Below are 72,089 nucleotides of genomic sequence, written 5' to 3'. Positions count from 1 at the left end.
CAAATAAATATGTGAAAACTGTGGCGTGCATTTGTATTCAGCCCCCATGAGTCAAAACTTTATAGAACCACCTTTCACTGCAATTACAGCTGCAAGTCTTTTTGGGGATGTCTCTACCAGCTTTGCACATCTAGAGAGTGACATTTTTGGCCATTCGTCTTTGCAAAATAGCTCAAGCTCTGTCAGATTGGATGGAGAGCGTCTGTGAACAGCAATTTTCAAGTCTTGCCACAGATTCTCAATTGGATTTAGGTCTGGACTTTGACTGGGCCATTCTAACACATGACTATGCTTTGATCTAAACCATTCCATTGTATCTCTGGTTCTATGTTCAGGGTTGTTGTCTTGCTGGAAGGTGAACCTCCGCCCCAGTCTCTAACAGGTTAGACTCTAACAGGTTTTCTTCTAAGATTGCTCTGTATTTGGCTCCATCCATCTTCTCATCATCTCTGACCAGCTTCCTTGTCCCTGCTGAAGAAAAGGCATCCCCACAACATGATGCTTTCTGGGGGGAGGGGGTGTGTTCAGGGTTTCAGGGTTGAGACAGATTCTCTCACCTTAAGGTGTCCGTTTATGAAGCAGTGATCAGCGGTGATCCCGAGTATCGCCGCTGATCACAGTCCATAAACAGTTTATGAAACAGTGATAATCGGGGGAGAACATGTTTGAACTTGTTCTCCCGCCGATTATCTCTACACACGGAGAATTCTCATGAATGACACAGTAAGGGCCAGTTTATGAAGCGGTGATCTCACCGCTTCACTGGCGATCTGAGTCAGAATTCACACTCCCAGGTTCACCAGCTCAGAGGTGGTGAATCGGGGAGTGAAGAGGAAATCTGGGGGGATCTGAGGGGGAAGGAGGAAGATTTTTAACTTCCTTATGCCTCGTTCAGACCCCCCAACACTGTTAGCATGTCCCCCTGTCATATTTATGTGTATACATATATATACATATATACATATAATGTGTATATGTATATATATATATAATGTGTGTGTATATACATGTATATATAATGTGTGTGTGTATACATATGTATATAATGTAGGGGGACTCATTATTTTATTAACATTAATCGTCCGTGTATTGAGCGGTGATAATTTATCACTGCTTAATAAACTGACATCTCTGTATTTCTGGTGCTGTAATCTCGTAAAGTCTCACGAGATTCCAGTATCAGGGGCCGTTCTCCACTGTTTGAAGCATTTGTAGATCTCTTCACTCCTCCGAAGGTGAAGTGATCTACAAAGCTTCATAAACAGGCACACAACTGTGGATCTCTGTAGCTCCTCTGATTAATTAATTAATGCTCTCCTTGCCCGGCCTGTCAGTTTAGGTGGACAGCCATGTCTTGGTAGGTTTGCATTTGTGCCATACTCTTTCCATTTTCAGATGATGGATTGAACAGTGCTCCGTGAGATGTTCAAAGCTTGGCATATTTTTCTATAACCTAACCCTGCTTTAAAATTCCCTGCAACCTTTTTTTTTTTTTTTTTTAATCTTCGAAAAAGCTTTATTAAAGAGCAGTGCAGTACATTGTAAATAAATCCAAAGGTATACTGACAAATCCCGTACAAATAAGGGATTAACATTTGAAATGTACAAATATATTAATCAGTCATTCAAATCAACTTATAATTGCTATTGGAGCAGTAGGGAAGGCTGAATCTTATGTTCCCTGGGTGGGTTGACACTCCCAACACCCCTAATGGGTTCATACTGTGTCAGGGGCCCCCCCATCTCCAGGGAAAAAGTTAAGGATACCCCGGGACCCCTACTGGCCCCGCGCCCAGGGACCTGCCACATTCCCTGAGGTAAAAATAGGGACCGCTAGAGAAGCCAACCGACCCCTCCAGCAGCTCTCATCTGACTGGTAATAATCCATTTTGAATCCATGTCTACGACTCACTATTCAAAGTCTTATAGTGACTTAAGAAATTCTACTCCATTGCACATTAGTGAGGTAAATATTACTGATACACTGCGGTTGTGGTATCAAATCATTAAAGTAACAGAAAGAAAGGACAGAAAAGAAGAAAAGAAGAGAGAGATAGAAAGCTCGGATGGTTGAAAATAGTTGTGCCCGGACCGTTTTTTTTTTTTTAAACATTTAGCTTGACTATGTCGTTTGAATACCAAGGATAACGGTAATGCCTGTATGCCTAGCCCAGGGCTCCCATGTTGCCTCGAATGATTTAGTGGTGTCCGTCATAGAGCTGACCAGTTTTTCTTGGGACATAATCCACAAAATTTTTCTTTTGGCTGCCTGGAAAGACACTGTGGGTTGCTTCCATGCCTTAGCTATGGTGGTTTTAGCATCTATCAACATGAAGGATATCAACTTTTGCGAGTGTTTCGCTGACTTAGGAATTGGGGCATTAAGTAATGCCACTTGGAGAGATTTAGCAATAGGAAGACCCGAAACTTTTCGAATCATAGCGAATATTTTGTTCCAGAAACCTCTTAATCTCGGACAATCCCACCAGATATGAATCATGGAGCCCTGAGCTTGACAACCTCTGAAGCATAACGGGGAAGCGGAAGAAAACATAGTCGCCAGTCTGGCGGGTACTAGATACCATCTCATCAACACTTTTAGATTAGTTGGCCGCACCAACGCTCATATTGTGTGAATTCCAAAGGGAGCGTCTGACCCTTCGTTAGTGAGGAGAGAAAGTGGGAGATCTGGATAAATCTAAATCTCTCTGAGCCTGGAAGTTCAAGTTTATCTATACAATGCTACAACGTAATCGGACCCGAGGGAGTAACAAAGTGGCCAATACGATACATCCCCTTGTCTAGCCACCATTTGAAGGACTTGATGTCCATGCCCGGTCCAAATCGGGGATTATGAAAAATGTGGTCAAGAGGGTGGATGGATGAGATCAGTGCTGGTAAATGTTTCACGGTGTCCCATAATTTAAAGGATTGGGACAATGCCGGAGCTAATATGGAGGGCCTTGATTTCATGGGGCAACCGAGGAGGTAGTCTATGGTGTGTGTTGGGACAGCTTGTCTCTCAATATTTATCCAATCGGGTTTCTCAACTCTGAAGTATACCATTGAGAGTTGGGCCAGTCTTGCAGCTTGGTAGTAGCTATAAAGATCTGGTAGACCTAGACCCCCCCTAGTTTTGGGACTAAAGAGAATATTGCGGGCTAGCCTATATCCTTTTTTACCCCAAATGAATTTTATGATCTTCCCTTGGAGGGATTTGAGATGGTGTTTTCTAACGTCTATCGGGAGCGATCTAAACAAATACAGGAGCTTGGGCAGTAACGTCATTTTGATAGAATGTATTCTACCTAGCCAGGATATATTGTATTGGGACCAGGCTAGAATGTCAGATTCTAATGTGCGGAACATGGGAGGGAAATTAGCTTGAAAAAGTCTCTCAAACTTGGGGGTAAGGTTTATCCCCAAATATCGGATCGAAGAGTCACTCCATTTAAATTTGAATGAAGGCTTAAGCCTGTCTACTTCTGCCTTTTGAAGGGAAATGTTTAATGCCTGTGATTTATCCATGTTGACCCTTAAACCCGACAAGGATCCAAATGTTTTTAAGAGTTTGCAAATATTGGGTAGAGAGGTAGTTGGTCATGTGACAAATAGAAGGATGTCGTCCGCAAAAAGGGCGCATTTGTGGATGTGCGCTCCGCATTTTACACCTTTAATATTTTGGTTAGATCTGATTGCAATTGCAAAAACCTCTTAGCCAATGCAAAAATCACAGGGGATAGGGGGCACCCCTCTCTGGTACCCCTGGTTATTTGAATGGGATCCGAATAGAATCCGTGTAGTTTGACCTTGGCACTAGGAGTGGAGTATAGAGATTTCAGGGTACTTATAAACTTTTCCCCGAATCCCCAACGTCCCAGGACTGTGAATAGGTATGACCATGACAAGGAGTCGAAGGCCTTTTGAAGGTCCAACGACAGTAATAAACCTTCCTACTTTGGGCCTCCATCCCAACCCGATTGTAATAATGAGACAATATCGACTGCCCTTCTAACTTGATCCGGGCCCTGTCTTCCCGGTATAAAGCCCACTTGGTCTTTGTTTATATATTGGTTTATGAAGGAGTTAATTCTGTTAGCTAGGATCTTAGTCAGTATTTTCAAGTCGTTATTAATCAGCGATATTGGTCTGTCGTTTTCGACTAAAGATGGATCCTTGTCGGGTTTGGGTATGACAGAGATGAACGCCATATTTAGTTGTGACTCTAGGGGTGCCCCTGCCCTTTTGGAGTTGAAGAATTTTGTAATATGGGGTGCTAAGGTTTTCGTAAAAGTTTTGTAATATTGATTGGAGAATCCATCGGGCCCGGGAGCTGAACCCCCTTTTAAATTTTTAATTACCTCTAGTGTTTCTTCTATGGAAAAGGGTGCTTCCATAAGGTCCACATGGTCTTTACGTAGAGTAGGTATGTTAAGATCATCTAGGAATGATTTCAAGGAAGAGTCTGACATGGAGTCATTTTTCTGATATAGTTTAGAGTAAAAAGACTGAAAAGCTTGCAGAATTTTTGGGGGATTAAGGGTTGTGGAGCCATCCTGTAGTCTAAGGTTTGGGATTGTGAAGTTAGTGAATTTGGGAGAGAGCTTTCTTGCTAATAGTGTACTCATCTTGTCTCTCTGGAAGTAGAATTTTGCGCTATTCCATTTCAAGTATCTATCTGCCCTTACTGTGTGAGCTAAGTTTAAAGCTATTCTGGCTGCGTCTAGTTGAGCTATTTGGACCCTGGAAGGATCCCTTTTGTGTTGTTTACATAGGGCCTTGAAATCCCTCTCGAGTTTCTCTATCTCCGCTATCTGTTCTTTCTTCCTTTGAGACGTCATTTGAACAAGCTTTCCCCGTATGGTAGCTTTATGAGCGGCCCATAGGGTCTCTGCTGAGATTCCCTCCACATCGTTCCGCAAAAAGTAGTCTTTCAATTCCCTCTCAATCTCTATCACTGAAATAGGGTCATTAAGGATAGTGTCGTTAAGTCTCCACTGGGTAGTGGGTGGTTTGTGGGAACCGCCTCGTAAGGTGATGACCACCATGGCATGATCTGATAAGGCTGTGTCCTTAATATAGGCCTTAACTACATAGGGGATATGGATCACCGACAGGAGTATGTGATCGATCCTGGAGTACGTTTTGTGTGGATTTGAATAATGTGTAAAATCTCTCTTTGTGGGGTTATGTTCTCTCCAGACATCAGCTAGGCCTTGTTGGTAAATACGTTTCGCAATCTTAGAACTTGTTTTTGTGGGGCGGATTGATTGTGCTTTTAGAGGTTTGGATTTATCTAGGCCAGGGTCGAAAGCGACATTAGAGTCACCTCTGAATATTACCGTTCCTTCTAATAGTGCGTTTAAAGTTTGAAACATTGCTTGGAAGAATTTTGTCTGACCCTTGTTGGGGGAGTAATAAGAAATGAACGAATATAAGCATTCATCTATTTTACCTTTTACCAAAATAAACCTACCCTCTGGGTCTCTGTGCACCAGACTGGGCTTGAATTTGCAATTTTTCGCAAATAGTATTGCCACACCTCTGGTCTTATCGTCTGCGTTCGCTAGGAAGAAAAGGGGATATTGAGCATGTAAAAATGTCGGGTTATATCTTGATGAGAAATGTGTTTCTTGGATCATGACTACCGCCATTTTTTGCGCATGATAAGACTGGAATAATTTACGCCTCTTTACCGCTGAGTTTAGACCTTGGGCATTGTGTGATGTTAATGTAAAGGACGTTAGGGGCACTGTGTTACTTGACATAATGGTTGCGTGGGGAGTGCATGTGAGAGTCAGTATTTCTTACCTCCTCTGGAGAATAGTGGAGATTTGTTTTTCTAATTGTGAAGCAGGACCTGGAGCCTGGAGGAGAGTAGCATATCCGCATGACCTGTGGGCTGGCACAAAAGGAGACAAGGTTAGAAAAGAAGACCAAAAGAAGAGAGAAACAAAGAAAAAGAAAGTGCGAATATTGTCGTGTAAAGTGGCCCAAAAAGGACCTGCGAGTGAAAAGATCCTCCCAATGACGCAAACCGATAGACAATAGTAGCCCTCCAATGGGGCTAATGATCCATCCCTCGACCATGGGGATCCCATTGTCGTGAGATGGATGGAGGCACAAGACTGCTACCACAGTCAGTGCCTACCCAAATGGTTAACCTATATAAAATACTTAACATAACCTCAAGAAGAAAACCAGTTAAACACTATAACATTGTAAACTGTGTGATTCAAAGCCAGCCGGCTAAATTATTCTTACAGTAAGCCTAATAGGCCTTGGGAAGGTATGGGGGAGAGAGGGGTTGAGGTGGGGAGGGGAGGTAAAAGAAGGGGAATGGGGTATGAGCAAGAGGAACGAGGGGGAGGATTATTAGAAGAGCTGCATTTCAATCTACTAGGGGATAGATGATCCTATCTTTAGGAAGGTAGGGGAATGAGGTAGAAATCCTCTAAAGAGTCCTCTGCATGTCCCCCTAGAACCTTTGGAAAAAACGTTGCAGGGTTCTAACGTGTCCAGCTCATGGTCTTCCAATCTACCAGCCGGAGTTGAAGAAGTCCAAGAGGGGGGACGGGCCGAAGAGCTCGATCTTTGTTGCTTGTTGTTAAGTTGATCGTTAGAGGTCCGGGAAAACCCTTTGAAGAAGGGGGGGAGCCACGATATTTCGTCCCGCTTGAGTAGGGACCAAAGATCCAGCAGAAGAGCTCGCAGAGCATATTGAGTCATACTTGTGGGTCATAAAGACCCATCAGGACTGAGGTTTCAGCGTCAGAAAGTGTACATAAGATGGTGGAAGTCCGGTAACCCCGGTGGATCCAGAGTTTGTACATACTAAACCTGTGGGGGAGCCTGGGGGGTCCCCATCTCATAAAGAGGGTATTTTAGGGATATTAGCGACTTGGATATGTCCCTAATGAAAATTTCAAGTTAAAACCTGGAGACACTTGTCTGAATCAGGTGGGCATCGGTTCCCTCAAGCGTCTACTTTTGGTAGTTTTCCATACAGGGGAAACTGGGCTGGTCGGAGTAGGTCTCTTGTAGGATCCGGATTGCGTATTTGATGGGTCCATCTCTGAGTCCTGAGATATAAGCTTCAGTGATAGGAGGATCCGTTCTCCTTCAGATAGATTGGTGAATGAGTGGGTCTTGCCTTTGTAGGTGAATTTTAAAGCAAAGGGAAAAGCCCACCAGTATCTAATTTCCTTTTGCATCAGGATTAGTAAAAGTGGTTTGAGGGCTCTGCGTTTTTGTATCGTCATAGGCGAAATGTCCGCAAATATTTGAACATCGTGGCCTTGGAAGGAGATTTGCGGTTGCTGGCGGGAGAGCTTTATGATGTCCTCTTTCACTCCGTAGTGGTGCGGCTTCACCACTATATCCCTGGGGGACCCATCCTTCCAGGGGGGTCACAGTGATCTGTGGGCTCTGTCTAATTCCAGCTTGTGTTTAGAGATATCAGGAATAAGGGTTTTGATCAAATCTTGCACTGCTGTAGGGACATCCATGCAAGATTCTGGGATGCCTCTGACTCTGAAGTTCTCCCTTCTCGATCGGTTTTCCAAATCATCGATCCTATTTAGGGCTACATTCAACTGCTCCTGAATAAACTGAATGTGATCAGTGTTTTGATTGGTTCTTGCGACTGTATAATCGAGTTTTTGTTCGATCGCTTCTATTCTGGTGCCCAGGTTCTGGAAATCAGAGCGAATGTCATTTGTGATTTTGTGGGCTGTGTTAGCTAAGCCCCTTTCCAACAGGTCAGATAACTTGAAAAAGAGATCCCCTGCATTCTGGGGCATGTCGGTGTCTGGGCCTCCCATAGTGTTGTTAGTGTGCTGGATGTTAGGATTATGTCCCATAGGAGATAGCATGGGGGTTGCCAGGGGGTGCTCATCCAGAGTGACTGAGTTGTAATTTAATGGGGCTGTGGTGAGGAGGGATGAGGAGGTCGCTGGAGGAAGATATGGGAGTGTAGCAGGAGCGATCACTTGCCTGTTGTCTTGTAAACCCCCTGACGCTGTATCTCGTGTCTGAGGCGCGGCCGCCATCTTGGATTCGGCCTGCACTCCTCCTGCCTCAAAACAGGGTCCCAGGTCCTTTTTTGCTGTTGTGCCTAGCATGGGTGGGGTGCCGCTGTGTTCCCCAAACAGATCGCGCTGTGTATGGGGTCGCGGCAGGCTTTGAATCGGCGCTAGGGCGGCTGGCTGGCTGGGGTAGTGAGGAGCTCCCGGCTTACGCGGACATCTTGGAGTCCCTCGCGCATGCGCCCCCCAAAATTCCCTGCAACCTTATTCCTGACCTGTCTGGTGTGTTCCTTGCCTTCATGCTGCTGTTGGTGAAGGGTGGTTGGTGAGGGCTTCTCAGAACAGCTGTATTTATACTGAGATTAAATTACACACAGGTGGACCCCATTTACTAATTAAATGACTTCTGAATACAAATGCATACCACACTTTTAAAATATTTATTTATAAAAAAAATTGAAAACCATTTATCATTTTCCTTCCACTTAACAATTATGTGTCACTTTGTGTTGGTCTATCATATAAAATCCCAATAAAATACATTTACATTTTTAATGGTAACATGACAAAATGTGTAAAATGTCAAGGGGTATGAATACTTTTTCAAGGCACTATATATATATATATATATATATATATATATATATATATATATATATATATATATATATATATATATATATATACACAAATCTAATTTGTTGCACTGTCAGGAAAATAATAAATATAAGCAGCTAACACAATATTGTTGGGTGCAATAAGAAAACGAATGGGGGAGCCACATGCAAAATATGCTGCGAGGGGCTGCTTCCTTTCTCGTGATGCTGACGTGAGACGTCTGAGCGGGGGGAGGGGCCTGATGGTGGCGCTGGAGTGAGGGAGCGGAGGCGGGCTGGACTGCCCAGGCAGCTTGAGTGTGGCGCGGGGTGAGAGCCCGCTGCTTCATCTCCGAAAGGACCCCTGAAGGACTCCCTAGGTCTCCCCGCCGCAGCACCGCCAACGGAAGTGCGGGTCCCCACTCCGTGCTGAGCGGTAGTATTAGGGGCGGACGAGTGGTCACTTGGAGCCGGCTGTTTGCGAGGGCGAGCGTGGAGGTGGACAGCCTGTGTCATCCTGGCGATGAGCTGACTCCGTTCAAGGTCCGGCGTGGGGATTAGCCTATACCTCAGCTCAGCGTGGAGTGCCCCCCCTTGTCTGACCCCCCCCCCCCCCCCACTGTAGTCTATCGCACATACAAGCCGGTTATACCGCGACACATTGGCTGGGGAAGTGCTAAGGAACCAGCGTTTCAGGAAGCTCCTGACATAGTGAAAGCCTCCCGATAGGATCGGTATCCTGGAGAAGAGAATAATCTGAGAGGGCATCTAAACAGCTTGACTCGAGAGAGGCAGGAAAAGACATCTCCCCAAGGTATGAAATTTAACTCTTCCCTATTTTGAAGAACTGTGGGGTCTTGCGCCCTAAAGAAGATTTATAGAGACTTGTTCATAAAAACCCTGATTTATGATTATATGGTGGCTTACATGCACTTGCTTGCTTGCTTGTTTTAAGAGGGCCTCATTCCCTTCTTGCCAAGCGGCCTAGAAACAGGATAATCCCGGCGTACTTTCCGGGACTACCAGGTGTAAAGGGCGAGAAATTAACCGTATGCTAATTGTAGCAACTACAATATGGAGTCAGTGAGCCCTAGAGTGAAGCCGCACTAGTCGCTGTAGCTGAAGGTCTTTGAAGCCTCTTGTATTGTGAGTCTGAGGGACGGTATATAAAGTTTGGACACACTTAATCATAGCAGCAGGTAAACAAGCAAGGAGGAGTATGAGAGGACGGACTCAAAGAACAGCTGAACCCAAGACCCCTAGGGAGAGTCTAAACTCCAGTTCAATTCAGAAATACCTTAAAGAGGCGAGTTCAAAGAGTCCGGGTTTGGATATGAAACAAGCAGGAACAAAAAATAAAAAGAAAGACCAGCTGAAACAAAAGGGGGGACAGGGGGAGAGGCCCAGGGAAGACACGGAGCTGGAAGGAGCGTTCGCTATGAGTGATATGGAGGAGCAAAGAAACATCGCGCTAATCCCTACTAAGACAGAAATTATGGAAATGTTCTCCAAACTTGAAAACTCTATAAAATCAGAAATATTAAATGTACGGACGGATATGGGCCACCTATTGCGCAGAGTTGAAGAGGCAGAAGAGGCGTCAGGAATCCAGGCTAAAGAGATTTCGGAACTAAAAACGCAAATGAGGAAAATGCAGAGCGATTATCACATACTGACATATAAACTGGAAGAACAAGAAAACCAAAGCCGACATCAAAACTTGCGGATTAGATCTCTTCCTGAACAACAGAATGAGGACTTGGGAATAAAATGCAAAAATTTTTTAACCCTATTTTGGGAAGACGGGAAGATGAGGCTCTAAGGATTGATAGGGTGCATAGGATTAGAAAACCCTCTAATACGAAACAAGACATACCCAGAAACGTAATAGTCAAATTCCACTCATATGAGATTAAAGAGAAGATCTGGAATAACCTTTGGGGCGCTTCCCCAGTCCATTTTGAAAATAAAGACCTACAGATTTTCTCTGACCTGTCTGCTGGAACCCTGGCACAGAGAAGGCAACTTAGACCATTGCTTGATCAACTGAGAAGGGCGAATATAAAATATAGCTGGGGGTTTCCAACATCCCTGCTAGTAATGAAAGAGGGCAGATCATAAAGGATGAGGTTCCTGGAGGAGATTCAGGACTTCTGTCAAAGTTTGGGTATCCCCACCCTGGACATACTGTGTTAAGCGGGTCTCTTGAGAGGATATGGTGGACACTGAAATAAATGGAGGAACTTTTTTTTTTTTTCTCCTCCTCTCAGGGGGGTCTGCTATAAGGTCTATTGCATCTCAAACGAAGGAATGTTTTGACTGAGGAGGGGTGGGGGGGGGGGGGTGAAATGTAATATTGAAAAAGACAGAGGGTGCTGCTTTTGGGGCGGGGGGTCTTGGGGAGGTTGGTACTCAGGGTTGGTCTGCCTGTCTTCATCCCTCCTGTCCCCCTTCCCGTCACTTTTTGTGGCGGGAGTGGGGACATCAGTGGCTGCTACCGGAGTCTCACCCTTAGAAAAGAAGCATGCAGTATGGGATCAAGTACGATTCTTACTTGCTGGCTTAGGGCTGGTGCGCAGCCGGGGGGGTGGGAGGGGAATGGGGGGGCGAGGGGGGGGGGGTCTCAACCTGCAGGGGAGGTTATATACGAGCAGCGGATGACAGATGAACTTGGATAGATGACATTGAATTTTATGTTAGACTTAAATTTCTTATCTTATAATGTTAAGGGACTGAACTCGCCAGCTAAAAGACATAAAATACTCAAGGAACTCCAACATTATCGAGTTGATATAGTATTCCTCCAGGAAACTCATCTGGCCCTGGACTCTAATATTAAGTTGCACTCCCCAGCATTGCCCTCTTGGTTTTACAGCAATACTCCCATAAGGAGATCCAAGGGAGTAGCAATTGGATTTTCAAAAACATCAAAATTTTCACGGTTAAATAGATTGACGGATCCAGACGGCCGCTACCTCTTCCTCAATGGCAACTTAGGGAATAAATGTTCACCTTAGCAAACGTTTATTGTCCTAACAAAAACCCGACTGTATTCTTAAAACAGGTGTTGGCTAAATTGATGGAGTTCAGGGAAGGGGAGGTGGTTCTGGCGGGGGACTTTAATTTTTGTCTCGACCCCATCTTAGATAGTACGTCCCGGGCTCAGGGGACAAGTAAGGTTCAATTAGCTGTGGAGGGGGTCTCTCTGGATTTTTGTTACAGCTGACCGAAGACAGCCTCCCGCTCTCAGTATCTGCATTGCATAAGCTTCAGGTTTTACCGGGAGACCCAGCTAGTTCATCATCAGAAACTACATTATCTGCAAGCTGGATGAAGATGTTACACAGAAGTAAGCATGGGGAGAGATATATCTGGAAGTTTATTTTAGATTCTTAAAAACATAAAAACACAACAAGAAACAAATCAGAAAATGAGTGGGGACACAAGTATGTATTGTTTTTTTCAGCATTGAAACAAAGTGGTTTTTGTTTCTCCAGAGCTCTTCCCTGCAGTACTTCTTTTCCACCACAAGATGTCCTCAGTCTGATAGCAAGCATCATTCAACCCACTTCCTCTAATGGAAGATGCACTCAGATGCAATTTTAAACTCAGCAAAAACGCAGTACAAATGAGTATGCAAGAAAAATGAATGTAGTCCAATGAGCCTAATATACACCACTGCAGTACTTTCATGTAAATCACCTATGTAAGACCTCTTTCTATCACCTCCGTAACATTTCTAAACTCCGTCCCATTCTTTCCCTTTCAGATGCCGAAAAGTTGGTTCATGCCTTTGTCTCCTCCAGAATGGACTACTGTAACACACTTCTTATTGGAATTCCTAGAAAGAGTCTACAGAGGCTTCAGTATATCCAAAACTCTGCAGCACGGATCCTGATGAAAGTGCGGAAACATGAGCACATTATCCCTATTCTCCACTCACTCCACTGGCTTCCGGTCTCCGCCAGGTTTGAGTATAAGGTTTCCCTCCTCACACACCAATGCATCTATGGACATGCCCCCCCCTATCTCAAAGAACTTCTCAGACCACAAAACCCAACACGTTCCCTCCGTTCCACTAACTCCAACTCTCTTCATATACCCAGAACTAGACTCAGGACAATGGGAGACAGGGCCTTTTCTGCAGCTGCTCCGCGCCTGTGGAATGCCCTACCCGACACCTTGAGGGCCTTTTGTCTTTTTTAGATGTTTCATTTAATTGTATAAACTGCTCATCTTTCTGTTTCTGTAGCACTTTGAGATCTTTTGATGAAAAGGGCACTATAAATGAAATTGATTATTATTATTATGTGCGTTATTCAAAAAAAGTATAGCATGCTGATTTTTCTGCACTGTGACGCACCTCTGCACTGTGACGCATGAAAACAAACATAAACATGCACAGCTGCGCATGAACATATGCAAACACATGTAAATGCAACTTAGCAAGTAAATCAATTTGAAATAATTAAAGCACGTATTCTAAAGAATGCAGCGCAAATGCACTGTAAACATGTGTGAATGCAATGCAAATGCATTGAAATCTCACGCAAATGTGCATGCAGAAACACACAATGAACACAAAAATTGTGGTGTAAATGAGCCCCAAGCCCCAGCCTGTGACAGGCCAGTGAAAGAAGTAATGAACTAATTCCTCTGTCACCCTACCCTCTACTCCTACCAGCATATTCCTTCTGAGCACATGAACGCTGGATCCCCTGGGCAGGAGAGTATGTGATATCCCCCCATTAGGTAAGAAGGGATTAAATAAAATATATGGGGTGTGAAGCTGAAGTTCCCCCTAAAAGAGAAGTTCTGTAATTGCAAAAAAAAAAAATCATGCTCACCTCGATGGCTAAGGAAAAATCACAGATAAGTGCTCAAAGTCAATGCTTTGCAGGAATCACCAGCACATCAATATCATAATATCCACTCATAAAATAAGCTGATTTGGACTTAACACAAAAAAATCACCAAACTCTATCCAAATGAAATTTTCCCAGAACCAGATACCTACAAGTCACCAACATACAGTACAAAACCTTTAACCGCTCCAGAAGGTTTACCCCCCCTTTATGGCCAGGCCATTTTTTGCATTACTGCACTACGTTGCGCGGTTGTGCGACACTGTACCCAAAAAGCATTAATGTCCTTTTTTCCCCCCCAATAATAGAGCTTTCTTTTCCTGTAATATTTGATCACCTCTTCGGTTTTTATTTTTTGCGCTATAAACACAAAAAGACTGACAATTTTGAAGAAAAAACTATATTTTTTACTTTCTGCTATAAAACACCCAATAAAAAAATGCAAAAAATATAATTTCGTCATTAATTTAGGCCAATGTGTATTCTGCTAGGTTTTTGTTAAAAAAAAGAAAACCCAATAAGCGTATATTGTTGGTTTGCGCAAAAGTTATAGCATCTACAAGCTATGAAATAGATTTGTGAATTTTTTCTTTTTTTTTACTAGTAATGGCGCCGATCAGCGATTTTTAGCGGGACTGCAACTTTGCGGCGGACAAACCGGACACTAAGTGACACTTTTTGGGGATCAGTAACACTAATACAGTGATCGGTGCTAAAAAAAATGCACTGTCGCTGTACTAATGACACTGGCAGGGAAAGGGTTATCATCAGGGGTGATCAAAGAGTTAAATGTGCTCCTAGGGAGTGGTTTCTAACCGTGTTTGGACAGTGGACTCACTCACCAATTTTGCAGGGTCTAGTGTGTGGGTCCTCCAATTTGTCGCATGCTGCACACACACCTTCCATACTTTCAGCAGAGTGTGTGTGTGTGTGTGTGTCCACATTAGGGGGTGGAGTATGGGTTGGGTCTGCTGGCACAGCAAGGATTGGCTAGATCACAAGGAGGCGGGGCAAAAATTATGGGCCTCTTCAGCACCCTGAGCTGTCCACTCCGTATCCTGTCTCACAATATCTTACTTACAGGATTTGTGTGAGTGAGATACTGAGTAACAGGTTCAGCTTTGGCAGCCACAGATAGCACAGTGCACTGGGTTCCCGCACCCAGCCACGGACTCCCGGCTGGGCTGAGGCGGAGCCACTGAGGCCGGCTAGATCACAAGAGGGGGGGGGGGGGGTTATTGGCCTCTTCAGCATCCTGCACTGTTCACTCCGAATCCTGTCTCTTAATATCTCACTTACAGGATTTGTGTAAGTGAGATATTGAGTAACAGCATCGGCACTGGCAGCCACAGACAGCACAGCTCACCCACACCCAGCCATTGACTCCCGGCTGGGTGGAGGTGGAGCCACCAAGACTGGTATTTGGCACTGATCAAAGGCTCAGGTGTGGCCTTTCTCAGGGTGCATCAGAGTGCCCCCCCCCCCCCCCAGCCCAGTCCACCCCTAGTTCTGACCCCTACCCTATATGCTCCGATTTTGCTGGGGCAAAAAGGTATTACTCTTTTGTCTGGCGTGCGAGAGAGGTCTATTCATGCCACCACATAAATGATATCTGATAACGTGTAACAGAGGTGATACCATCTAATGTGAGTGTCCTCCTTTTGACCACAGCACCCATCGGGAGATTTGGGCTGCCCTCCAACATTGATCACATTGAGGTGGCCCTTTTTGGGGCTACTTTTGTACTTGCATCAATGAGGTTGGATATTGATGTCACACTGAGAGGCCCTTTGGGGGCTATTTATGGATATGGATCAGTATGGTCAACCATTGACATCTTATCAGGCACCCAAATGACACATCTGAACTCTGCAGTATATTCTCTATAACTCTGGAAGCTTCCTGGAGTTCAGGATCATCTAAAATACTCACCTGGACAGGCTCCTCACTCTTCTTAAGAGTTTAATTAATTTACATGTGGCTTATTTATACATTCATATTGATATTACAGTATATGTATGGAAGTTTTGGGAAATAGTGCTCGTTGTTTTTAAAATGTGGAGATTGTGCAATTTGTGTATTATGTGTAAACTAAATGTCATTAAAGGTTTTGTACTGTATGTTGGTGATGTGTAGGTATCTGAGTATGGGAACATTACATTTGAATAGAGTTTGGTGGTTATTTTGTGCTGGGTGGGTAGGTTAAGTCAAAATCAGCTCCCTTGTATCAGTGGGTATCACCTAGATTGCTGCAGCACCGATCCCAGCTGCAGCTGTTCCTAAGACCAAGAAATGAGCGATCAAATGCCTCTGATTGCTCAGCCCTCCGTCCCCAGCCTGCAGAGAGCCAGTGACTGTCAATGTCCGGCTCTCTGCTCTGCCCCTCCAGCGCTCATTGGAGTAGTGGGCTCTGGAGGGGGTGGGAGTGGCTGGCTCAGGCTCTTAGCCGGTCACTGAGAGGCTGAGCCAGCTGTTGATCGAGGCTTCTGGGTGGATCCTGACCACATGGTTAAGATCTTTTCAGAGCCTGGACTGGCTCTGTGATGTCAGCTAAAGCCTGCGGTCGGCTGAAAACAGGTCACAGGTGTGCAGAAGTAACTGCACTCCTGTGACCTACAGGTGAAGTACAGCCAAAATAGCTTTGGCAATACTTCTCCTTTAACCTCCTTTCAGGTGGATGTTATATAACGTCCTCCCTGTCACGCTGCTCGTGCGTGCCCCCAGGGCTGTGCGGTATGGTGATTGTGGTGAGCCCTGTCCATCAGAGCATCAACGATCAGGGTAAAGAGCCAACGACATTGGCTCTTTACCATGTGATCTGCTGTGTCCAAATTCCTTTACTCAGCATTGTGATGCCCCGTACACACGGTCGGATTTTCCGACGGAAAATGTGTGATAGGACCTTGTTGTCGGAAATTCCGACCGTGTGTGGGCTCCATCACACATTTTCCATCGGATTTTCCGACACACAAAGTTTGAGAGCAGGATATAAAATTTTCCGACAACAAAATCCATTGTCGGAATTTCCGATCGTGTGTACACAAATCCGACGCACAAAGTGCCACGCATGCTCACAATAAATAAAGAGAAGAAAGCTATTGGCTACTGCCCCGTTTATAGTCCCGACGTACGTGTTTTACGTCACCGCGTTCAGAACGATCGGATTTTCCGACAACTTTGTGCGACCGTGTGTATGCAAGACAAGTCTGAGCCAACATCCGTCGGAAAAAATCCTAGGATTTTGTTGTCCGAATGTCCGATCAATGTCCGACCGTGTGTACGGGGCATTAGTGTGTGAGGAAAGGAAAGCCATTAACCGTTTTTCCAGTGCACCCCCATCATTGCCAACCAGTGCAGCATATCAGTGCTGCCTCATCAGTGCCTCTTCATTAGTGCAGCATATCAATGCCCATCAGTGCCGTTTATCAGTGCCGTCTCATCAGTGGCCATCAGGGCAGCCTATCAGTGCCCATCAGTGGTCATCAGTGACTCTTCATTAGTGCAGCATATCAATGCCCATCAGTGCCGTCTCATCAGTGCCCATCAGTGAAGAAGAAAAATTCCTTTATAACAAAACTTTATAACAGAAACAAAGAAAAAGATTTTTTTTTTTCAAAATTTGGGTCTTTTTCTGTTTGTTTAGCAAAAAATAAAAACCCCAGTGGTGATTAAATATCACCAAAAGAAAGTTCTGTCTAAAAAATAAATAAATAAATAAAATAATAAAAATTTTGTTTGGGTACAGTGTTTCATGACAGCTGAAAGCTAAAAATTGGCCTGGACAGGAAGGGGGTGAAAGTGCTGTGTAGGCAAGTGGTTAAGGCTGCTTTCACACACAGCTCCATTGAAGAAAATGCATCATGCATTTTTGATGCATTTCCGGCGTGTTTTCTCTGTGCTTCACTGTGAAACATGGACATGTGACTCAAAAAAAAAAACCACACCAAACATGCAACCCAGCTGTATTTTTGATGTGTTTTTTATTCATATCGATGGGGAACTGCGTTTTTGGTGCAGTTTTCAAAATCGCACCAAAGGTGCAGCATGCAGGACTTTTTAAAAACTCACCACACCCGCAGCACAGTGGTGTTAAGAGTCCCAAAGCATTGAAAGGGATTGCGTTTCTGCTGCCTTTTTATCCCAGTAATAAACACATCAGCGTGAGAGCAGCCTTGAGGGCTCGTTCACACATTCAGTGCCTCCTGAAGAGCGATCCCTCTTTGACAGTAGGGATGGGCTCAGGCCTGTTCGGATCATATCCGCCAGGAAGCTGTCACTGCACACCGCCAATCATAGGCAGCGAGGCATTTCCTGGCCTGCAGCTGCACACACACACACACACGCTGCCTATGATTGGTGGTGTGCAGTGATGGCTTCCTGGCGGATACGATCCAAACACGCCTGAGCCAATCATTATTTGACAGGCAGGAAAGAGATGTTATGTTGGCGCCTCACCGATTAACCGATTAAAGACCGGCCGTATGACGGCGGCATAATGGCTCTCCTGCACGAAACGCCGTAAGTGTACCGTAGCTCTCGCAGGTTCAGTTGTGGTTGTCGCACGCTCGGTCCAGCTGCACGCTGCGGGAGCTGCCCGCAGGTCGGAAGGACTCGATGTCCTCCAGCGCCCCTCAACTGCCTTGTACACAGGCAGAACAGGGAAATGCCTATGTAAACAAGGCATGTCCTCGTTCTGACGGGATACATGACAGGAATCTACTGCTCCCAGTGGTCGGGAACAGTGATCGCTGTCATGTCCCAGTAAGCCCATCCCCCCCTACAGTTAGAAACACTCATAGGGATCACAGTTAACCCCTTGATCACCCCCTAGTGTTAACCCTTTCCCTGCCAGTGACATTTACACAGTAATCAGTGGCTATTTTTAGCTCTGATTGCTGTATAAATGTCAATGGTCCCAAAAAAAAGTGTCAAAAGTGTCGGATCTGTCCGCCGCAATGTTGCAGTCATGATAAAAATTGCAGATTGCCGGCATTACTAGTAAAAAAAAATAATAATAATCAACATGCCATAAATCTATTCCCTATTTTGTAGACGCTAGAATTTTTGCGCAAACCATTCAGTATACGCTTATTGCGATTTTTTTATGTAGAAGAATATATATCAGCCTAAACTGATGAAGAGATTAGTTTTTAAAAAAATAAACGTGGGATATTTATTATAGCAAAAAGTAAAAAATACTGTTTTTTTTTTCAAAATTGACGCTTTTTTTTTTGTTTATAGCGCAAGAAATAAAAACCGCAGAGATGAGCAAATACCACCAAAAGAGAGCTCTATTTGTGGGAAAACAAGGACGTTAATTTGGTTTGGGTACAACGTCTCACGAGCGCGCAATTGTCAGTTAAAGCGACGCAGTGCTGAATCGCAAAAAATGCTCTGGTCATTAATGGGGGTAAAACCTTTCTAGGCTGAAGTGGTTAAAGCGGACCTTCTGTCATTTTTTTCAACTTTCCATCTATTAAATCTGCTGCCCTTGTTGTTTTAACTTTGGATAGTAAAACATTTTTTTTCTGCCAGTAAATACCTTATACAGCCCACTTCATGTTTCTTGTCTGGTCATTAGTAAGGATGAGCTCCGGCGTGTTCGTACAGCCCACGTGCAGACCCTGCTAGGAAGTCGGCACGGTGCTGCACTAATCACAGTCAGTGAGACATTTTCCTGATGCACAGCTGCAGAGATCGGGAAATGTCTCACTGCCTGTGATTAGTGCAGCACCGTGCCGACTTTCTGGTGGGCTGTGTGAACATGCCGGAGCTCATCTTTAATCATTAGCCTAGGCTCATCTCATCATGCACAGCTCTCTCTCACTCTCGTGAGTATGCCAGGAAGGGAGGGTAGATGAATCAAAGGAGGGCCAATGAGAGCTGCAGAGCTGGAGGTGTGCCTCTGTGTGTCGGTGTAAATCCAGGAAGTGAACAGGCAGCAGCTTTAGCTGCCCACGGTAAAATGGATGCAGCCAGACTCAGTGGAGGGAGATTTCTGCAGCATATTGGGCAACTACAGAATAAAATAATATGAAAAGTGGTTGGAGGGAAGCTTCAGAATGGCAAAGATGTTTTTATTGCAAATTATGTGAGCAGACTGTAGTTCCTCTTTAACCCTGTAAATGCCATGATTGCAGCACAGCCCCATAGACTTGCATTCCATGGTGGGAACGAACCACAGTACCATGGCTGCAGCATGTGTTTAGCCCTGAGAACTGCATACCCAGGTTCAGATGGGTGGTTGGGGGGAGTGGCGGTAAAACTGCAGCTCAACCACCAGGTTATACCGCCCCCTAGCCGCACATTTGTATCCTAACTGCTGCAATGTTTATGCTGCGCTGTACCTGTATGTTACTGAGCAGAGCGTTTCAACGCTTGGCTTTTGCTCAGTAGCCCGGTCGTAGTACAAGGACTGTGTAGAGTGGACTCAGGTGCTAGGTAACTGTAGCCCTTTACACCACGCCCAATATTCTGCGTCACGTAGCCACACCCCTATCCACGCCTCTTTATAAAGGTAGAAAGCTCAGAGGAATGTCTGAGAGACGGTTCACCTCACATGGAGAGGTCTCCTCACTTCCTGTTGGTTATAGAGTACAGGAAGTGATGGGGAATCTCTTGGACAGGACACAGCTAGGAACATTCATTCTATTCTACTCTCCACACAATATAAAAAGTTGTGGCATTAGAATGAGATCCTTTCCAGTCATAGCTGTGAGCAGCTGCTGCAACAAACCTCCAGCAGTGCCCTATTGAAGAGCTTTGTGTGTAGCTGGGTGTCAGCTTACCTCCTCTGGGCTCTCACAATGAGTAAGGAGAAAGCCCAAGCTCACCCAGAGGAAGGTGCACTCACGCCAGTCAGGGTCCACATTGTCCGCGCGAGCCAATCAGCGCGCCCGTGAGCCCCAGTCAGCGCGAGCGGCTCTCCGTCCTGCGCCCTGATTGGCTGAGACGGCGTTACATTGAATCAGTCCCCGTAGTCGCCCCGCAATGCAGAGCAGCGGAGGACTGGCACGGTGATCGGGGCATGTGTGTGTGCCCGGCAGAGGAGTCCTACCACCATGGCCAGCTTCGCCTTAACCATCGTCAGACAGTAAGTAGATCCCCCACCCCTCTGTACACCAGGCGGCTGTCTGTCTGCAGATGAGAAAGGTCACCAGTGAGACAGAGAGGGGATCAATCACTGGGGGCCACACGTCTCCCACTGGATCCTGCCTGGGGGGGGCCACACGTCTCCCACTGGATCCTGCCTGGGGGGGGCCACACGTCTCCCACTGGATCCTGCCTGGGGGGGGCCACACGTCTCCCACTGGATCCTGCTTGGGGGGGGCCACACGTCTCCCACTGGATCCTGCCTGGGGGGGGCCACACGTCTCCCACTGGATCCTGCCTGGGGGGGCCACACGTCTCCCACTGGATCATGCCTGGGGGGGCCACACGTCTCCCACTGGATCCTGCTTGGGGGGGGCCCACACACACCTCCCACTGGATCCTGCCGGGGGGGGCCACACGTCTCCCACTGGATCCTGCCTGGGGGGGCCACACGTCTCCCACTGGATCCTGCTTGGGGGGGGCCACACGTCTCCCACTGGATCCTGCTTGGGGGGGGCCACACACCTCCCACTGGATCCTGCCTGGGGGGGCCACACGCCTCCCGCTGGATCCTGCCTGGGGGGGCCACACGCCTCCCGCTGGATCCTGCCTGGGGGGGCCACACGCCTCCCGCTGGATCCTGCCTGGGGGGGCCACACGCCTCCCGCTGGATCCTGCCTGGGGGGGCCACACGCCTCCCGCTGGATCCTGCCTGGGGGGGCCACACGTCTCCCGCTGGATCCTGCCTGGGGGGGCCACACGTCTCCCGCTGGATCCTGCCTGGGGGGGCCACACGCCTCCCACTGGATCCTGCCTGGGGGGGCCACACGCCTCCCACTGGATCCTGCCTGGGGGGGCCACACGCCTCCCACTGGATCCTGCCTGGGGGGGCCACACGCCTCCCACTGGATCCTGCCTGGGGGGGCCACACGCCTCCCACTGGATCCTGCCTGGGGGGGCCACACGCCTCCCACTGGATCCTGCCTGGGGGGGCCACACGCCTCCCACTGGATCCTGCCTGGGGGGGCCACACGCCTCCCACTGGATCCTGCCTGGGGGGGCCACACGCCTCCCACTGGATCCTGCCTGGGGGGGCCACACGCCTCCCACTGGATCCTGCCTGGGGGGGCCACACGCCTCCCACTGGATCCTGCCTGGGGGGGCCACACGCCTCCCACTGGATCCTGCCTGGGGGGGCCACACGCCTCCCACTGGATCCTGCCTGGGGGGGCCACACGCCTCCCACTGGATCCTGCCTGGGGGGGCCACACGCCTCCCACTGGATCCTGCCTGGGGGGGCCACACGCCTCCCACTGGATCCTGCCTGGGGGGGCCACACGCCTCCCACTGGATCCTGCCTGGGGGGGCCACACGCCTCCCACTGGATCCTGCCTGGGGGGGCCACACGCCTCCCACTGGATCCTGCCTGGGGGGGCCACACGCCTCCCACTGGATCCTGCCTGGGGGGGCCACACGCCTCCCACTGGATCCTGCCTGGGGGGGCCACACGCCTCCCACTGGATCCTGCCTGGGGGGGCCACACGTCTCCCATTGGATCCTGCCTGGGGGGGCCACACACCTCCCACTGGATCCTGCCTGGGGGGGGGCACAGGCCTCCCTTTGGATGAGGGGAGGGAGTTGTATCCCTTATTATTATTATTTTAATGTTTACACAAAGTGACAATATCAAGAGGCAAAGAAAACCAGAGAAGATCTACAAATATTATCATCCAGTGTTTTATTTCTAAATGTGGATCAAATACACATGGATCAATAGAAGCCTGTGTATGTCATAGAAAGGGGGAGGGGAAGGAATGAAAACTTAAATCTAACCCCAGAAATTTGGGGACGTTCGCAGTGGTCACACATTAAAATGCTCCATTTTACTGCCCATGCTGGTGACTCTTTTGAGGTTTGGTGCACTGCTTCAGCACATCGCACTGTTTACATTTTTTTCTCTAACTTTATTGAGAATGTGCAGCGCCATCCAACACACTGGAAAAATGTGGCGTGACTACATTTTTCCACGCTGCGCATCACACTGGTATTGCAGTGTGAATAGGACACAGAGGACAATTGCATTCTATTTTCTCTTGTCGTTACGCCATTTATCTAAGGCCTGATTCTCACTTATGTGTGCGTTTATCGACACACTACTATGCATTGGTGCACATTGCGCTAAAAATGACACTGTCATAAAAAAATAAAATAAATCGAAGGCCTCTTTCATATGGATGTCATCCATTCAGTATGTATGTAACGGATTCAGTTTACATCAGTCTTCCATTTAGTTCTGTTCTTTTCATCTGCTTCCAGAACAAAAATAGAGACTTGTCCCATTTCTCCTTCCTGCTGGTGTTCTGCCGAAAACTCGCCAAAATCTCCAACCACGTCACTTCCGGTGACTCTGCAGCACCAACAATTCGAGATTTGGACGAGTTGGCTGTTTTCACAGAGCAGCGTATATACACTATGGTACACCATATAATCAGTGGACATTGTTAATCCGCTCAATACTAACCAACAACATGACCGCCTCCACGGCAGCGACACCTGTTTTCCTCCTTACCCAGTGTTCTGTGAAAACAGCCAACTCATTCAAATCTCCAATTATTGCTGCTGGAGAGTCAACGGGTTGGAGATTTGGGCACTTCTGGCAGAACACTGGCCCTTTAGGGGCTTCTAGATGCGGATATTCTATCAAGAAATGCCCTCCGTCGAAAAAAAAGGCCTTCGATGGGTCTGCGCATGCGCAATATGCAACTTCACTCCAGTTGATATGTTGATAAGCTGGCGTGACGTCAGCATGGCACCCCCACAACAGTGAGGCAGAATCTGACAATTTCATTCTCTCTTGGCGTCAGATACTGCCTCAGACAATCTGCACGTGCGCCGTGTTGACATCACGCCAGCTGATCAACATATCAGCTGCAGTGATGTTCCATATTGCGCATGTGCAGACCCATCAAAGGCCTTTTTCAACGGAAGGCATTTCTCGATAGAACCCCGGGAGGGGGGTATTTCGGGTCATGTGACTGCTGTGATTGACTGTCACAGCAGTCACATGATCGGAAAGCTCCCGATCATGATTGATGTGCTGGGCGCCCGCTCTCAGCTTTGAGAAATGTTTACATAGGGCTGCATATATGCGGACCGCCGGTGGGAAGTGGTTAAAAGGAGGGACCTGAACGGATGCAGATGTAAGACCCCTTTCACACTGGGTCGTTTTGCAGGCGCTATTGCGCTAAAAATAGCGTCTGCAAACCGACCTGAAACAGCCGCTGCTGTGTCTCCAGTGTGAAAGCCCCGAGGGCTTTCACACTGGAGCGGTGTGCTAGCAGGACGCTGAAAAAAGTCCTGCTAGCAGCATCTTTGGAGCAGTGTATACACTGCTCCTAAACCGCTCCTGCCCATTGAAATCAATAGGGCACTGCGGCTATACCACCGGCAAAGCGCCTCTGCACTTTGCAGTGGTTTTTAACCCTTTCTCAGCCACTAGCGGGGGGGGGGGGGTTAAACCGCCCCCGCTAGCGGCCAAATCCTGCCGCTAAAGCTAGGGGCGCTTTACTGCCGACGCACCTCCTGCCCCAGTGTGAAAGCAGCCTGAAGGATGATCATCAGTTTATCTCCATTTGCCCATGAGAATGTATTGCTGTCTGTCCTTAATCTATCAATGGATGGATGAAAAACGGACAGGTGGAACACTGGTGTCATACTGAGGCGCTTCTAAACTGCCAGTAAAATATTTGAGCGCTTTTGTAGAGCTTTCCATTACTTTCAATGGAGGGGGGGGCGTTTTTTCACCGCCCTGCACCACCCCAGTGTGAATGCAATCATTGATTTTAATGGAAATAGGTTTTCGTGAGCTTTTCGGATGCTTTTTTTTAGCGTGAAAGGGGTCTAAGCAGTTCCCTGTCAGGGCTGAATCGCACCAGAATGTGCCCATTCCCATGTGGTCTGTTTTGCCAGGCCACTCATGTGGATGGGCTTCAAAATGCACTGGAACAAGTACTGCTTTTTCAGAATGCGTTGCACTAAACCGCGTGGCCACAAACGCGAGATGCATTTGAGGTGCCATTAACAATTCATTTGTACCTGCATGTGACTCGCAAGTGCAGCACGTTCACCTGGAGTGCAGGTTACGTGCACAGAATGCGCGTTTTTCCGCACCGCATTTTGGTGTGAAGTGGCCTTTTATTGAAAGCATACTGAATTGAGAATCTTCACTTAGGGCCAGTTCATACTAGAATCGCACAGGAACGCGGTCTGCAGTGCAATTTGGCAGCCTATTCATTTGAATGGGCTGCAGATTGCACCGGAACGTACAAATGGCAGTCCCTGCACTATTTTTGAAAAATACACGCCACCAAATCGCACATTGCGATGCCATGTAATCTGGTGCCCACAAATGCACTGCTTTTGTGATCTGCCATTAACAATGTATTGGCACCCGAAACAGATTGCAAAAAGCATTGCGTCTTGAATGCGGTGGGGGAAATGCACACGGGACGCTCCTTTCACACACAGTGTTCTGGTGTGAACCAGCCCTCAGGAAATATAAGCTGTGTTCATTCTGAATATCTAATCATGTGCAGGTGAAATAAGCAGGGATTTGCTTTTCACCTGATTGAATTCTTGAAATCAATTAAAGCTGAAGTTTAGGTATGATAGTGTTTACATTGGACCCATGTAAATATGTATGTGTCATACATGTGGGATCCTCGTGAAAGCAGGAAATCACTATAGTAGAGACCACTTCTACAATGGTCTCTGATAGCTTCTGGGTCCGGTGCCAAGCAGCTGCCCTGTGGCACAGTGAATGCAGGAGGATGCTCAATCAGCACAGGGGCAATTGAGGCTTGGAAAACACATATGAAAATCTGATGCATTTTGAATCGCCCCCCAATTCGCATAACATGTGAATTGAACTGGCTTTCTATGGAGCTGGTTCTGGTATGTGCGGGCTGGCCACAGTTCGTTTTTAAAAAGAGTCAGGTGCGATTTCAAGTGATATACACTTTAAAAAAAATTGCATCTGAACTGATGAACGAAACCGCACCGGACTCCTTTTAAAAATCGCATAGAAACCGTACCCAGACATATGTAAACCAGCTCTAAGAGAACGCTTTGAATTTTCTCAATGAATGCAAAGTGTTCTCTGATTACACAAGATTAAGGGTGAGATTGGGCGTTTTCGCACATCTCACGTGCAGAGCCCGCCAGGAAGTCGGCGCGGCGCTGTACTAATCACAGGCAGTGAGACATTTCCCAATCTCTGCAGCTGCACATCAGGAACATGTCTCACTGCCTGTGATTAGCGCAGTGCTGTGCCGACTTCCTGGCGGGCTCTGCACGTGGGCTGTGCGAACACACCCGAGCCCATCCTTACACAAGATGGAGAGGTAGGGCAGTGATCCCCACCCCATCCAGTCAGAAAATGCTTTCCATTCAATAAGACATTCTGTGAATGGCACCTGTGCTGAGCGAATGACCCCCTATGTTCATGAGGCAGCATGGGGCCCTGAAGCTAGCAGAGATCAGTGTAGTAGCTGTCCCTTTTACAGTGATTTTTAGCTTCCACAGGGATTGGTCAGGTATGGTCCAAGCTTGACTAATGTAACTATACAAAAAGGCCATACCTAAACTTCAGCTTTAAGTGAAGATCCTCAACTCCTTTAGCACATCATCGCACGTCGTACTCACCTCTCCGGCGGCCTGTTTCTCCTAGCACTGCTGACTCTTCCAGTAGTGTTGGCTGCCTGTGGGCATGAGTGCAGGCTCTAAGGCTGGCCTGAGAATTTTTTTTTTTTTCCGTTCAACCTAATGGTTGAAAACTGACTTTTATTTCCCCATCCACACACTTAATGTGGAATCATACCCTCTGTGTCTTTGTATTCTGACAACAGACTCGCCTGCTGTCAGAACATGCTGATCAGCGCTGCCGGCTATAGCTTGCAGTGCCAATTGAGTGGAAATTTTCCAATAAGCTGGTTGATCAGAAGTCGATTGTTAGATCAACTTCTGTACAACCACAGCCAATACATGGATCGAAATTCGGCCAGTCTCTGCTGAACCAGCCGAAATTCGATCCATGCATGGCCGGCTTTAATTCCTTTCTATGACCTCTACGTCACTGCTGGGAACACAGAGTTCCGAGGCGAGTATAATATTTCTTCTACAATGTCCCACCTACTATATCTGTCCCCCTGGGAGGATTCTTTTTTGATTTCCCCCATCATCATGAAATGAAATGTCATGCTTGCTGGGGGAGGGAGCAGAGTTGGCCAGCAGAGGGCGGACAGCAGGAGCTATAAGTATGATTCTGACTTTATGCAGAGAGACTGAACCTAGCATATCAATCCACCCAAAGTGCAGGGGCTCAGAGACAAGATCTCTTGCATAGTTACCAACAATTACATTTAAAACAACCCCCAGCATTGGTGTTCAGTGTTTTCTTAACAGAGCACACACTCCTCTGCTGTCGTCTGGTACTACACTTCTACTGTCAGGTGGAGATCACTCTGTAACAGTAAATGTCACGTGCCCAAAACGCTTGTCAAGCACTCACAATAAATTGCTGAGTGTAGAGCTTATAAGTCCATAACTATAAGGTGAAGTGGCAGGAAAAAGGGTGTCAGGAAATCTGCAACTTAAGAATGAAGTGGTAGTGGTGGATCCGCAAATAACAACTCTGACCACAAGCAGAAGACCAGACCAGCAGTGGGTCCAACAAGAGAACACAGAACAAATGCTAAGATCCGCAGCTCTTGGTATATTCAGATCACTTACATGTAGATCACTCTGCCTGACAGTTTTGGCTTCTTTTGGCGCTGGAGTGTTGAGGGCACACTGCTGCCACTCTGCATGCTGTCAGCGGCTGCACTAGGGCAATCTCTAAGTGGTGGTACTCGAAGTGCTGGTGCACAAGGTCTTCTCTGTAGGACATCTCTGAGGACTTTATTTAGCCATCATACCTCTCCTGTACAGGCTGGCCAATGACCAACGGCTTTTACGCTTCTTTTCAAAAAACAACATTTTGAAGCGTATGAGGGCGCTGATCAGAAAATGATATGTGTTCTCCAGAATAGACTGGAAAATGTGTATTTTATACTATTTTTGTTTTGTCCGCTGCTTCATGTGTGGATCTGTGGAATGTTCAGCTATGCATATTAATAAATTCTCTCTTCTCCATGCAGTGGGGAAACACGCTACAACAAAGAAAAACTACTGCAAGGTAGGATTTATAAAAAAATATTTTTACTGTTTTTCAGCGAACAAGGGTTAACAAAGAGTACCTGTCACCAGTGCCCACATAGCAAAGTAGCTTTTCCAACAGATCTTCCAACAGTGCCAAGCTAAAGGGCTCCCCTTTCAAAAGGCTCTTGAAGGACACCCCTTGAGATCCGTGACCTGCAGTATACAAAGGTCTGCACTGAAACGCATCCACTGCCACAGGCAACTAGCAATATTTTGCTGAGGCTCCACATGGCATATAATGGAGGCGGACCTCAGTTGTAACTTTTGTAATAGTCAAAATCTGAGTACTCTAGGTACCTTGGTTTTCAGGGTCTTCCAGGTCTGTCTGTGAAGGTTTTCATTGATCCAGGTTGTGGTATAGCTGGAGGTAGTCACATTTCACTGGACTTGTTTAGTTATGTTGAATTCCTTTTATCATCCAAGTGGTTTCAACAGTCTAATAAGTGTTGGAATTACACGTATAAAAAATGCAAAGTGCCAGGGGAGGGGGTTTGAAGCAAACACCCCGGGGACTTTTAAGGTGCTTTTAAATGTATAGTAGACACAAAAGGTAAATACATCTGTACAGTATTTTTGTAAAAAGTCTATAATTTTTATTAGAAATTAGTTATTAAAACCATATGTCCCTACAAGTGAGACATCATCATAAAAATTAGTACAAAATAGATCGACAATTTAACCCATTTAAGGGCACATAAAGACAGAGCTACTTAATTCTATGACAATTTGCCGCTCGACATGTTTCGCTCTAGTGCGAGCTTGTATGTAATAAAATAGCACTAGTATTTACTAGTGCTACTAGTAATATCAGAAGGCAGATATGCTTGGGAGCGATCCATACACTCCCTGCGGTATGATGCTTATAGCAAAGCTCTGCTATAGGCATCATGCCACAGGGAGTGTATGGATCGCTCCCAAGCATTTCTGCCTTCTGATATTCACAAAAGTTGCTGCAGTGAAAAGATCTCTTTCTCTGCACAATCCAAAACATCCTATACTAGTGCTATTTCATTACATACAAACTCATCTCATTATTAACTGCTGGGAGGTGTTTTTCACTTTGAGCAATTATCCTTTGGTTCTATTTAAGGACTACACAAAACTTTATATCCCTCTGTGGCCATACCAAGACAAGGGAACCCATGTTATGAGAACCTATACTGTGAAAATGCTTTAGCAATTTATTTCAGTCTTTTCAAGTTTAATGCATTGTTTGAACACGACAACCTGAGCTCACTACAATTTTTGCCACAAACTCCTGAAGAAGCTAGCACTAGAGCGAAACATGTTAAGCGGCAAATTGTCATGGAATTAAGTAGCTCTGTCTTTATGTACCCTTAAATGGGTTAAATTGTCGATCTATTTTGTACTAATTTTTATGATGATGTCTCACTTGTAGGGACATATGGTTTTAATAACTAATTTCTAATAAAAATGATAGATTTTTTACAAAAATACTGTACAGATGTATTTACCTTTTGTGTCTACTATACATTTAAAAGCACCTTAAAAGTCCCCGGGGTGTTTGCTTCAAACCCCCTCCCCTGGCACTTTGCATTTTTTACACATATTTGATATGGGATGTGGTGCTCTCTGCTGACTATTTCTGCCCTCATTAATATGTTGGAATTACACCTTTTGGCCTCATGCACACTGGGTGTTAAAAACGCCACTTTTAGGAGCAGTCTACTTTTTTCTGCCTCTAAACACCCTTCATTGATCAGATATATATCTAGATATAGATATATCTATATCTAGATATAGATATATCTATATATACATGCACACATAGGTGTTTAGAGGCAGAAAAAACCCTAATGCCAGTGCATTCAGGAGCAGCAGCGTTTTGGTAGAAAAAATGCCTGACACGCCTAAATGCGTGTTAACGTTAGGGGTATTCGGCACTTGAGCGTTAATTTATTTTAATCAATAGAATTAAATAAAATTGCGCTTGGAAAAATGATCAATACCAGTGAAGGAAAAAAAAAATCAAAATATGAATAAGGATAAATTAACTCCTAGACACAAATAAGGAAATATCGTGAAAAATTAAATTCTATACAGCTGCGGTTATAAGTGGGGCACACCAATGGAATAAATAGAACAGAAAACCGCGCTAAAACAATAATGAGTGAAGTCCAATTATCGATTGATGAAACAAAGTCCAACTATAGTCCAGAACAAACAATAAATTTCTCTTTGTGATGAGATGGAGAAAAATATATAGTATAACTGTGTGGTGAGCTGCTTACCAGAACGTAAGCCCAATCAGACAGATGGCTTAAACCCAGCCCAGGCCTTTAGGAGCGCTCCAATGGGCAGGATCCGTCACACAGATGGCAAACTGGTGAAGTTATAATCCGCGGTAGGCTTACTGCCTCAGCGTGACCCAGAGTATAAACTAAATTGAACCCATAGGGGTTCCTGCTCACCAAAAGGTTAATTGGAAATGGCCCGAACGAAACCTTGGCGGAGTCACCCCGATCCCGTCCTTGCAGGCTCTTCACAGGCTCAAATATGCATATATTTTCAAAGAGGAGAAAACAGCCAATAGCGTGATAATGTTGAGACTCCGATTTATTAAAAAGCAAACACTTACATTAAAACAACGAATAACAGCAATGCCGGCCGGCACTCAGACAGCTCCCGTCCACAACAGGGCGACGTGGTGACGTCAGCACGTCCCTCCCAGACGCGTTTCGTCACAGGTTGACGTTCTCAATGGGGAACGGTTCCCCATTGAGGTTTCGTTCGGGCCATTTCCAATTAACCTTTTGGTGAGCAGGAACCCCTATGGGTTCAATTTAGTTTATACTCTGGGTCACGCTGAGGCAGTAAGCCTACCGCTGATTATAACTTCACCAGTTTGCCATCTGCGTGACGGATCCTGCCCATTGGAGCGCTCCTAAAGGCCTGGGCTGGGTTTAAGCCATCTGTCTGATTGGGCTTACGTTCTGGTAAGCAGCTCACCACACAGTTATACTATATATTTTTCTCCATCTCATCACAAAGAGAAATTTATTGTTTGTTCTGGACTATAGTTGGACTTTGTTTCATCAATCGATAATTGGACTTCACTCATTATTGTTTTTAGCGCGGTTTTCTGTTCTATCAATTTATTTTAATGGCCAGAAACAATTGATCATTCTGGACAATAAAATGAATTAACACCCATTTGCTTGACATGCCTAAACGCGGTTTATGCACAGTTTTGACACTGCTTTTCTCTTGCCAGGAGTAAGGCGTTCAGGAGAGCTGGGCCCAGTGTGCATGAAGCCTGACTTGGCAATTGGTGGTGTGAGCATTGATGTACATAAAAACAAGATGGTCTTACACCTCCCGTAACGTTCTCAGACAGTCAACATCTGTCTTGACACATTCCATGGTGATTGGCTCAAGGCAAGTTACCCATGTGGGTATAAGAGCCCTTGCACACTGGGGCGGTTTGCAGGCGCTATTGCGCTAATAATAGCGCCTGCAAACCGCCCCGAAAGTGCCGCTACTTTCATTCCAGTGTGCAAGCCCCGAGGGCTTGCACACTGGAGCGATGCGCTGGCAGGACGGTAAAAAAAGTCCTGCTAGCAGCATCTTCGGAGCGGTGAAGGAGCGGTGTGTATACCGCTCCTTTACCGCTCCTGCCCATTGAAATCAATGGGACGGCGCGGCTATACCGCCGGCAAAGCGCCTCTGCAGAGGCGCTTTGCGGTGGTATTTAACCCTTTCTCGGCCGCTAGCGGGGGGTAAAACCGCCCCGCTAGCAGCCGCATACCGACGGTAAAACGCCGCTAATAATAGCGGCGTTTTACCGCCGACGCCGCCCCAGTGTGCAAGGGCTCTAAATGATGGCATATATTTCCTTCATTCATTAGAACTGAGCCATTTGGATGGGTGGCAAAACATCTTCAGCATTACAAAACCAGTCCAGGTAAAAGTGTTACAAGCTATGAATATCGTGCAATAATTCTTTGAAGATCCAGTCTGTAGATTAGAGGGAAGTAACTGTAAAGCTGTGGATGTCAGTTTCATCTATACCAGGGGTCTATAAACTTTCCAAGCAAAGGGCCAATTTACTGTCCTTCAGGCTTTGGGGGGGCTGGACTGTGACTAGTGGGTGTATAAAATGCCCTGGCATCAGTGTCCCATCATTGGTCTTTAAAGGAGAAATAGCACCCCATTGAGAGGGTTAATAGGGGGAATGGTGACCCATCATTGGTGTCAGTTGGTGAAATAGTGCCCCGAGGGCCAGATAAAGGCAAGAAAAGGGCCACATCTTGCCCTGGGCCTCAGTTTGGAGACCACTGATCTATACAATTCATCTGCTGGGGCTCCTGGTCCCATCACAACTCCACTTGATACACGTGATAAAAAACTATGGGAGTTTTTCCGATACCCAATGCACTGCAGGCCGACACTCAAGGAGAGGAAGTAAGCTGGCTGGCATAATGACCAATAGCTACCAAAAAAAATGCAATTTTTTTAATAAATCACTGAAACATGATGACTGATTTAGGATACAGGCTACTGTAGTTTGTATATTGCTTTTTGCTTTATTAAATTAGCCTATATGTCATGTCTACAGGACAGGGTGTGGATGCGCCTCTCTCTGAAATTGGCTTCAAGCAGGCTGAAGCTGCTGGCAGATTCCTCAGCGGTGTGAAATTTACTCATGTCTTCTCCAGTGACTTGGTTCGGGCAAAGCAGGTGAGTTAATGTCTTGGTTTTATTTAATGTCTCCTGTGGTCTTGCTAATATTTTTCAACCTTTTCTGTGTTATAATGTAAAAGACCTATGGATTTAGCTTTAAAATGTTATTGTACATTTGCATGTTTGTGCTGTAACTATGTAGAAATGTATTAAACTACATTTTTGGTCCCTGCTTAACTTGGACTTTATAGATGTATTTGCTGGCAAACCTGGCAGGAGCTCTGGGAGGGAGAGTTGAACTGCTGAGCCATTGCTGGGAACATTGAGGATGATTTGCTCCACGGTGGCTGCACATACAGAGAGCAGCAAGAGCTTGCTCTAAAGTAGAAATACACTCGATCAAATGGCAAGCATTCATCAATATAGACAAGTGAAAACAATACTCCCACTAAGTCTATGTATGTATGTATGTATAGATTTATGCACTCCTCTTTTACATCTTTCTGTATGAACGTCCACGGTCAGGTATTGATTGTGCTCACAAAGCATTAGGCGACACATAACGTGCGAGGATTACCGGAACCTATAACTAATGTCTCCTATGTCTCTTAACTCTGGTATGCTCCTACTGCTGCAACTCCACCCAAAAACTGAAACACTGCTATCTTTTTTCTTATGTGTCTCTAATAATGCTGGTATGTTATTTTTACTTAACTGTCTGTAGCCCTGTCCACATTACAATGCTTTATTATCTCCCTTGTCTTACCCAAAATTACAGCCCGTTTAACTTTAGTGCCCTCTTGCTAGTCTGTTTCTGGCTTAGGAATTTTGCCCTGTTAACCAGCCAAGCTTTATAATCTCTTGATTGCTAATTGAAATCCACCCACACCCTACCCCTATCAGAGTATATATATATATATATATATATATATATATATATATATATATATATATATATATATATATATATATATATATATATATATATAAGCTTCTCTTGGGGGAAGCATTTGCAGGGGGCGATTTCTATAAGTGGAATGCACTTCTGACTCTGCACAAAGCGAAGGGACACAAAATAAACACTTTGAAAAACAGCACACAGACATCAGGTGAACTTGTTTACTCCTTTAGCTTTTTTTCCTTGTAACATGCTTTCTCTACCACTGCTATTGACAACTCTGTCCTCCATCCTAAAACTATCTCTCCTTCACCCCTCTTCTCCCCCCCACAGTGTGTGTGTATATGTGTGTGTGTGTGTGTGTGTATGTGTACATATATAATCACCCTCACTTCTGTCCTGTCCTTATTACTGCACCCAACTCCTGCTAATTCTAAATCCACACACACAAAAAAACTCCAAGACCCTGGGGCATGTCCCCTCATATAAATCCCACTCCCATATTACCTCCCTCACCCTCTTGCTTCTCCTAACCTCTGGAGATATATCCCCAAACCCTGGGCCTCCATCATTTAACTGTACCCCATGCACCCATCACCCTGCACCCTCTGGCAGCAGCCGCAATCAACACAATTTAGTTCCCTTTTCTATTCTTCACAAAACCAGACTCCCTTTCTCTTGTGCCCTTTGGAACTCCCGCTCTGTCTGCAACAAACTCACCTCTCTTTATTGCCAGCTCATTTAACCTACTCGCCATTACCGAAACCTGGCTCCACGAATCCGACACTGCATCTTCTGCTGCCCTATCCCATGGTGGTCTTCTCTGGACTCACTCCCCCAGATGCAGCGGACGTAAGGGAGGAGGTGTTGATATCCTTCTAGCCCCACATAGCACCTTTCAGGTACTTCAGCCACCTCCCTCTCTGTCGCTCTCCTCTTTCGAAGCACACTGCATTCGTCTTTTCACTCCAATTTCTCTAAAGGTTAGCTGTGATCTACAGGCCCCCTGGACCAGTATCAACCTTTCTTGAAGACTTCTCTGCCTGGCTACCCTACTTTCTTTCTTCTGAAATCCCCACAATCATTCTCGGGGACTTCAACATCCCTATTAATACTAACACTCCTTCCACTTCCAAACATCTTAGCCTAACATCCTCCTTTGACCTGAAGCAGTGGATACATGCTCCAACTCACTCAGAAGGCAATATCCTTGACCTCTTGTTCTCTCACCTTTGCATTCGATGCAACCTCTCTAACTATCCATTGCCTCTCTCTGATCACCACCTTATTAGTTTCACTCTCTCCCTTTCCTTCACCTCCTCTCCCTCCAACCACCTTAAAGTTACCCGCAGAAACCTACGTCATCTCAACCCTTCTCTTCTCTGCTATCAACAACCTCTACGACAAAATCTCACCTCTATCCTGCACCAATCTAGCCACTTCTGTGTACAATGCTTCACTTCTAGCCTCACTGAACTCACTGGCCCCCCTCACTACACACAGAATCAAGCCCAGACCCCTTCAACCTTGGCAAACAGATGATACTAGAAGTCTGAAAAAACATAGTTGTGCTCTTGAGCACCTGTGGCGTAAGACTAAGTCCCAGAGAAATTTCAACCAATATAAATCTGCCCTCCAAAAATACAATTTCAGCCTCCTCTCTGCCAAGCAGACCTATTTTACCACTCTCATTAGCAACTTATCATCCTGTCCCCGTCAACTCTTCTCCACCTTCAACTCTCTATTTCGTCCTCCACCCGCCAACTCACTCACTGCCCAGGAGATCGCCAATCACTTTAAACAGAAGATTGATACTATTCGCGTGGAGATCTCTACTGTGCCGACACCCTCCACGCTTTACACTTCACGCCCACAGGCACAATCATTATTTCCCTCTTTCAACCCCACCACTACAGACGAAGTTGCTAAACTACTTGCTGATGTCCACCTTACCACGTACCCTCTGGATCCTGTTCCCTCACAAATGCTACGTTCACCCTCTGGCCCTATGCTACACTCTCTAACCCACATCTTCAATCTCTCCCTCTCTTCTGGCCTCTTCCCTAACTCTCTAAAACATGCACTTGTCAGACCCATACTTAAAAAGCCCTCACTGGACCCATCCAATCTTAACAACCTATGCCCCATCTCCTTGCTCCCCTTCTTATCCAAACTCCTTGAACGTCTGGTCTACAACCGACTGAGCGTCCACCTCGCTGATAATGGCCTTCTTGATCCCCTTCAGTCTGGATTTCGTCCTCAACACTCCACAGAAACTGCTCTCCTAAAACTAACAAACGATCTACTAACGGCCAACACCAATCAACACTATTCTGTACTCCTACTCCTGGACCTCTCTGCTGCCTTTGATACGGTTGACCACCCCCTCCTCCTCAAAAAACTACACGCCTTTGGTCTCAGTGACTGTACACTTCGCTGGTTCTCTTCCTACTTATCCAACCGCACCTTTAGCATTTCTTATAACTCTACTTCCTCCTCTCCTCTTCCTTTCTCTGTTGGGGTCCCTCAGGGTTTTGTTCTTGGACCTCTACTATTTTCAATCTACACCGCCTCCCTGGGTCAACTGATAGCCTTCCATGGCTTCCAATACCACCTCTACGCTGACGACACCCAAATCTATTTCTCTAACCCTCAGCTCACTCCCTCTGTCTCCTCACGTATCACTAATTTACTCTCAGATATATCAATCTGGATGTCACACCACTTCCTCAAACTCAATCTAGCCAAAACCGAACTTATAATTTTTCCTCTCCCCCTATGCCTCTTCCCCTGATCTCTCTGTCAAAATCAATGGCACAAGTATAAGCCCATCCCCACATGCCAAGGTTCTAGGTGTAGTCCTAGACTCTGAACTCTCCTTCAAGCAACACATCCAATCACTGTCCAAATCCTGCCGCCTCAACCTCCGCAACATCTCCAAAATACGCCCCTTTCTAAGCAATAACACAACAAAGCTCTTAATTCACTCGCTGGTCATCTCTCGCCTCGACTACTGCAACTCCCTTCTCATTGGCTTACCTCTACATAGACTATATGGGTAGAGATCAGTGTTTATAAACGTTTTTTTATATATGTACCATCATCCCTGAAGTAGTAAACCAAAAAATATGTAGAAAATGGGATTTTAAAGGTACCCCTGATATAGGAAAAGACATTATCTACTAAAAATATCTCAAATATTTATTAAAGCAGTTTTACAAAAAAAATAATATATACGATAAAATGTGAGAACAGTTTTACATTCACAGTCAAAGGTATACATCCTCAACCTAATATTGACAATGAAAAAAACTGTGGTCACCAAGAGTTCAAAGCATAACCACGTCCACATAATTTCAACATGTTTCGCCCAGAAGGCTTCATCAGGAAAATGGACGAGGCTTTTCAATTATTCAACAACAATATTCACGATAAAAACAACCTTGGATGTTCAAAAGAGAAAGAGAAAAAAAAGGGTAAATACACAGAAAAAAAATACATAAAACATTCACATTTATGTAACTTGAAAGCTCTTTAGCTTGTGCAACCATAACTCCACCAAAGCCACCCTCCAAAAACAGGAACAAAAAACATCCCACCCCACTCCCCCCCCCCCCCCCCCCCCCCCTAAAAAAAAAAAAAAAAAACCAACAACCCCCATTACACAGGCTCACACCCAACCCTCCCCTAATACTCCCACCCAACACAACCACCGCGTCAACTCCATACCTCTGTAATAGAGTTCTGTCCAGATGGATGCCTGATCACCCGTAGGGAGGGATGTATATTCTCATGGATGAAAATCATCACAAGCAAAAATTTTATTATCTATGATATCTGTTACAGATACCGTAATCATCCTTTTTGCTTGTGATGATTTTCATCCATGAGAATATACATCCCTCCCTACGGGTGATCAGGCATCCATCTGGACTACACAGGGGGGAGTCACTTCTGGGGGCACCCCTCCTCCCCTCTTCTCTCAGTTGACGCCTCGTATCCTGCGACTTCCCCAGAACTCTATTACAGAGGTATGGAGTTGACGCGGTGGTTGTGTTGGGTGGGAGTATTAGGGGAGGGTTGGGTGTGAGCCTGTGTAATGGGGGTTGTTGGTTTTTTTTGTTTTTTTTTTGTAGGGGAGTGGGATGGGGGGTGGGATGTTTTTTGTTCCTGTTTTTGTTTTTGGAGGGTGGCTTTGGTGGAGTTATGGTTGCACAAGCTAAAGAGCTTTCAAGTTACATAAATGTGAATGTTTTATGTATTTTTTTTCTGTGTATTTACCCTTTTTTTTCTCTTTCTCTTTTGAACATCCAAGGTTGTTTTTATCGTGAATATTGTTGTTGAATAATTGAAAAGCCTCGTCCATTTTCCTGATGAAGCCTTCTGGGCGAAACATGTTGAAATTATGTGGACATGGTTATGCTTTGAACTCTTGGTGACCACAGTTTTTTTCATTGTCAATATTAGGTTGAGGATGTATACCTTTGACTGTGAATGTAAAACTGTTCTCACATTTTATCGTATATATTTTTTTTTTTTTGTAAAACTGCTTTAATAAATATTTGAGATATTTTTAGTAGATAATGTCTTTTCCTATATCAGGGGTACCTTTTTAAAATCCCATTTTCTACATATTTTTTGGTTTACCTCTACATAGTCTATCACCTCCTTCAATCCATTATGAATGCCGCTGCCAGACTCATCCACCTTACCAATCGCTCTGTGTCTGCCACTCCTCTCTGTCAATCCCTCCACTGGCTTCCGCTCGGTCAAAGAATTAAATTCAAAATTCTAACAACTACGTACAAAGCCATCCACAATTTCGCCCCCAGCTACATCACTAGCTTAGTCTCTAAATACCAACCTACTCGTTCTCTTCATTCCTCTCAAGACCTCCTGCTCTCTAGCTCCCTCGTCACCTCCTCCCATGCTCGCCTCCAGGCCTTTTCCAAAGCCTCTCCAATCCTATGGAATGCCCTACCCCAATCTGTCCGCTTATCTCCTACTTTATTAGCTTTCAGACGATCCCTGAAAACCCTTCTCTTCCGAGAAGCCTATCCTACCCACACCTAACAACTGTATTTTCATTTTTTCCATCAGCTCATCCCCCACAGTTATTACCTTTTGTTTCACTTGACCCTCCCTTCTAGATTGTAAGCTCTAACGGGCAGGGCCCTCTGACCCCTCCTGTATTGATTTGTATTGTAAGTGTACTGTCTGCCCCCATGTTGTAAAGCGCTGCGCAAACTGTTGGCGCTATATAAATCCTGTATAATAATAATAGAACTGATCATACCCTGATGGGGGGTAAAGGGACAGCACATTACTGTGCAACATAACTTGATATGCCTCAGTGTGGGGAGACACGCGAACATTGGTTTTGAAAGTAAGTGTGTGTAGCTTGGGATAGAGGGAGTTGCGCATGGTAGGGGAGGGTTACTCCTCATCAGTATAAATGGAGGTGTCCTCAAGTCACCTGTCCTATATTTTGTTGTATTTAGTCGGGCGACCCCCTGTGTGAATACAGTACACTTTTGTAGGGGAGGGTGGTATTGACGGCCCTAATCCACTGCTGGATGGGGGGGGGGGGGGCGGCAACTCTGTATGTATGATAATAATAATAATAAATGCACCTTTTGCAAAAAAATAACAAATGCACCCAAATTGATTAAAAAGAAAATGTATTATTTCTTTGCATTGGAGCATGCAAAACATTGCAGTTGTGATCACCAGATCGCGGGTGCAGTGCCAAAGCTTCTGCAGACTATTCCTTCAGCCCTTCATTTATGAGGCTGGAGAAAATGCAGTGACATTGAGACCTTTGGGGAAGATGGGACATATATTGTTTTTATTTATAGATCTCTGTGGAAAGATGACATGGGTGTGTGGGCAGAGCCATGCATAGTGGCAACAAATTGAAAAACTCTCAAGATGCTGCGGGTAGGACCATCCAGATTCGAGTGGGGGGTGGTGGTTATGGTGCACCCTAATAAAGGGTTTGACGTGAAACTTGGTCAGAAAGGTAAACCTCTCTTTTAGGTGATCTGGCCACAGATTCGCTTTAGGCTGTTCATAAATATTAGAGAATAGTTAGTTGGTGCACACATTCCCTGATGTTTCTTGTGCCATTTTATGAAAACTCTTCTGTTTAGGGCAGCGGTGAAGGAGTTGTGCACAGGGCGCCCGATAGCGACTGCTATGAATCCCAAGAATGGTTATATAGACTGGCCTGTGCGACCACATAGACCAGTGATGGCGAACCTTGGCACCCCAGATGTTTTGGAACTACATTTCCCATGATGCTCATGCACTCTGCGGTGTAGTTGAGCATCATGGGAAATGTAGTTTCAAAACATCTGGGGTGCCAAGGTTCACCATCGCTGACATAGACCAATCTGATAAAAAAAAATAATACAAATTAGGGGGCTGATGTCCAATGTCTAGACTGCAGGGTCGTGGCTTGGAAATCCATTTTCTTAGCTGGCTGCACAATGCCGCAGGGCATAAAATACCCTTGATAATGGCAAGGTTAACTTTTACTGCTTAGTGGGCATTCAAGTAAAGGAAAAAAAATAATAAACAAGCAAAAACAGTCTCCCAGAAATAGAAGCATTTCTCTCGACCTGTCTCCAAGGCAACCAATGTCTTTCTCCCTCCTTATGCCAGTTTGTCAGCACCCCTCCTTCCTGAACTTGCCAGCTGAAAATATTGTAAACACACCGAGGGCAAAGCTCTGCTGTCAGACAGCATTCAGTATTATTGGATCGCTTGTCAAAATCCACCTAGAACTGAAGAATCAATCCTCAATGCAAAGTAAATAATTTCTTACCCTTCAGTGAACATTTAAAGGGACCCTGTCAGGATAAAATTGTTGGGAGCGCTGAGCCCTCATGTCCGAGTGACCTCATTGGCTGCATACTTGGCAATTAGTGAGTAAAAATTACATACTAGGAGCAGAAGTCAACCATGTCAGCTACAATTCTTCTCCAGTCTTTTAAATATAGTGTTTATGCTGGTAGGTAATTGGCTCCTGTCATGGTTGTCCCCAGTACAGTATCTCACAAAAGTGAGTACACCCCTTACATTTTTGTAAATATTTTATTATATGTTTTCATGTGACGACAACACTGAAGAAATTACACTTTGCTACAATGTAAAGTAGTGAATGTACTGCTTGTATAACAGTGTAAATTTGCTGTCCCCTCAAAATAACTCAACACACAACCATTAATGCCTAAACCGCTGGCAACAAAAGTGAGTACACCCCTAAGTGAAAATGTCCAAATTGGGCCCAAAGTGTCAATATTTTGTGTGGTACCCATTATTTTCCAGCACTGCCTTAACCCTCTTGGGCATGGAGTTCACCAGAGCTTCACAGGTTTCCACTCCTCCAAGGACGACATCATGGAGCTGGTGGATGTTAGAGACCTTGCGCTCCTCCACCTTCCATTTGAGGATGCCCCACAGATGCTCAATAGGGTTTAGGTCTGGAGACATGCTTGGCCAGTCCATCACCTTTGCCCTCAGCTTCTTTAGCAAGGCAGTGGTCATCTTGGAGGTGTGTTTGGGGTCATTATCATGTTGGAAAACTGCCCTGTGGCCCAGTCTCTGAAGGGAGGGGATCATGCACTGCTTCAGTATGTCACATGTCACATGTTGGCATTCATGGTTCCCTCAATGAATTGTAGCTACCCAGTGCCAGCAGCACTCATGCAGCCCCAGACTATGACACTTCCACCACCATGCTTGACTGTAGGCAAGACACACTTTTCTTTGTACTCCTCACCTGGTTGCCGCTACACACGCTTGACACCATCTGAACCAAATACGTTTATCTTGGTCTCATCAGACCACAGGACACGGTTCCAGTAATCTATGTCCTTAGTCTGCTTGTCTTCAGCAAACTGTTTGCAGGCTTTCTTGTGCATCATCTTTAGAAGAGACTTCCTTCTGGGATGACAGCCATGTAGACCAATTTGATGCAGTGTGCGGCGTATGGTCTGAGCACTGACAGGCTGACCCCCCACCCCTTCAACCTCTGCAGCAATCCTGGCAGCACTCATAAGTCTATTTCCCAAAGACAACCTCTGGATATGACACTGAGCACATGCACTCAACTTCTTTGGTCGACCATGGTGAGGCCTGTTCTAAGTGGAACCTGTCCTGTTAAACCATTGTATGGTCTTAGCCACCGTGCTGCAGCTCAGTTTTAGGGTCTTGGAAATCTTCTTAAAGCCTAGGCCATCTTTATGTAGAGCAACAATTCTTCTTTCCAGATCCTCAGAGAGTTCTTTGCCATGAGTTGCCATGTTGAACTTCCAATGACCAGTATGAGAGAATGAGAGCGATAACACCAAATTTAACCTGCTCCCCATTCACACATGAGACATTGTAACACTAACGAGTCACATGCCATCGGGGAGGGAAAATGGCTAATTGGGCCCAATTTGGACATTTTCACTTAGGGGTGTACTCACTTTTGTTGCCAACGGTTTAGACATTAATGGCTGTGTGTTTTGAGGGGACAGCAAATTTACACTGTTTTATATAAGCTGTACACTCATTACTTTTACATTGTAGTAAAGTGTAATTTCTTCAGTGTTGTCACTTGAAAAGATATAATAAAATATTTACGAAAATGTGAGGGGTGTACTCACTTTTGTGAGATAGGAACGTTAGATTGTAAGCTCATTGAAGGCAGATGTGAATGTACAGTGTGTAAAGCACTGGGTAAATCGCCATAAATAAATTGGCCTGGGTTTTCCTTTACCCTGTCGCTGTCTTCTATTGTGCCCTTCTGATAGCTGAACTAATTTTGCCTCTTAAACATTACATACGATCCCTGTATATAGTGTGTGTGTGTAAATATATACACTCACCAACCACGTTATTAGGTACACCATACTAGTACCTTGTTGGACCCCCTTTTGCCTTCAGAACTGCCTTAATTCTTCATGGCATAGATACAACACAAGGTGTTGGAAATATTTCTCTGAGATTTTGGTCCGTATTGACATGATGGCTTCACACAGTTGCTGCAGATTTGTTGGCTGCACATATAGTTGCATAGTAGGTAAGGTTGAAAAAAGACATAAGTCCAACCTATGTGTGTGATTATATGTCAGTATTACATTGTATATCCCTGTATGTTGCGGTCGTTCAGGTGCTTATCTAATAGTTTTTTTTTAAACTATCGATGCTCCCCGCTGAGACCACCGCCTGTGGAAGGGAATTCCACATCCTTGCCAATATTCTGTTTGCTTTGTTAGCAGCAGCTTGGCGTTGCATGCCATTATTGAGCCTATCATCTACTAGGACCCCCAGGTCCTTTTCCATCCTAGATTCCCGCAGAGGTTCCCCCCCCCCAGTGTATAGATTGCATTGATAATTTTTGCCAAACAAATGCATTATTTTACATTTTGCTACATTTAAACCTCATTTGCCATGTAGTTGCCCACCCCATTAATATGTTCAGATCTTTTTGCAAGGTTTCCACATCCTGCGAAGAAATTATTGCCCTGCTTAGCTTGGTATCGTCCGCAAATATAGAGAACCGTTTATCCCATCCTCCAGGTTGTTTATGAGCAAATTAAATAGGATTGGTCCCAGCACAAAATTCTGGGGGTCCCCACTACCCATCCCTGACCATTCCCAGTACTCCCCATTTATCACCACCCTCTGAACTCTCCCTTTGTAGACAGTTTACAATCCATGTACTCACTCTATGGTCCATGCCAACGGGCCTAATTTTGTACAGTAAACGTTTATGGGGAACTGTGTCAAATGTTTTTGCAAAATCCAGATACACCACGTCTACGGGCCTTCCTTTATTTAGATGGCAACTCACCTCCTCATAGAAGGTTAATAGATTGGTTTGGCAAGAATGATTCTTCATGAATCCATGCTGATCACTGCTAATGATACCATTCTCATTACTAAAATCTTGTATATAGTCCCTTATCATCCCCTCCAAGAACTCATACTATTGATGTTAGGCTAACTGGTCTGTAATTCCCAGGGATGTATTTTGGGCCCTTTGTAAATATTGGTGCTACATTGGCTTTTCTCCAATCACCTGGTAACATTTCAGTCAGTAGACTGTCAGTAAAAATTAGGAACAATGGTTTGGCAATTACTTGACTGAATTCCCTAAGTAGCCTTGGATGCAAGTCATCTGATCCCAGTGATTTATTAATGTTAGGTTTCTCAAGTCTATATCTAATTCTGTCCTCTGTTAACCATGGAGGTGCTTCCTGTGATGTGTCATGAGGATAAACACTGCAGTTTTGGTTATTGAAGCCCCCCAATTCCCTCGTGAAGACTGAGGAGAAGAATAAATTCAATACATTCGCCATCTCCCCATCCTTTGTAACCAGATGTCCTTCCTCATTCTTTATGGGGCTAATATGGTCTGTCCTCCCCTGTGGGGGCCATTGGAGTACAGTGATCTCATTGTCATGTTCAAGAAACCAGTGGTGAGATGATTTGAGCTTTGTGACATGGTGCATTATCCTGCTGAAAGCAGCCATCAGAAGATGATGGGTACACTGTAGTCATAAAGGGATGGACATGGTCAGCAACAATACCCATGTAGACAATGGCGTTTAAACGATGCTCAGTTGGTACTAAGGGGCCCAAAGTATGCCAAGAAAATATCCCCCACACCATTGCACCACCACCAGCAACCTGAACCATTGATACAAGCTAGGATGGATCCATGCTTTCATGTTGTTTATGCCAAATTCTGACCCTACCATCTGAAAGTCACAGCTGAAATCGAGACTCCTCAGACCAGGCAACATCTTTCCATCTTCTATTGGCCAATTTTAGTGAGCTTGTGCGAATTGTAGCCTCAGTTTCCTGTTCTTAGCTAACAGGATTGGCACCCGGTGTGGTCTGCTGCTGCTGTAGCCAATCTGCTTCAAGGTTTGATGCTTTGTGCGTTCAGAGATGGTATTCTGCATACCTTGGTTGTAGCGAGTGGTTATTTGAGTTACTGTTGCCTTTCTATCATCTCTAACCAGTCTGCCCATTCTCCTCTGACATCAACAAGTCATTTTCGTCCACACAACTGCCGCTCACTACATATTTTTCCTTTTTTCGGACCATTCTCTGTAAACCCTAGAGATGGTTGTGTGTGAAAATCTCAGTAGATCAGCAGTTTTTGAAATCCTCAGACCAGCCTGTCTGGCACCAACAACCATGCCACATTCAAAGTCACTTAAAGCGGACCTTCAGTCATTTTTTCAACTTTCCATCTATTAAATCTTCTGCCCTTGATGTTTTAACTATGGATAGTAAAACTTTTTTTTCTGCCAGTAAATACCTTATACAGCCCACTTCCTGTCATGCCAATGAGAGCTGCAGGGCTGGAGGTGTGCCTCCTGTGTAAATCCAGGAAGTGAACAGGCAGCAGCTTCAGCTGCCCACAGTTAAAATGGCTGCAGCCAGGCTTAGTGGAGGGAGATTTATTGCCTCCACCCTGACACTTTCACTTTTTATTGTGTAAAACTGTTTTATGATTGTTATGGTGTAATGTACTAATACATTAAATTTAATTGCAAAGATTTATAATATTAGAGTATTTATTTTTCCTTTGTCTCACAGACAGCTTGTACCATCATGAAGAATAACCTGCACAGCGAGGGCATTGAAATTGACTATGACCCCAGACTACGGGAGAGGGTGAGCTCTTTCAACTTGTACTGAGGTGTATATGGAGGAGAACTGCAACTAAATTGTGTGCAACCATTTAGGAGTCTGCATTGAAGGGTCTCAAACCAGACTACTTAAATATTTGATTTATATAATAGATTTTCTTTAACCATTTCAATACATCCTCTTCCTGCCCAGGCCAATTTTCACATTTCAGCGCTGTTGCACTTTGAATGACAATTGCGCGATCATGCAACACTGTACCCAAACAAAATTTTTATCTTTTTTTTTTTTTTTTTTTTTTTTTAAGACGGATGGAACTTCTTTTTGGTGTTATTTAATCACCGTTTTTTATTTTTTGCTAAGCAAACGAGAAAAGACCGAAAATTTTGCAAATAAGTAATTTTTCTTCTTCACTGATGTGCACTGATAGGCGGAGCTAATAATCAGGGCATTGATGTGTAAACCATATACTGACAGCCTTGCCAGTTGTCGTCTTTTCTTTCCTCACACAGGCACAGCACATGAGGAAAGGACATGCAGATAACCGGCAAGTCTGTTTACGTATGATCAGCTGTGGACACAGCGCCTGCCTGATGCATGCGTAGGGGATGGGGTTCTGGGAGGAAGTCCATGGACACCCTCCCAGAACTGGACAACTGCGCTGTAACTGTTCAGCTAGAGCGAGGTCAGCAAGTGGTTAAAGGAAAACAGCTGTGGTGTTGGTAAGTTTTACTTTTTACACTGTTTTTATCTTCTCTTTCTGTTTTACTTTCATCTGTTTTAGAAATATGGTATAGCAGAGGGAAGACCTCTAGGTGAGCTGAAAACTATGGCAAAGAAGTCAGGGGAGCAGTGTCCTTCATACACCCCTCCAGGGGGAGAGACCTTGGACCAGGTAACGTTTCTTACATTTCCAAAAAAAAAAAAAAAATTTAAGTATAATTTGCGTCTAAAAGCCAATAGGTTTCGGGGGTCAATTGCCGCTCCCTTCATCAGTGGCTACAACATAACCTATAATAAAAAATAGTAAGTGATCATAAGAACGATGACTAAAGACTGTTTTGTAATAGTAGGTACAAAGATTTACTTGTTTGAACTATAATTTTAAAATCAAAATTATTTGAGAAGTTGAGTCACAATCACACCATGATACATTACTAACATTAAGACTACTTTTTCATTAGCGGTAAAGCGCCGCTAATTTTAAGGGCGCTTTTCGGCACTAGCAAGGTGCTTTTAACGCGGGGTGCTTTTAACCCCCGCTAGCGGTTGAATAAAGGGTTAATAGCATCGCTGCCGAATCGCTTTGCAGATGCTTTGGCAGCGGTGCCCATTGATTCCAATGGCAGGGGTGGTGGAGGACCGGTGTATTCACCGCTCCCACACTGCCCGAAAGCTGCTGCTTGCAGGACTTTTTCTAACGTCCTGCAAGCACACCGCTCCAGTGTGAAAGCACTCGGGCTCTCACACTGGGGCTGCAGGGGAGGCGTTTTACAGGCGCTATATTTAGCCATATAGCGCCTGAAAAATGCCCCAGTGTGAAAGTAGCCTAAGAAATGTTGAAACTATTCAAATCCAGTTCATAAATTGTTGGAGCATCCTAAGAAGTGTATCAGTATACTGTATATGAGAAGCACATTACCTTAAAGGGGATGTAAACCCTCTCCTATACCCAGTGTAGTGAATAGCCTCAGATGATACACAGAGATAAAACAAATCTCCCTACATAAGTTTTACATGTATATCTGCTGTATTCAGCTTTCTGGACTTTTTAGAAAGTGCACATCCTGTTCCAGCAGTGGGAGGGGAGTCTGGGCATACACTGTGTGTGAGCTGATTGGAGGAAAGACACACACCCTTCTCCACATAGGAAGAGGCATGAAGAAACTTGCAGAGATGTGCTGTGAATAAACAAACTCTCTGGTTATCTATCTCTAATTTACCTCCCCAACACAAATTTCCAGCTCCTTTTATCTTCTGTGTCAGAGAACATGTCATAAGTTATCATGCTAATAACAGAGGAACAGAGCAGCAGAAAGACACGGAACTTAGGGCTTTGGAGAGAGATGAGTAAACACTACTGATCTATGTGCCCAGGTCAGATTTCACAAATGGGGTTTACAACCACTTTAATGATCATAATAATAAAAATTGGAAAAAAGTCAGGTAATATTAAAGCCTAACTCCACATTTAGTGTGCCTTTAAATTTACTGCACTAACTAACTATTTACTGCACTAACTGGCGCACTTGCTGGGTGCGCAGTAATAACTGTACGTAGCCTCAGCTACACACAGTATACAGCGCTGTGTTCCAGAAGCGGGACATGAACTTCCCATGCCTCACTCAAGGAACAATATAGAGTCGGGGCGGAAAGCTACTCAGGCGGAGATCGTGACTCCTGCCTCTCCACCTCAGCCAATCAGAGGAAGCTTTGTATTCATTCATAAAATACAAAGCTTCCCTTGAATGGCTAAGCCGAGTTTGGCCTGACTCTATTGTGTTCCTTGAGTGGGATGGGAAGTTCGTATCTTGCTCCTGGAACACAGCGCTGTATACTGTATGTAGCTGAGGCTATTTACAATTAATACAGCATGCCCAGAAAGTTCTGTAAAGTGTAGTAAATGGTTTGTTTGGGCCAGCTTGGGACATTGAACATGGAGTTTGGCTTTTAAATGAGTCAAGTGCTATCAAAGTGCTCATAATAAGTATAAAAAAAATTTGCATAAATATAACCTAGAGATAGTGGTACTATACATAAGATCACTGGACATGATATCAAACAAATGGTGTGGAACATCGTCCTACTGGTGCAGATATTGATGGAAAGAAAAATGATACCATAGGGTGGCAAAGGAGTGGTAAAAAATAGTCATATGGAAACAATGTTAGCAAATGAGGGTATGTTTACCTTGAAGGAATAGGAGTACATACTATAAGGACTCAGGACATACTGGGATTTTCTGGAAGAGAGGGAAGATCGAGATTCCACTGAGCATTAAAAACTGTGATCTACATACCCAAGGGTAGTAAAAAAGTACAGAGCAACCAGTTTATGCTGCTGACATTCTGTGTTTAAAAATATATAATGGGGGAGTGAAATAATCACTTTGGAATACTCTTTTAGTAAACCAACCCCAGTAATTTAAAACCGTATTTGAAGGCTGATAATTAGCCTAGCAGCCACCTTTTTCAGAAGGAGGTTTAAAGACTAAGTTCACCTGTTGCAGAAAATACCCTCTGCAGTTAAGGGGCCCCAACAGATGATACAAATCTGTGCAGCTTTGTAAAATGATTATTAAAGTGATTGTAAAGGCAGAAGGTTTTTAACTTAAAGCGGAGTTCCACCCTAAAGTGGAACTTCTGCTCATTGGATTCCTCCCCCCCTCCGGTGCCTCGATTGGCACCTTTCAGGGGGGTGCAGATACCTGTATAATACAGGTATCTGCACCCACTTCCGGGCATAGCTAGCTGCAGCTAGCCGCAAATGCCCGCCGCCCATCCCCCCCCCCCCTTGTGTTGTGGGAAACACACAGTTCCCACAACACAACGGGGACCAGTGTAGACCCGCAGCGTGGATCGCGCATGCGCAGTAGGGAACCGGGCAGTGAAGCCGCAACGCTTCACTTCCTGATTCCCTGACCGAGGATGGCGGCGGGGGCAGCCGAGAGACGAGCGATCGATCGGCTTCGGCTGACGACATTGCTGGACCCTGGGACAGGTAAGTGTCCATTTATTAAAAGTCAGCAGCTGCAGTATTTGTAGCTGCTGGCTTTTAATATTTTTGTTTAAGGTGGAGCTCCGCTTTAATACATTCTATGCATGAGTGGTCATGTCATCCATAGGCTTGCTATGGGTCATTCATTTGTTGGTTATCCCTACTCTCAATATAAATAAAAGCAAAGATTTTTTTTTTTTTTCTGATTCAGATTGCAGCACTTTTCAAAGGATAAAACCTAGGGATATGTACTGTACGTGTATTGCTAAGACGTACTTCAACAATGGTTCTTCTACCCTAATGTTACTGTAGTACCGTCTTTCAGTCTTTAGGCGTCACTGTTGCCCTTGCTGTTATCGGGTTTATGGTGGCCATGCACAAAGATCAGGAGATAGTTATTTTAGGAGGAGATTTGTGAGAAATGCATTCTTGTAATAGTTAAATAGTTATTTCATGGAAAAAAAAAAAAAAAACATACAGTATCTCACAAAAGTGAGTACTTCCTCACATTTTTGTAAATATTTTATTATATCTTTTCATGTGACCACACTGAAGAAATTAAACTTTGCTACAATGTAAAGTAATGAGTGTACAGCTTGTATAACAGTGTAAATTTGCTGTCCCCTCAAAATAATAACACACAGCCATTAATGTCTAAACCGCTGGCAACAAAAGCGAGTACACCCCTGAGTGAAAATGTCCAAATTGGGCCCAATTAGCCATTTTTCCTCCCCGGTGTCATGTAACTCATTAGTGTTACAAGGTATCAGGTGTGAATGTGGAGCAGGTTAAATTTGGTGTTATCGCTCTCACTCTGTCATACTGGTCACTGGAAGTTCAACATAGCACGTCATGGCAAAGAGCTCTCTGAAGATGTGAAAAAAAAAAATTGTTGCTCTACATGAAGATGGCCTAGGCTATAAGAAGATTGCCAAGACCATATAGCAGTTTAACAGGACAGGTTCCACTCAGAACAGGCCTCGCCATGGTCGACCAAAGAACTTGAGTGCACGTGCTCAGCGTCTTATCCAGAGGTTGTCTTTGGGAAATAAACGTATGAGTGCTGCAAGCATTGCTGCAGAGGTTGAACGGGTGGGGGTTCAGCCTGTCAGTGCTCAGACCATACCCTGCACGCTGCATCAAATTGGTCTGCATGGCTGTCATCCCAGAAGGAAGCCTCTTCTAAAGATGATGCACAAGAAAGCCCGCAAACAGTTTGCGGAAGACAAGCAGATTAAGAACAGGGATTACTGAAACCATATCCTGTGGTCTGCTGAGACCAAGATAAACGTATTTGGCTCAGATGGTGTCAAGTGTGTGTGGCGGCAACCAGGTGAGGAGTACAAAGACAAGTGTGTCTTGCCTACAGTCAAGCATGGTGGTGGGAGTGTCATGGTCTGGGGCTGCATGAGTGCTGCTGACACTGGGGAGCTACAGTTCATTGAGGGAACCATGAATGCCAACATGTACTGTGACATACTGAAGCAGAGCACGATGCCCTCCCTTTGGAGACTGGGCCGCAGGGCAGTATTCCAACATGATAATGACCCCAAACACACCTCCAAGATGACCACTGCCTTGCTAAAGAAGCTGAGGGTAAAGGTGATGGACTGGCCAAGCATGTCTCCAGACCTAAACCCTATTGAGCATCTGTGGGGCATCCTTAAATGGAAGGTGGAGGAGCGCAAGGTCTCTAACATCCACCAGCTCCGTGATGTCATCATGGAGGAGTGGAAGAGGACTCCAGTGGCAACCTGTGAAGCTCTGGTGAACTCCATGCCCAAGAGGGTTTAGGCAGTGCTGGAAAATAATGGTGGCCACACAAAATATTGACACTTTGGGCCCAGTTTGGACATTTTCACTTAGGGGTGTACTCACTTTTGTTGCCAGCGGTTTAGACATTAATGGCTGTATGTTGAGTTAGTTTGAGGGGGCAGCAAATTTACACTGTTATACAAGCTGTACACTCATCACTTTACAATGTAGCAAAGTATCATTTCTTCAGTGTTGTCACATGAAAAGATATAATAAAATATTTTTTAAAAATTGAGTACACTGTATATGTTATGGTTGTACAATGTTGTTTTAATGTAAACTATACATTTTGTTGACTGGTGTGTCTAATGGTGGCCATACAGAGTGCAATAAAACTGAGCGATAAATGTCTACTCAAAAAAAAGAAATTGAATCGGGCGTAGATTGAGCATGACGAAAATGGCATGGGCGAGCGATGAGCAGCAGATGGTGATGGCACAGGGCAGTCTGTGGCTCTTTTTTTTTTTTTGCCCCCTTTTACATGTAGACTGATTGCAAGTGACCCACAGGGGCATTAAAAACACTACCGATGGACCCTGTATGATTGACTTTTTTTTAATTTTTTTTTTATTTTTATTTTTCCCTGTGTACCCTATCAACGTGGGTCAGTGGAAACCATCACTGTCTGCCACTCATTGCTTAGCCATGCCGTTTTGTCTTGCTTGATCAATACAAACATGGTTTTCTTACCCTCACCATTAAAGTTAGAATTCTGGGCTAAAGCTAAATAATCTTAAAACTGCTCCCACCCCCTTCCCCACCTATATTCACTACCCTGTGGGGAAAAAGATCTGTATACTTACCTATTCTTGGGTTGGTCCTGTCACGCGATCAGCTCCCTTGTGTCAGCTATTGCCAGCTACTGGAGGGAGAGAAGAACGCTTGACAGTGGCTGGAATGCCTGAGTGTTCATGTCAACCATAGGCTTACTATGGGCTATCCGTTGTTGGTGATCCCTCCTCTCAATATAACTAAAAGAAAAGGGTTTTTTTCTGATTCCTATAGAACGGTGAGGGGTTAGAACCTTTTGTTAGGTTTTTATTGATGTCTGAGTCCTCATTAGGTGGATTCACTCTCTCTAACTGTCCTGACCACCAGTATCACCAGAAATAAGAATGAAGATAAGTCCAAAATTTTCAGTTGCCACCAGAACAGGAATAGAGGTGAAATCTTCCAACAGGGACACTTGTTCCCATGATAACCTAAGAGAAGATTTCCTTCACATTAGAGAAAGAGCCTCTCGCTTCCTGTTGAGTCTACAGGAAGTGCAAGGAAATCACCCTAATGATGGCAAAAAACTGAAGGCAATTTTAAATCCCACAAAGGCAAAACGTTTTGGCTTCAGATATGCTTGAAATACAAACTGTGGGATGAGCACATATTGTCTAAATAAGAGACGTGTATTTGAATGAAATTTATTGTGCCTGGAGTTCAGCTTTAACTTTAGACAGAAGGTAGCTATATTTTAAGTAGCACAAACCCATGACCTAAGTAAATTAATTTACATACAAAATAAAGCAAAAGCTATTAACCTAGTGTGTAGTTTGTAAATTTTAACTGATCTATGAAATTAGGTCATATAAAAAAAAAAACTAGTTGGTGTCAAGTAAAGGCAACCTGGGGTGCTTGCAACTTTCATTGCCTCATGGGCCTGCCTCAAAAAACTGGCCACTGCCCCCACCTATAACTGGCCTTCACAGCAAGGAGCACATGGAGGGGCATATACATGTAAGACAAAAACAGTTCCATAGCTCAGCTCACCAACTAGTCTGCTGACATTTGTTAGCACACATTTGCAAACGCATGTGAAAGCTGCAAGGCCTCGTCATGGCACCCTGTGTTGCTTGCAATCCTAACACTACTAATTTATAAGTGTCTCCACAGTGGAAGCACGTGCATAGAATGAATAGATGTGGGGTAGGTGAGCCTGGAGGCAGCCCAAGTCCCCTTAAAGGAATGGGCCTGCCTGCCTATCCTCTCTCACCTCCATGGCATTCTCATTGGCCAGTGAGGCAGCCCATCATGGTGATAGGCCAGTGGGAGGGTTAAACGGAAGCGACAAACTCCACCACTACCCATAAATGCCAACGCCTTGCCCTTCAAAAATAGCCCCACCTTTAGAAAAAGGTGGGGGGGGGGAGGCAATAAAAAGCTTCTGCAAATATGTGACCTAGGTGCCTGCACTTTACTGTATACCTGTTAGCATTTTTTCATTTCAGTGATTTGAAGTAAAACAAAAAAATATTGGAAATGAATTGTGTTCCTCTTTAGAAAACTGACCCTAATGACTATACTGTCTTATTGTGCCCTGTCTGTTATGGTAAAAGTTTAATGAATTTCTTCACCAGGTTAGAGCCCGTGCCAAAGACTTCTTTGAGTTTCTCTGCCACCTGGTATTGGACGAAGCAAGTGCCACAGACCAGTCGGGACTAGGTGCTGCAGGCAGAGAAAGGATGGTAAATTTTGACCTTTCCCCCTTTGCTAACCAAGATAGTGAGCGTACGCCTGATTCCCCCAATAGCAGTGATGTCACGCTGGACGCTAACATCCTATTGGTGAGCCACGGTGCGTACATGAGAAACTGGATCAAGTACTTTGTTGAAGATCTCCATTTTACATTTCCTCCTGACCTAAAGAAATCGCGAGAACTCTCCGTCAGTCCCAATACGGGAATCAGCCACTTTATTATCAGCCTGAAGCCGGGAGAGCTCAGTATTCCTGACATCCGCTGCATTTGTATCAATCGCCATGATCACCTTGTGGATATTGCAGATACCAGCCACTATGTTGTATGATCTGTCCAAACTCCATTTTCCTTCACATCCATGTGCCCTGGGGCATGCTGGGAGCCGTAGACTCGCAGCATGGCCAGGTATGCACTCTACTCTTGCCTGATGCTTCTATTTAAAAAAGAAACAAATAAGGTTTTTTAATATTTATTCTGTTAGTGTGTGCAACCTCCTTTGAGGGCTTCCTTTATTTTTTAACATAAAATAAGAGTTTGCTGGACCTTAAAGAACAGAGCATCACACAAAAAGTTCAGAAGGACAAATTAAACAGACTCCTTTTTGATGTCATTTTGGGGACTGTAATATATAGTTTACCTGTCATCTGTACACTATTTTTTGAGGCAAATAAGCAGTATTCAAGAATATATATTCCCTGTAGTGTCTTTTTTCCCAAACTTACAAAACCAGGGCCAAGAGAACCTGGTGGGTGGTGCACAAGCCATTATGCATTTGCAGTGCTGGAAACTTGTTGAACACAGATCAATGCCCTGGCACAGTCTCTGTCAATGAGTGGGGCAGGGTGGGTAGTACCTCATGGGAGGGTACAGGAGTAAGAGCGCTGCAGGTGACATATTGAAAGATAAATATGGTCTCCCATCCCGTTCTGTAGATATATCCCCAAGTCACTTTGTCCAGAGTAGCAGGTATTAACTCGTATAGAAGAAGATCTGTGTGCCCCTGTATAAATTGATTGGCTTTCCCTTTATGGGTAAATATGCCTGAGCAATATTCATATTTATATATATTACAGGTAGTGCAGACACCGCACTTTACATATTGTACATTCACATCAGTCCCTGCCCTCAAGGAGCTTATAATCTAAGGTTCCTATCTCACATGCATACATACGGTATATGCACACACATACTAGGGCTAATTTAGACTGGAACCAATTATTCTACCAGCATGTCTTTGGAAATAAATTGGGGTACCCGGAGGAAACCCACACAAGCACTAGGAGACCATACAAACTTTACATATATAGTATTCTGGCTGTGATACGAACCGAGGACCCCAGTGCTGCAGGGCTGAAGTGCCAACCACTACCGCCTTTGCCAAAATTATAGATGTTTTTTCTCATCTTGAAAAAATAACAGTAAAAATGCTGATTCCTCCTCTTGTAGCACAGACAGGTCCAGACTAAGGGTGATTGTTCCCTTGTAACTCTATTAAAGAGCACCTGTTACATAAGCTCAATGGGAAATGTGTGCCTTGTCCTGCACTGATGCCCTAATTAACCTCATTAAATGACAAATTGACTAATTAAATGTCAATTTGCGCGGCCTTCATGGCTACCTTTTGCATCGCACATGAGACCAGTATTTTTCTGGCCATGAAACAATGCTAAACAATTAAATCTTTAGAGAGCTCATTAGGGCTAGATATCTTTAAGGCTGGGTTCACACTGTTGCGAATTGCATGTGGACTTCACCGCATCCAATTCTCATAGCAGGAGATTGTGACCAGCTCTCACATCTCCGCAGTGGCTCTGGTGTGAATTGCACAGGGGTCTTGTGCATATTTTGGTCCGTTTTCAGGTCCAAATTCAGCCCAAAATTCGGGCTGAAATCGGACCTGAAACCAGTGAATGAAGATGCACCAGACTCCTGCTGTGAGCCGCTGTGATCTCTAGTGTGAACCCAGCCTAAAATATAGGCCGTAGAAAGGGGAATGATTTTTTACACCATACAGGTGACTTCTGGTCTAGCAATCACATTGTAATGTCAAGTTCAAACCTTCCATAGCCTAAAATGGCAGCCAACAGAACAGTAGGCTGTACAGAAAAGGTACATAAATGTTTAAAGAACAACTTTTTATCCGTCCCCAGTATTGGGTATTTGTCGATGGGATCAGTATCTCTTTCCATTCAGTTACTTTTTGTTTTTAGATTTTGTGGGCTTTTTAAGCGTGAATTTGATTATTAAAACAGTACATGTAAATATCTTCAAAAGGGCTAATAATAACTTTATTATCGATGTGCAGGTGATGACTGTGAAACGAAGCATTAACCATATGTGTCTTGTGTTTTAGCTTGAAAAGGTTACCCTTTACATGCAAACCCAGGGATGCAGAAAGCCAGGGAATTTCCACACTTAAAGTAGAACTCTGTCATTACTATCATTTTGGATAGAGTAAAGGAGGGTCTGGTTGTTTTTTTTTTTTTTGTTTTGTTTTGTTCCTTGCCATCTGTGTTGCCTCAGGAGTTTTGCCTTTACTACCTGTGCTATAACCAAAATGGGAAGTGAAAGGAAATCCCTATAAAGTGAGGGAATTCCTGGTTGCCACTAGGGTCAACAGAACTAGTATCTCTATTGTAAGATTCCCCCTCTTCTCCTGTTCTGGTGACAACCCAAAATTTGGGGTTTTCTTTCATTTCGACTCTTGGTGATAATGGTAAACAGGACACATTGAGAGGAAGAATCTCCGTAATGGGGCACAGACAGCAATAAGAACCTGACAGATGTTCTAATCTCTCTACACTTGATTCAAAGCAAAACAATTCAAGCACATTTTCAAGTGTTTTATCCCCTTAGAGACCCTGCAGGTAAAAAAAAATACCTGTTGATCTTCAAGAAATGCACTCCGCTTCTAAAGCCTAGTACACACAATTTTTTTTTTTTTTAATTCGACCCAGTGGGTTGAACAAAAAACCTGACCGCTCAGGTTGGAGCCGCTGTACTAAAAATATGATGTTAGTATAGAGATCCCCTTCTGCACTATTGTGTTCTGACAGGGGGATGCCCCCCCCCTCCCCCCCCCCACCAGAACACTCCAGTCAGCGTTCTCAGCCATTGCCTGAGAACGCTGATCAGGAGCTGGTCGCCAGACCTTTGTCGAACCCTACGAGAGAAGCTGGCTGAAGCGGCTGCCATTCATATGGGTCGAATGTGTACTAGGCTTTAGTCCTGTTGTGGGCTGACAACAGCATGTTTGTGAACTGAGTGGTGTCAGCCCTGGCCGGTGTCTTTTGCTAAACTACTCAACCACTCCCACTCTAAGGTCCCTAACACAAAAAGGCTAACTAATGTCTCTAGTCTAAGATAGGAACTAGGAGAATTCTTTGAGATGACACGGGAAGCGAGGTGGAACACAGGACAGTCAGATTTTTTTTTTTTTTTTTAACGCTTATTAAAGAGATATAATGAAATTCTTCCAATGGTGTATTAAACAGACCAAAAGCACACAAATAAGAGAAGTTCATTGTCAGGGTGTACACACACTTTTTAAAGCAAACCTAACCTCAAAATCAAGGTTCCTTTTGGTTAAAATGAGCTAAAAGGTAGGTAGAGGGTTTTTATTTTCACCTAGTGATCCTGCCAGTAACCCTTCCTGTCCTTGGGTGACAATGCTCACTTAGGCTTGGTTCACACCTATGCATGTGTCTGTGGGTGCGGGTTCCCGCGACCACCCCCATCCGCAGTGAAAATGCGCTGCTGTGAGAAGACATGAGGCTGCCGTTCATTCTGAATGGCACCCCCATGCATGTAAAAACATAGTGTGTTTTGCGGGTGCAGGAACCACAGGGAAATCGCATGGTCAAAATTATTATGCGATTTCCCTGCAGGCCGCATTTTGAAAAAGATGCATGCACTTTTTTTTTTCTTCTGGCAACACAGGCACAGTAGCCCATTCAAATGAATGGGCTGCCATGCCCGTGCAAACTCAGGCCGCAAACACGCAAAGGTGTGAATCTAGGCATACTGTTGCCACCTTAGGACACACTCCTTATATGAACTACAAACCATTTTATGAGGTTGTTCTGTATTTTATAGCTGGGAAAGCTGATAACATAGTTTGAGGTTTCAGTTCAATGTGCAGGAAGTTACAAGAACACTGGATTTCTACCAGGATCAACTGGTGTTTTCTGTACTTCTGCAGAAAATCTACTTGGCTCGAAGAAAGAAAATGAATGCAGCAACTGCATTTAGGGACTGATAAGCTGCAATATATTACATGTTTGTTCTTGGGTTTAGATCTACTTTATTGCTATGTGTATACAGAGCGATAAGAAGCAAAGCTGGCATACATGCACACATCAGTTAAAAATGTATGTATGGCCAGAGCTGCATATTGCAGCACCCCCTATCAAACAGCAGGGTATTTGAAGAGACAAAAGAATGCTTGAACAATAAATACACATACAATTCATTGCGGCTCCCAAGGGATTTTCCATGCTGACTGACTGGTATCCAATTAGACATCGGCTGAGAGGAGATGTTAGTGGCAGTGGGCCCATGCCAAGACTGTTGGCAAATTAGTTCTGGCTTAAAGCAAACCTGTGCTTTGCCTGATCCGGGCCTGAGGTTCTCCTGCAGTGCTGGGTTTATATGGTCACTGTACATAGCTAATTATGTAGATATTTATGAACAGCCCTTGAAAAAAAATGACTAAAATTTATTTAAGCCAAAAACATTTTATCTAGTTTTCTTGGTACCCAAATGTGGGGAATCAAGTGCTACTTTTTTAATGGGCTTAAAGTGGACCTTTAACCCCTGCAAAAATCCATGGTGCATGCACATCCTTAAATTCATTTGTACGATCAACTGTTGTTTAACTTGCATTTTTTCCACTTCCTACATTTCAGTAAGTTCTGGTGATGTAGCCAGTGCCTCACATTTGTCCCCTGGAAGGCTACATCACCAGGACCTTCCAGGGGGCTGTTCCCCAATACGATGTATGCACCGCATGGTACCTATTGGTACTTCCCATTGTGCATGCACCAGATGATCTTGGAGCCCAGGCCTGTAGGAACTGTGGGAAAGGGGCAGCCTAATAAAGAAAGAAGCATGTTCCTATTTGCAAGTTTATTGGTTTCCCTAAATACATTTTATTTAGCGTGTGGGGAGTTTATCAAGGATGAGGAGCCGAGGGGTGTTATGTCAAGCCAAAACCATTTTTCTCAGTTTTGGATACAGTGGGGAAGAAATAGAACCTCTGTCTGGTTTCCACTGCTATCTGAGGCTCTGTTAGAGAGATTTGCCTTTACTTTCTGTCCTTCTGAAAACATTTCCACCAGACAGGAAGTAAGGAACTTTGAGCTGATTGGGGCCTTTATTGTAAACATGGAGTCTGGACTGTTAGTGGCATGGCTGTGCCACCAGAGGAATGCTACTGGCTGAAAACTCTGCATTTTTTCCCATAACCCTCTGTGACCATAGCATAGGGCCATTTACTCCAACTGCTACCTGGGCCAAAAGAAACCCTTCCACTTCATATAGTATCCAAACATAGGCAGCCCTAATCCTGAACATAATCCACAGTACTCATAATCCACAGTATTCATAATACAATATACTCAGATAATATATTGTAGATTAGACTGTTTTGGCTTGAATCCGTCACCTACTGGTCTTTAGTTGGCTCCATCTCCAAGATGTATTACTAAATATGATCTGCAAATTTTCATATACATATGTTTGACTGTACTATATTGCATGTTGTTGTTTTGTATGATATTTAATTTATTACAATTAAAGAACATACTGTAAATGATTAATTGGCTCCTGTGTATTCTGTCAACTCCATGCTGACAATCCCATGTTAAAGTGTATCTGAATTTTTGTTTTTGTTTTTTAACACATTTTTGGATATAGAGGTGAAATGACAACTGTCTCAGAGTGAATTTCCCCTCTGGAGAGATTTCCCTATTTACCTCCAGTTGTTTTTCTGGAACAGGAAGTGTATTAACCACCTGCCAACCACTCACAGTAAAATGTACTGCAAGCGGGCGGCAGGTGCAGGCTCTGCAACATACATGTACATTGCTGGCCTACTTCCGGGTTTGGGGCGCATGCCCCCTGCTGACCTGTGCTGTGATTGCACACAGCACGCGTTTGCATGTTTCAGCGAATGATTTTGCTTGAATGCTGATTGGCTGTGTCCAATCACACACAGAGTTCTTACAAACACACAGAACTATGTGTACAGAGAGCAGCGATCTGGCTGTTTCTTCTCCCTGAAAAGCCGGGAGTTAAAACAGCCAGATTAGCAAGTAAAAGTGGAACACGTTACATTTATTAGGCAAACTGTTAACCTCTTGATTCCTCCTAGATGTTAACCACTTCCCAGCCAGTGTAATTAGTACAGTGTACAGTATTATCACTGATCACTGTATTAGTGCCACTAGCGACATCAGTGTCGGTCAGTTAGTGACCCTCCCAGCCAGTGTCTGTGTAGCACCAGATTGCCCACCACACTATCACAGGCACACTTAAGTTGCTGATCACCACCAATCCAATATACTATAGCATCTAAACCTGCATAAATTCCAGTATATATACCATAGTTTGTAGACGCTATAACTTATATCACACAAATCAGTTCATATTAACTTATTGGGATTTTACCAACAATATGTAGCAGAATACATTTTGGCCTACATTTTTTGAAGAAATTAGATTTTTGACTTGACCCTTAATAGTACTTATGGCCAATTTCATTTGTACCCCTAATTGTAGAAAGACAAGAATTCTGCCTATGATATATCTCAGAGGGTGTCGGCCCTTGGATTCACACCAGGAAATATAAGCATTCCAGACTCTATAATATATAGTCCTTGAAGCTGGCTTCCTAGCATTAATCAGGGTATAGATAACTGACCCGGAAAGCCCACGTTTCCTTAGAATGTTGGTTTCAATAGCCAAGCCATTAAATTTAGAGACCGTAAGTAAGGATGGGAATATCGGTCCCTGAGAGAGCAGATCTGGCCGTAGTGGGAGGGACCATGGGCCCTCCACTCACATCTTTATGATTTCTGCGTACCACAACCTTCTGGGCCATGCTGGTGCCACCAGAATTATCGGCTTTCTTTCCAGCTTGATCCTGCAAAGAAGTCGAGGCAGCAACTAAATAGGGGGGGAATGCATAGATCAGTGAGAACTGATCCCATGGAGTCCCTAACACATCCGTTCCGCATGCGAATGGATCCCTTGTCCTGGCCACAAAGTTGACTAACTTCATATTGAACCTGGATGCTAGAAGATCCACGTCCGGAGTCCCCCATCTTTGACAAAGAGCCCGAAATATGTCGGGGTGAAGAGACCATTCCCCTGGGAATAACTGCTGGCAACTTAAGTAGTCCGCCTGCCAATTCTCTACTCCCGGAAAGAAGATTGCAGAAAGGCATGGAACATTCCTTTCTGCCCAAGTTAGAATATGGTTCACCTCTCTCTGCGCTGAGAGACTTTTGGTGCCCCCTTGGTGATTGATATAGGCCACAGCTGTGACATTGTCAGACTGAATCCTGACAGTACAATCACGTAACCTGAAAGTCCAGGCCTTTAGAGCCAGACGTACTGCCTGAATCGCTAGGATATTGACGGGCAAGGTTCTTTCGGTTCTTGACCACTGTCCCTGGACAGCTGTCTTTTCTAGTACTGCTCCCCAGTCTGAAAGGCTGGCATCCGTCACCACTTTCCAGATGACTGATCTGAAGGATTTTCCTTTCAGCAGATTCTGGGTTAATGACCACCAAGTGAGGCTTTGGGCCACTCTTGGGGACAGCCGTATTGGCAAGTCTAAAGCTTGAACTGTTTTGTTTCAAGCAGACAGGATACTGTTCTGCAACAGTCTTGAATGGAACTGGGCATAGGGAACAGCTTTGAATCAAGCTACCATGGTTCCTAGCAACCTCATGCAGAGGCGAATGGATGGATTGCCATTTGACCTGACCCTCCGCACCAGTTCCTTTTATGGAGTTGAATTTTTCTTGAGGCAAGAATAGTCTTTCCTGGGCTGTGTCTATGTTTAGACCCAAGTACAGCCTTTTTAGCGGTATTAAGGTAGATTTCTCTAGGTTGAGAATCCAACCCAAACTCTTCGTTTAGGTACGCTACGACTGTTATGCCCTGTGCCCTTAACCTGGCTAGAGGTGGGGCCAGCACTTTGTGAACACCCGAGGTGCTGTGGCTAACCCGAAGGGCAGGGCTACACATTGAAAATGCTGTTGTTCTAACTCAAACCGCAGAAATTTTTGATGAGCAGGAAATATAGGGAAATGCAGATATGCATCCCTGATGTCGATTGACACCAGAAGTTCTCTTCCTAGAAGAATAGAAATTACTGACCTGATTGTCTCCATGTGAAAGGAGCGGATCTTCAGGAATTGATTCAGCTTTCTTAGATCTAGTATGGGTCTGAGATCTCCATTTGGTTTTGGTACCATGAAAAGGTTTGAATAAAAACCCCGACCTTGCTACTTGGTGGGGATCTGTATGATCACCCCTTGAGATATTAATTGGTCTAATGCCTGAAACAGAGATTGTGTTTTTTTTCTCTGGATCTTTGGGAACGCTTGATCTTAGGAAACGAGATGGTGGAAAGTCCCGAAATTCCAGCTTGTATCCCCGCGTTACTGTGGAGATGACCTATTTGTCCTGAATTTCCTTTTTCCAGACTTCTGAAAATTGCAGAAGTCTTCCCCCTACCTTGGGTGGGTGGGGTTGCCTCTTTATGATGAGGCTTTAGGATTCTGTTTTTCAGACCTTTTACCCCATGGCTTCTTTTGAGCCTGGGTCTGACCCTGAGTTTTTCCTATACAGTCTGACGATGGAGGCGGTCGCCACTGCCTAGAGGCGAAAGCCCCTGGCGCAGGGGAAAGAGTCCTTTTTAAATAAAGAACGTTTATATTTTCTCTTGACTGGTAAAGTACTTTTCCCAGCAGAAATTGTCTTGATATATTTATCCAAGTCTTCTCCAAATAGTCGCTCCCCATGAAAGGGGAACCCAATTAGGAGGTTCACATGGTGTTTCTGCTGACCAATTTTTCAACCACAGGGTTCTGCGCATATGTACAAGCATAAGCGTGAGGCGGGATGCCTGGTGAATAGAGTCTTTAATGGCATCTATGGCAAAACATATTGCCTTAGGTAGTTCAGCCAAATCTTGAGCTAGTTGTGTAGGAAGCTCTCTAAGGGCCTGTTCGAATTGATCCTTTAGGGATTGGCAGAAGCCTATCGTGGCGACTGCTATGGAAAAAGCAGACTTTAGCAGAGATTACAACTTCTTATCTGTTGGATCTTAACCACTTAAGGACCGCCTAACGCCGATTTACGTCGGCAAGGCGGCACGGGCAGGCAAAATCACGTACATGTACGTGATTTGCCTCTCGCGGGTGGGGGGTCCGATCGGACCCCCCCCCCCGGTGCCCGAAGCGGTCCCGTTCTGTTCCCCGGCGATCCGAGATGAGGGGGAGGCCATCCGTTCGTGGCCCCCCCCTCGCGATCGCCGCCGGCCAATGGGAACACTCCTTTGCTGCTGTATGCTAAACAGCAGCAAAGGAAATGATGTCATCTCCCCTCGGCTCGGTATTCCGTTCCAGCGCCGAGGGGAGAAGACATCAATGTAAGTGCACAACACACTACACACACAGTAGAACATGCCAGGCATACAAAACACCCCGATCCCCCCCCCCGATCGCCCCCCGATCCCCCCCCAATCACCCCCCCCCCCCCCTGTCACAAACTGACACCAGCAGGTTTTTTTTTTTTTTTTTCTGATTACTGCATAGTGTCAGTTTGTGACAGTTACAGTGTTGGGACAGTGAGTATTACCCCCCTTTAGGTCTAGGATACCCCCCTAACCCCCCCTAATAAAGTTTTAACCCCTTGATCACCCCCCATCGCCAGTGTCGCTAAGCGATCATTTTTCTGATCGCTGTATTAGTGTCACTGGTGACGCTAGTTAGTGAGGTAAATATTTAGGTTCGCCGTCAGCGTTTTATAGTGACAGGGACCCCCATATACTACCTAATAAATGTTTTAACCCCTTGATTGCCCCCTAGTTAACCCTTTCACCACTGATCACCGTATAACCGTTACGGGTGACGCTGGTTAGTTTGTTTATTTTTTATAGTGTCAGGGCACCCGCCGTTTATTACCGAATAAAGGTTTAGCCCCCTGATCGCCCGGCGGTGATATGCGTCGCCCCAGGCAGCGTCAGATTAGCGCCAGTACCGCTAACACCCACGCACGCAGCATGCGCCTCCCTTAGTGGTATAGTATCTGATCGGATCAATATCTGATCCGATCAGATCTATACTGGCGTCCCCAGCAGTTTAGGGCTCCCAAAAACACAGTGTTAGCGGGATCAGCCCAGATACCCGCTAGCACCTGCGTTTTGCCCCTCCGCCCAGCCCACCCAAGTGCAGTATCGATCGATCACTGTCACTTACAAAACACTAAACGCATAACTGCAGCGTTCGCAGAGTCAGGCCTGATCCCTACGATCGCTAACAGTTTTTTTGGTAGCATTTTGGTGAACTGGCAAGCAAGCACCAGGCAGCGTCAGGTTAGCGCCAGTAGCGCTAACACCCACGCACGCACCGTACACCTCCCTTAGTGGTATAGTATCTGATCAGATCAATATCTGATCCGATCAGATCTATACTAGCGTCCCCAGCAGTTTAGGGTTCCCAAAAACGCAGTGTTAGCGGGATCAGCCCAGATACCTGCTAGCACCTGCGTTGTGCCCCTCCGCCCGGCCCAGCCCAGCCCACCCAAGTGCAGTATCGATCGATCACTGTCACTTACAAGGCACTAAACGCATAACTGCAGCGTTCGCAGAGTCAGGCCTGATCCCTGCGATCGCTAACAGTTTTTTTGGTAGCATTTTGGTGAACTAGCAAGCACCGGCCCCAGGCAGCGTCAGGTTAGCGCCAGTACCACTAACACCCACGCACGCAGCATACGCCTCCTTTAGTGGTATAGTATCTGAACGGATCAATATCTGATCCGATCAGATCTATACTAGCGTCCCCAGCAGTTTAGGGTTCCCAAAAACGCAGTGTTAGCGGGATCAGCCCAGATACCTGCTAGCACCTGCGTTTTGCCCCTCCGCCCGGCCCAGTCCAGCCCACCCAAGTGCAGTATCGATCGATCACTGACACTTACAAAACACTAAACGCATAACTGCAGCGTTCGCAGAGTCAGACCTGATCCCTGCGATCGCTAACAGTTTTTTTGGAAGCTTTTTATTGAACTGGCAAGCACCAGCGGCCTAGTACACCCCGGTCGTAGTCAAACCAGCGCTGCAGTAACACTTGGTGACGTGGCGAGTCCCATAAGTGCAGTTCAAGCTGGTGAGGTGGCAAGCACAAGTAGTGTCCCGCTGCCACCAAAAAGACAAACACAGGCCCGTCGTGCCCATAGTGCCCTTCCTGCTGCATTCGCCAATCCTAATTGGGAACCCACCACTTCTGCAGCGCCCGTACTTCCCTCATTCACATCCCCAACCAAATGCAGTCGGCTGCATGAGAGGCATTTTCTTTATGTCCTCCCGAGTACCCCTACCCAACGAACCCCCCCAAAAAGATGTTGTGTCTGCAGCAAGCGCGAATATAGGCGTGACACCCGCTATTATTGTCCCTCCTGTCCTGACAATCCTGGTCTTTGCATTGGTGAATGTTTTGAACGCTACCATTCACTAGTTGAGTATTAGCGTAGGGTACAGCATTGCACAGACTAGGCACACTTTCACAGGGTCTCCCAAGATGCCATTGCATTTTGAGAGACCCGAACCTGGAACCGGTTACCGTTATAAAAGTTAGTTACAAAAAAAGTGTAAAAAAAAAATATATATATATAAAATAAAAAAAAATAGTTGTCGTTTTATTGTTCTTTCTCTCTATTCTCTCTCTCTATTGTTCTGCTCTTTTTTTACTGTATTCTATTCTGCAGTGTTTTATTGTTATTGTTATTATGTTTTATCATGTTTGTTTTTCAGGTATGTAATTATTTATACTTTACTGTTTACTGTGCTTTATTGTTAACCATTTTTTTGTCTTCAGGTACGCCATTCACAACTTTGAGTGGTTATACCAGAATGATGCCTGCAGGTTTAGGTATCATCTTGGTATCATTCTTTTCAGCCAGCGGTCGGCTTTCATGTAAAAGCAATCCTAGCGGCTAATTAGCCTCTAGACTGCCTTTACAAGCCGTGGGAGGGAATGCCCCCCCCCCCCCCACCGTCTTCCGTGTTTTTCTCTGGCTCTCCTGTCTCAACAGGGAACCTGAGAATGCAGCCGGTGATTCAGCCAGCTGACCATAGAGCTGATCAGAGACAAGAGTGGCTCCAAACATCTCTATGGCCTAAGAAACCGGAAGCTACGAGCATTTTATGACTTAGATTTCGCCGGATGTAAATAGCGCCATTGGGAAATTGGGGAAGCATTTTATCACACCGATCTTGGTGTGGTCAGATGCTTTGAAGGCAGAGGAGAGATCTAGGGTCTAATAGACCCCAATTTTTTCAAAAAAGAGTACCTGTCACTACCTATTGCTATCATAGGGGATATTTACATTCCCCGAGATAACAATAAAAATGATTTAAAAAAAAAAAAAATGAAAGGAACAGTTTAAAAATAAGATAAAAAAGCAAAAAAATAATAAAGAAAAAAAAAAAAAAAAAAGCACCCCTGTCGCCCCCTGCTCTTGCGCTAAGGCGAACGCAAGCGGCGGTCTGTCGTCAAACGTAAACAGCAATTGCACCATGCATGTGAGGTATCGCCGCGAAGGTCAGATCGAGGGCAGTAATTTTTGCAGTAGACCTCCTCTGCAAATCTAAAGTGGTAACCTGTAAAGGCTTTTAAAGGCTTTTAAAAATGTATTTATTTTGTTGCCACTGCACGTTTGTGCGCAATTGTAAAGCATGTCATGTTTGGTATCCATGTACTCGGTCTAAGATCATCTTTTTTATTTCATCAAACATTTGGGCAATATAGTGTGTTTTAGTGCATTAAAATTTAAAAAAGTGTGTTTTTTCCCCAAAAAATGCGTTTGAAAAATCGCTGCGCAAATACTGTGTGAAAAAAAAAAATGAAACACCCACCATTTTAATCTGTAGGGCATTTGCTTTAAAAAAATATATAATGTTTGGGGGTTCAAAGTAATTTTCTTGCAAAAAAAAAAAACTTTTTCATGTAAAAAATAAGTGTCAGAAAGGGCTTTGTCTTCAAGTGGTTAGAAGAGTGGGTGATGTGTGACATAAGCTTCTAAATGTTGTGCATAAAATGCCAGGACAGTTCAAAACCCCCCCCAAATGACCCCATTTTGGAAAGTAGACACCCCAAGCTATTTGCTGAGAGGCATGTCGAGTCCATGGAATATTTTATATTGCGACACAAGTTGCGGGAAAGAGACAAATTTTTTTTTTTTTTTTTTTTTTTTTGCACAAAGTTGTCACTAAATGATATATTGCTCAAACATGCCATGGGAATATGTGAAATTACACCCCAAAATACATTCTGCTGCTTCTCCTGAGTACGGGGATACCACATGTGTGAGACTTTTTGGGAGCCTAGCCGCGTACGGGACCCCGAAAACCAAGCACCGCCTTCAGGCTTTCTAAGGGCGTGAATTTTTGATTTCACTCTTCACTGCCTATCACAGTTTCGGAGGCCATGGAATGCCCAGGTGGCACAAAACCCCCCCAAATGACCCCATTTTGGAAAGTAGACACCCCAAGCTATTTGCTGAGAGGTATAGTGAGTATTTTGCAGACCTCACTTTTTGTCACAAAGTTTTGAAATTTGAAAAAAGAAAAAAAAAAAAAAGTTTTTTCTTGTCTTTCTTCATTTTCAAAAACAAATGAGAGCTGCAAAATACTCACCATGCCTCTCAGCAAATAGCTTGGGGTGTCTACTTTCCAAAATGGGGTCATTTGGGGGGGTTTTGTGCCACCTGGGCATTCCATGGCCTCCGAAACGGTGTTAGGCAGTGAAGAGTAAAATCAAAAATTTACGCCCTTAAAAACGCTGAAGGCGGTGATTGGTTTTCGGGGTCCCGTACGCGGCTAGGCTCCCAAAAAGTCTCACACATGTGGTATCCCCGTACTCAGGAGAAGCAGCTAAATGTATTTTGGGGTGCAATTCCACATAGGCCCATGGCCTGTGTGAGCAATATATCATTTAGTGACAACTTTGTGCAAAAAAAAAAAAAAAAAAAAAAAAAAGTGTCACTTTCCCGCAACTTGTGTCAAAATATAAAATATTCCATGGACTCAATATGCCTCTCAGCAAATAGCTTGGGGTGTCTACTTTCCAAAATGGGGTCATTTGGGGGGGGGTTGTGCCACCTGGGCATTCCATGGCCTCCGAAACTGTGATAGGCAGTGAAGAGTGAAATCAAAAAGTTACACCCTTAGAAATCCTGAAGGCGGTGATTGGTTTTCGGGGTCCCATACGCGGCTAGGCTCCCAAAAAGTCCCACACATGTGGTATCCCCGTACTCAGGAGAAGTAGCTGAATATATTTTGGGGTGCAATTCCACATAGGCCCATGGCCTGTGTGAGCAATATATCATTTAGTGACAACTTTTTGTAAATATTTTTTTTTTTTTTGTCATTATTCAATCACTTGGGACAAAAAAAATAAATATTCAATGGGTTCAACATGCCTATCAGCAATTTCCTTGGGGTGTCTACTTTCCAAAATGGGGTCATTTGGGGGGGTTTTGTACTGCCCTGCCATTTTAGCACCTCAAGAAATGACATAGGCAGTCATAAACTAAAAGCTGTGTAAATTCCAGAAAATGTACCCTAGTTTGTAGACGCTATAACTTTTGCGCAAACCAATAAATATACGCTTATTGACATTTTTTTTACCAAAGACATGTGGCCGAATACATTTTGGCCTAAATGTATGACTAAAATTGAGTTTATTGGATTTTTTTTATAACAAAAAGTAGAAAATATCATTTTTTTTCAAAATTTTCGGTCTTTTTCCGTTTATAGCGCAAAAAATAAAAACTGCAGAGGTGATCAAATACCATCAAAAGAAAGCTCTATTTGTGGGAAGAAAAGGACGCAAATTTCGTTTGGGTACAGCATTGCATGACCGCGCAATTAGCAGTTAAAGCGACGCAGTGCCAAATTGGAAAAAGACCTCTGGTCCTTAGGCAGCATAATGGTCCGGGGCTCAAGTGGTTAAAGCATCTGTGCATTGTCTACAGGACAAGTTAAGTTATTATTCACATTGGAAATCGCAGCGTCAATTGCTGGTACTTTTCCTTTTTTGGAGAATTTCTCCTCCAGAGGATTGAGAATTGAGAACTTCTTAGGAGGGAGAAAATGTTTATCCGGTTTATCCCATTCCAAAAAAATAAGCAGTTCAAGTAATGCATGCGCAGGAAATGCATGCAAAGGATTGAAAGGTTTTAAGGAACCTAAGGAAGAGGCCACGTTTTCATGAGACTCTTGTTAGAGGCAGCATGAAAGAGGAACGAACCATCTCTGTAAGAGTTTGTATCAGCAATTTTTCAAATTGAGATGCTGGAAAAGCCTCATCTACCGTTGTTTCCTCAGTAGAAGAATCATCGGTAAGCTCTTCTTGATTGATTGAGGGTAAAACCTCATTGTGTGCCCACTGTTCCCCTTGTAAAGCTGAAGCGGGGGAGGGGCACCTAGTAAGTTTCCTATCAATCTGAATGGAGGATGCGATTAAAGCCGCTAGTCTTTTTTCCAGACCCTGGAGTGAGGAGGAAAGGGTTTCTTCAGTCACATATGCAGGTGCTGAGATGTGAGAGGCAGCTGCACCAACAATTTGCTCTAATGGCTCACCCTGAGTTACCATAATTGGTAATACAGGCGAGGAAGATAGCGTGGAAATACAGCTTGAAATCACAATGCCTGGGGGTGAAACCTTTACTCTGTTTGGCTTTTTATGGTGGTCCTTTGGCAGGCATAGTCCTAAGTACAAAAACAGAGGCGCTATACACATTGCACTAAATCGCTGAAAATAGTCAATACTTTTAAAATTGCTATACAGTTCAGCTTAGTGCTTGAAAAGGGTGTCCTTCCTGAATCAGGAAATGCCAGTTTTGCAAACCCATACGTGTTTCACAGCTCGTGTGTCCCTGTGTGCAAGCAGCTTGTTTCCTCCTCATCAGCAGAGGAGAGATTGACACAAGCTGTATTTATCTGCTAATTAGCCTGCCATTCATCCATGGACGTTTCATGGCACCTGCGTTAGGCCCCGCCCCCTCCAAAAAATCCTGCCCCCCTTTTTATTTAAAATGTTTCCGGCGCCTGAGCGCGGCATTTTTCGGGTCCCAGACCCAACATTAGGGTGGGGGGGGAAAGGCAGCAGAGCCTCCTGCAGTGAGGCACAGACGTGTAAAAAAAAATACAGCCACAGTAACAAACTTTCAGCGGTATAATAGCAGGACCCCCCGCCTCCCACACGGCGGGGGAGGGGTGTAATGTAAGGGGGGCACAGCGCTGCTGTCCCCCTAACCCTCTGGTACCATCAGGGTGAGAAAAAAGACATTTTTTGCAGCTTTTTCTACCTTGCAAAAAATCTGCTTCCACACGCTGTACAGCCAGACACAGAACTGAGCAAACAGTGAAAGACAATCGAGTAAGGTATGTGCATAGACTCCATCTAGTGGAGATTTTAAGGCATGACAACATCTTTCCTTAAATGAAAGAAACGTATAGATGTTTTTTAATCTCTAAGTCTCTCTTTCCTTACCTGGTCCTCGCCGCAAGATTTTGCTGATTTAACAGAAAATCCAGCTTTTACCCATCACGGCGGGTTATGTTTAACAAACCTTCAAGGACTGGGCCCGGTTAAAATGCGGACCAACTGCCTTGGGCCTTGTATAGCACCCCTCACATCAGGTAGCTTGAGGTAATGTAAACAAGACCTAAGCCCTGGGTTCCTGGGATCCAGACCTACTAAGAGAGGCATTACAGGCATCGTGCTTCCGATCTGAGGTCCCAGGTATCATCCATTTGCGTGGTCATGCAACACTATATGCAAATGAAATGTACAGTGGGACAAAAAAATATTTAGTCAGCCACCAATTGCTGCAAGTTCTCCCACTTAAAAAGATGAGAGAGGCCTGTAATTGTTATCATATGTATACCTCAACTATGAGAGACAAAATGTAGAAAACAAATCACATTGTCTGATTTTTGAAAGAATTTATTTACAAATTATGTTGGAAAATAAGTATTTGGTCAATATCAAAAGTTCATCTCAATACTTTGTTATATATCCTTCTTTGGCAATGACAGAGATTAAACGTTTTCTGTAAGTCTTCACAAGGTTGTCACACACCTGTTGCTGGGTATGTTGGCCCATTCCTCCATGCAGATCTCCTCTCTAGAGCAGTGATGTTTTGGGGCTGTCGCTGGGTAACATGGACTTTCAACTCCCTCCAAAGGTTTTCTATGGGGTTGACATCTGGAGACTGGCTGGGCCACTCCAGGACTTTGAAATGCTTCTTACGAAGCCACTCCTTCGTTGCCCGGGCCGTGTGTTTGGGATCATTGTCATGCTGAAAGACCTAGCCACGTTTCATCTTCAATGCCCTTGCTGATGGGAGGAGGTTTGCACTCAAAATCTCACGATACATGGCCCCATTCATTCTTTCATGTACATGGATCAGTCGTCCTGTTCCCTTTGCAGAGAAACAGCCCCAAAGCATGATGTTGCCACCCCCCATGCTTCACAGTAGGTATGGTGTTCTTTGGTTGCAACTCCTCCAAACACGAAGAGTTGTGTTTCTACCAAACAGTTCTACTTTGGTTTCATCTGACCCAGTATGACATTCTCCCAATCCTCTTCTGGATCATCCAAATGCTCTATAGCAAACCTCAGACGGGCCCAGACATGTACTGGCTTAAGCAGGGGGACACGTCTGGCACTGCAGGATCTGAGTCCCTGGCGGCATAGTGTGTTACTGATGGTAGCCTTTGTTACGTTGGTCCCAGCTCTCTGCAGGTCATTCACTATGTCCCCCACCGTGTGGTTCTGGGATTTTTGCTCACCGTTCTTGTAATTATTTTGAGCCCGCACGGGGTGAGATCTTGCGTGGAGCCCCAGATCGAGGGAGATTATCAGTGGTCTTGTATGTCTTCCATTTTCTAATTATTTCTCCCACAGTTGATTTATTCACACCAAGCTGCTTGCCTATTGCAGATTCAGTCTTCCCAGCCTGGTGCAGGTCTACAATTTTGTTTCTGGTGTCCTTCGACAGCTCTTTGGTCTTCACCATAGTGCAGTTTGGAGTGTGACTGTTTGAGGTTGTAGACAGGTGTCTTTTATACAGATTACAAGTTCAAACAGGTGCCATTAATACAGGTAATGAGTGGAGGACAGAGGAGCCTCTTAAAGAAGAAGATACAGGTCTGTGAGAGCCAGAAATCTTGCTTGTTTGTAGGTGACCAAATACTTATTTTCCAACATAATTTGCAAATAAATTCTTTCAAAAATTAGACAATGTGATTGTCTGGATTTGTTTCCACATTTTGTCTCTCATAGTTGAGGTATACCTATGATGACAATTACAGGCCTCTCTCATCTTTTTAGGTGGGAGAACTTGCACAATTGGTGGCTGACTAAATACTTTTTGACCTCACTGTATACCTAATGTTTCAGAATACTAATGTGTTTAAACCGTATATCAATATGTATAATTGATTTATAAATAAATTGGTGTTCAAGCTAATTCAAATATAAAGTGCTAGTGAAAACAACAAAAGATAAATATAAATAAACATATACACGCATATTTAAAATATATAAAAAGTCCCAATTCATATATCCTTATAGTGAATTCTCCTGGGTGCTCAATGAAAGTGCTTAGTGTCTATTTTTCTTTAAATCCGCAACTCGTGTAACACACAAAATTTAAGTGCTCAGTGCTGTCTTTTAACTTTTAAACATGCTCCACTCCATGCATTCCCTCTTTTCACCTCACTCATCGGAAGAAAATGACCTCTTATTCTCA

At 44.6% G+C, this 72,089-nt stretch overlaps 1 protein-coding gene across 1 annotated transcript; it reads left to right on the top strand.

The window, feature by feature from the left end:
• Positions 1-20,415: 20,415 nt before the first annotated feature.
• On the top strand, positions 20,416-58,851 carry TIGAR (TP53 induced glycolysis regulatory phosphatase). The gene is made up of 6 exons (XM_073621251.1): positions 20,416-20,581; positions 27,777-27,814; positions 32,417-32,538; positions 44,987-45,064; positions 45,822-45,932; positions 52,918-58,851. The coding sequence occupies exons 1-6, from the start codon at positions 20,550-20,552 to the stop codon at positions 53,362-53,364; spliced, it is 828 nt and encodes a 275-aa protein (XP_073477352.1). The 5' UTR covers positions 20,416-20,549; the 3' UTR covers positions 53,365-58,851.
• The last annotated feature ends 13,238 nt before the right edge of the window (positions 58,852-72,089 follow it).

The sequence above is a fragment of the Aquarana catesbeiana genome, linkage group LG03, assembly GCF_042186555.1.
Source record: "Aquarana catesbeiana isolate 2022-GZ linkage group LG03, ASM4218655v1, whole genome shotgun sequence".
In the NCBI taxonomy this organism is placed as follows: Eukaryota; Metazoa; Chordata; class Amphibia; order Anura; family Ranidae; genus Aquarana; species Aquarana catesbeiana.
The sequence above is the reverse complement of the archived record's forward strand: the minus strand, read 5'-3'. Positions and strand labels throughout refer to the sequence as shown.

Coding starts and splice junctions, on each gene's coding strand:
- TIGAR (XM_073621251.1), top strand. CDS start 20,550: ATGGCCAGCTTCGCCTTAACCATCGTCAGACA. Junction 27,815..32,416: donor CAAAGAAAAACTACTGCAAG/GTAGGATTTATA, acceptor TCATGTCTACAG/GACAGGGTGTGGATGCGCCT. Junction 45,065..45,821: donor ACCCCAGACTACGGGAGAGG/GTGAGCTCTTTC, acceptor CATCTGTTTTAG/AAATATGGTATAGCAGAGGG.